This window comes from Oryzias latipes, chromosome 3 (assembly GCF_002234675.1).
Source record: "Oryzias latipes chromosome 3, ASM223467v1".
Classification (NCBI taxonomy): Eukaryota; Metazoa; Chordata; class Actinopteri; order Beloniformes; family Adrianichthyidae; genus Oryzias; species Oryzias latipes.
Window position 1 is genome coordinate 564,938 of NC_019861.2, and position 57,705 is coordinate 622,642.

At 46.5% G+C, this 57,705-nt stretch overlaps 3 protein-coding genes across 8 annotated transcripts; 1 reads left to right on the forward strand and 2 right to left on the reverse strand.

Annotated features, from left to right (window-relative positions):
* Positions 1 to 6,279: 6,279 nt before the first annotated feature.
* On the forward strand, positions 6,280 to 35,396 carry dis3l (DIS3 like exosome 3'-5' exoribonuclease). 4 transcript variants are annotated; one of them, XM_023951240.1, is made up of 19 exons: positions 6,287 to 6,697; positions 8,736 to 8,886; positions 17,079 to 17,207; positions 19,677 to 19,812; positions 19,909 to 20,076; positions 21,439 to 21,517; positions 21,585 to 21,764; positions 21,828 to 21,899; positions 26,709 to 26,878; positions 27,086 to 27,247; positions 27,673 to 27,923; positions 28,395 to 28,487; positions 28,555 to 28,843; positions 31,406 to 31,641; positions 31,908 to 32,062; positions 32,363 to 32,541; positions 32,602 to 32,747; positions 33,722 to 33,896; positions 34,977 to 35,396. In XM_023951240.1, the coding sequence occupies exons 1-19, from the start codon at positions 6,568 to 6,570 to the stop codon at positions 35,304 to 35,306; spliced, it is 3,231 nt and encodes a 1,076-aa protein (XP_023807008.1). In that variant the 5' UTR covers positions 6,287 to 6,567; the 3' UTR covers positions 35,307 to 35,396. The 4 variants fall into 4 exon arrangements, with proteins under 4 accessions (XP_023807004.1, XP_023807005.1, XP_023807008.1 ...); XM_023951236.1 differs by having other exon boundaries at positions 6,280 to 6,697; positions 31,908 to 32,541; XM_023951244.1 differs by lacking the exon at positions 21,828 to 21,899 and having other exon boundaries at positions 6,568 to 6,697.
* Positions 35,397 to 36,807: 1,411 nt separating this feature from the next.
* Positions 36,808 to 47,012, reverse strand: tipin (TIMELESS interacting protein). 2 transcript variants are annotated; one of them, XM_020701387.2, is made up of 8 exons: positions 46,907 to 47,012; positions 40,715 to 40,856; positions 40,552 to 40,642; positions 39,308 to 39,383; positions 39,118 to 39,240; positions 38,987 to 39,050; positions 38,719 to 38,910; positions 36,808 to 37,161 (listed from the first exon to the last, which is right to left on the reverse strand). In XM_020701387.2, exons 2-8 carry the CDS (start codon positions 40,842 to 40,844, stop codon positions 36,902 to 36,904), a joined length of 936 nt encoding a protein of 311 aa, XP_020557046.2. In that variant the 5' UTR covers positions 40,845 to 40,856; positions 46,907 to 47,012; the 3' UTR covers positions 36,808 to 36,901. The 2 variants fall into 2 exon arrangements, with proteins under 2 accessions (XP_020557046.2, XP_023807017.1); XM_023951249.1 differs by lacking the exon at positions 46,907 to 47,012 and adding an exon at positions 46,672 to 46,802.
* A 1,715-nt stretch (positions 47,013 to 48,727) lies between these two features.
* LOC101159420 (lactase-like protein) lies at positions 48,728 to 56,034 on the reverse strand. Of its 2 annotated transcripts, none has more exons than XM_011494524.3 (10): positions 55,457 to 56,034; positions 55,254 to 55,382; positions 55,079 to 55,174; positions 53,135 to 53,189; positions 52,885 to 53,046; positions 51,650 to 51,924; positions 50,810 to 50,936; positions 50,534 to 50,730; positions 50,389 to 50,452; positions 48,728 to 49,052 (listed from the first exon to the last, which is right to left on the reverse strand). In XM_011494524.3, exons 1-10 carry the CDS (start codon positions 55,577 to 55,579, stop codon positions 48,937 to 48,939), a joined length of 1,344 nt encoding a protein of 447 aa, XP_011492826.1. In that variant the 5' UTR covers positions 55,580 to 56,034; the 3' UTR covers positions 48,728 to 48,936. The 2 variants fall into 2 exon arrangements, with proteins under 2 accessions (XP_011492826.1, XP_004086104.1); XM_004086056.4 differs by having other exon boundaries at positions 50,534 to 50,733.
* Positions 56,035 to 57,705: the final 1,671 nt, after the last annotated feature.

The window sequence follows — 57,705 nt, forward strand, 5'->3', positions numbered from 1 at the left end:
GGGAAGCACAGGTGGGAGTGATCAGGGATGATGAGGCAGACTCAGGTGTGGGGAACAGACAAGGCAGGAAGAGGAAGGTCTGGAACGAGAGGTAGGTTAGACTTTCAAAATAAAACAGGAAACCCCACACGAAACAACAGGAAGCTTGACGAGACATGACACCATCTGCCACATGGCTACTGAATGTTTTCTCTTAACTACGCTAGTGTTGTTAATTAACTTATTGGTGAATTTCATCCATTCTTATCTGCTGCCCTGATGCAATGTACACGGTCCTGTTTTCTTTTTTGTTTAGTTTTATGTGGTACTTAAAGACACATAACAGAATATTATGTTCTTCACTTTTCATTGACGTCCATTCAATGAAGCCAATGGAAATTTATTGTATCTACACACTGTATCACAGTGTTGAGGTACGACCAATGCCACCCCCACCCCCCCCCATTTGTGACCCATCTACACCCATCCTGCAGCCTCAGTCAGCTCTGAACTGCATATGTGGAAATATTTTCCTATGTCAGTGTAAAAGCTGTGCAAACGACAATAAATGAATTCTGATTCTGAATTGAGGAGAATGAATTCATTCATAATCTGAGTCCCTAACTGCGTTTTCATCACACATTTGTGCAACACGTTATCAGAATTCTAGAAATGTTGAAAAAACACGTTTTCACAATCACAGAGTTCCATTCATTTCTAATCATGTGAATAAACACAAACCTACTGACGCCATCAGTCCTTCAGAAACACGGCGACGGATGTGACGGATACTTTGATTTATAGCAGATCCAGTCACATCTGTGCCACGGCGCTAGCGCTCATCATCATCTATCAAAGGAGACGTCGGCGTCTTCTTCACGCCGTGGAGCGGCGAGCTCCTTAAATGTGGGAGGGGCTACAGATGAAGCCATTCTGGGAAATGGTGGTTGGTGATTTTCCAGAGGAGCTGTGGATCCAACAATTCCACATGACACACTCAACTATTGATGATGTGTGACGCTGTGGGACCTCTGATGGCGCCCGCCGTGCAGCGCCCAAGGTTCCCACCAAGGTTCGCATCGCCATCCAGTTGTTGGTCATGTGACTCATTTAATTTCCATTGTTCCATGTTTCCATTGCAGTTTAGAGAAATATGTCCATTTGGATACGCCTCACAAACCACCTCCTCCAAGCGCACAAACCTTTTTGATGAATGTGAGTTCTTTTCAAATTGTCGTGTCATTAGTCAGTGGAAAAGCAGCTAGTGACGAGTTCAGCTGAAGAAACTTGCATCCTACTGTGTATCCTAATCACAAATTCAACTATACAAGTAAAAGTTACTTGTATCTAATAGAGTGTATAAATAATATGTTTTCTTATTTTTGTATGCAGGCTTTGAATTATTAAGGGTGGAGCCTCCAGTGAAGGGGTGTGGATTGCAAACAAACTCACTCCTGATTGGTGACAGTTGTTGCCATAGAAACACTGACCCGGACCGATGACTGTTTATTAGGGGTGCTAGAAAAAATTGATTTGATGATATATCACGATAGTTTTTTTGGTGATACTTGCATCGATTCAAAATGCTGTCAAAACGATATTTCTTTAATTATTTCTGATCGTCCTTTTGGCTCCAACATGGCGGCGTCCATATTGCGTAAAAAATGGTGACTTAATTGACCTAATGTGGTTGGAGCAGGAAGTAAACCATTTTCTGTGGATGACATCACACTCACTCAGTCCAGTTCTATCATACAGTCAATGATTTAAATGAAGCAACTTTATTAAAAAAAATATCCTAACTTTTTTTAACAGTTTTACTTTTCATGTTAAACATAAGATAACTTCGTACATAAAATCTCACCTTACTGCACTTTTATCGGGAGCCCCGCCCTCACCAAGACCATCACTAACATCAAATTTTAAATAAAGTTAACATAGATTTAATGTAAATGGTGGAGATTGGCTTTGTTAAGGTCACAGCAACACGGAGTTACACACTTCATTTCAGAAGCTTTAAATTCTCACTATTTATGACATTCATATTTTATTTTATTTGTGTTTTTAATTACAAAATACTTTTTAGTGAGGGGAATATTCCTGCAGAGAGTTCATAAAATATTTAAATCACAGAACATCGTGCCTCTTTAGTCTTACATCTTCCTTAGTTTCTCTTTTGTCTAGGTAAGATTTATTGGGCAGAAGTTCCTCATGAGAGAACTTCTAAAATCTAAAATTTTTTGTCTGTTTTAGTTTGGTTATATTAAAACTTTGTGTTTCTGCTGTCAGCTTTCAGTGCCGCTTTATCTTCTGCAGTGATTCTTTATTTAAAACTTTATGATGGAACAAATACTTTAAAAAGACAATTTTATGCTGAGTAAAATGTAAAAACTGTATTCCAGTTCATTGATGTTTCACACGATCTTGTTACTATGATGTGTTTTTCAGTTTTATTGATATAAAGTATTTTTTGCTTTGCTTCAATGTTCGCATTGAAAAAAAGCAGCTATTGTGCGGTGTTTTATTGTGAAATCGTGTTTTGCAGAGGCTTATGTGTTTCTGACTTCATGAACAGGAATCACGCAAAGAAGCAACACAACATATGAACACCGTGTAAATGTGATGGAGTCACACCAGCTTAGTGGGCCAAAGCGTCCCAGAAAAAGCAGACCCACCATCACAAAACAGATGTTTTACAATAAAACACACTAAAATTATTCCTTTCTACATCTATTTAAAATTTTATAATAATTACTTATAATTAGCAGAAACATTTACTAATTTCAATTTCAATGTATTTGTTTGTAGGATAAGCCCCTTGAGATGTGTAATCTCGTTTTCAAGGGGGTCCTCGACACACAACACAACAAGCAAATACCCACAGATACAGTTGAGCAAACTTTACATGTGTCAGAACGATAAAGAACTTAAAATATACAAGGCAACGAGCAGGCACACACACACACACACGGGCACACACACACACACACGGGCACACACACACGCACAGACATTTATTGCACCTCTTAGCAGTTCATTTAAAGGGAAGGGAATAAAAAGCAGGAAAGAAATAGATGAGGAAGATTGTTCCAGTCAGAGGGGGCTTTTTAATAACATGAATATTTTCTGATTTCTTTTTTGACTCTTGGAACATCAAAAAAGATTTGATCTGCATGACGTAAATGAGCGACCAAACCCTAACCCTTACTTTGGTTACTCCCCTAGGGCGCTTCAGGTAATCAACTCACCTGTTCAGCGTCCTATTTAAGTCCAGGTGTGCAGTTGTCATTCTCTTCCTTTACTGCATGCGCTGCGTTCGTCGCCCCACCCTCCTCCCCGGCTTCCAGCTGTGAGCTCCGTTAGGGGTAGTTGTTACCCAAAAGTTTTATGGAAATCTTATCTCATGGAATTGTACGGAGCCTTATGCCAAACTAAAGGAATGTGAAAATAAATCTTTTTACTTCATGAGTTGTCTGGCTGAAAATACAAGAAGACTGAAAAGGAGTTAGATATTGTTTGAGATATTCTGGGTAGCTGCGGTTAATACATTTGAAGATGTACAATAGCCAGTGAAGTTGACGTTGGGAGGAAAGGGGAAGCCAGGACAGTTGCTGAAACATAAGACGGTGGTGAGTTCTAAACGGACAACGGAGAATAAACCTACACAAGCTGTTATAAATAACGTTCAGTGGTCGGAGGTTAGTGAGAGTGGTGTTTTGATAAATTATGTCACCATAATCTAAAGTCGGGATAATCAGTTGTGAGATAATGTTCTTCCTGACTGAGAAACTAAAACAATGGATTGATATATAAAGTAATTTTAAACGATAAGAAATTTTATGGACAACGGACTGTATATGCACACTAAAAGAGAGTGAGGAGTCAAGCCACCAACCAAGGTATTTGAATTTTTCTGCTGCTGAAATGGGTGGCATGTCCATGTAAGTTAAATTTATTTCATTTGCAGCTACAGGACGTAATATTTTTTGAAACAACACAAAATAGGATTTTGATTTGTTAAGTAGAAGCTTATTGGATTGTAACCACAATTGAACTGAATTAAAATCCTGTTGAATTGAGTGCTGAATGTCAATAATATCAGATTTAGATGAGTAAATGACAGTATCATCGGCATAGAGTTGAATCTTGCTTAGATGCATTTAGTTGGAAGGTCATTAATGAAAATAGAAAATAAGAGGGGACCAAGTGAGGAACCTTGTGGAACGCCTTTGTCTACGCTTTGAAAGTTGGAATAGCTGCACACACTGCTGACGATGATGAAGGTATGAGCTGAACCAAAGGACTGAGGATCTATCAAGGCCAATGGAATGAAGTTTGTCCAATAACAGATAGTGATCTACGGTGTCAAAAGCTTTGCTAAGAATTTTTGTTTCCTTATTTACTGTACTTTTATTCACCACAGCCTTTTTTGTGATACACACCAGAAAAAAGATGCTGTTGTTGAAAAGCAAAATATTTAGATTTTATATTTTACATCCAGCCCTGCAACAGACTGCCGACCTGTCCAGGATGTCGCCTGCCTTCGTCCAGTAGTGGCCGGGATAGGCTCCAGCAGCCCAGTGATGAAGATGAATGAATGGAGGAAGCTATTACACTGTCACTGTGGTTTGTGCATTGATTTTTTTCTTCTGAATTCAATTTGTTTAATTAAAAAAAAGCTTGTGGTGGCAAAGAGAAGCCCCCACAACGACAAACTGGCCTCATAGCCCACGAGGGAAGCCGAAGTGCTGACAGGAAGTGTGGTCTTCTGTCTGGCGGTGGCATCAGCTGCCGGGGGTCCAGTGCACGCACGGTCTCCCCAAAAATGAGAACAAATACTTTTGACGAAAGGGAGCAAGCGTTCATCCAGATACCCCACTGGCCCGGAGTGTGATCAAACGAGCAGCAGTGTGACCATAGGAGTGAGAATGCGTGCGTACCGCTGAAGGGCTGGTCCAGTCCTGCGTTCAATAGCCTGCAGATCTTTTTACATTGAAAATGACTCCAGAGACACAGATAGTTTTATTTCTTTTAAAGAACGTATCGCATTTTTTGACCAATGTGTGAAATGTCTAAGAATCTGAATTTAAATGTATTAAAGTGCTCATTTTAACACTAAATGGCTCCAGTGTTGAATTGCTCATGATTTTTTTTAACCATTTGATATTACTGAAATGTACACAGGATCTTTGAACTTCACATACAAAATGGGGATGAGGATTATGTTATTATTTTATCTGATGTAACTATTTATTTCCCCTCGGTTTGATGTACTTGTCTTTATTATTATTATTCATATGTATATTATTAGTACAGTCAGCATACCATAAAAAACAATATAAACTCAAACAAACCATGACTTTGATAAATATTAAGTGTTTTCAATGCTTTCATATGGTTAATATAATATATACTGTATATAGTATATATATATATATTTATATATATATATATATATATATATAAATATATATATATATATATATATATAAATAGTGTGCAAACCTGGGTTTCTGGTTACTGTTTTTACACTTGTGAATGTGATGTTTTTCTATTATGGCCAATAATTTATAATTATAATTTAATTATACTTGTCATTAAGTCTTTATTTTATTTTTTTATTGAACTTCAAACAAACATATACACATAACTACAACAGAAATAAATAAAAAAAGAATAATATACAAAATAAAATAAAACTAAAGAAACAAAATAAAAATTGTAGTTTACAATACTAGTGATTGTCATAAAACATGTGATCTTCAATGAAAATAGACAATTTTATTCCATTTTTGTTTTTTATTAATTTCAGAGATTGAAAATATAAACTGATCTCTTTATGAAATGTATTGAATAATGGTTTGATTTTTGAAAATCTGCTCTTATGAATGAAAAATGTCCCAGATATTAATAAGGTATTGAATGTCAAATCAAATAGATTATCACCAGAAACAATCCAAATAATATCTGCTTTTGTAATTGAATAGAAATAGGAAAAGGAAAATTTGAGGAACCAAGAAAAAAAATCCTCCCAAAAACTGTAAACGTATGAATACAAAGAACAGATGATCAAGTGATTCTATATTTATGTCACAGAGAGAACAGTTATTCTCTGGTAAACCAAAACATGTATGTAATAATTCCTTGCATGGATAGACTGCATTCAGTATTTTAAAATGGATTTCTTTGTATTTTGGAAAAATGGGATATTTAATAAACTGAGATCTTAACTTGATTATTTCTTCTTTTGTGTAAAGCTGTGACATAGAATGATTTTTGTAAGATGTTGGAAACAAACAAAGATCCTATAAATGAGTTTGGAAGTTTTAAATGAACCGGTCGACCATCAAACAACAGAGACGGAAGCTGAACTTGAACATTTGGACCAAAGTCGGAAGCTTTGATCACAATGTGGTGTGGCGGTTTATAAAGTCATTCTTGCCGTTTTGCGAGTCTGTTTTTCTTGAGACTTGAACGCAGTTGTGACCTGACGTCATCACGACGACAGGCGGGACTACGTCATGTGACGTGTACTTCCGGTCCGTCAATGAAGCTCTGGCTAACAGGAGCGGCTCTCTGCAGTTCAGGATGATAAAGACGGAGAGGATTCTACATCTGAGGAGGTTCCGCGGGAGGAAGGTTCGAGTGGTTCGGGAGCATTACCTCAGAGAGCGGGTCCCCTGTTTCAGCTCCCTATGCCAGGCGGACTGTGCTAACGGTAGTCCTCCGAACCGAACACGAGCGCCAAACCCAAACACGAACACACACCGAACTCAACACGAGCACCGAACCCAAACACGAACACACACCGAACCCAAACACGAACACCGAACCCGAACCCAACACGAGCACCGAACCCAAACAAGAGCGCCGAACCCAAACACGAACAGACGCACCGAACTCAACACGAGCACCGAACCCAAACACGAACACACACCGAACCCAAACACGAACACCGAACCCGAACCCAACACGAGCACCGAACCCAAACAAGAGCGCCGAACCCAAACACGAACACACACCGAACTCAACACGAGCACCGAACCCAACACGAGCGCCAAACACGAACACACACCGAACTCAACACGAGCACCGAACCCAAACACGAACACCGAACCCAACACGAGCACCGAACCCAACACGAACACCGAACCCAACACGAGCACCGAACCCAAACAAGAGCGCCAAACCCGAACACGAACAGACACACCGAACCCGAGCCTGCTAGTCCGTCTCTGTCAGTGATCGATCCCGCTGAGTAAAAGTTGGCGGGCTCGGAGAAGCTGCCATGACACTGACGATACTTTCAAATAACTGCGGTGAAGTTAGTGTCAGGTTGGATATTCGACAGACGTTCAGCGCGGAGCTCCAGTGGGGTCTCTAAGGGACCGTCAACAAATGAACAAGGCCATGAGATGGAGAAGATTTTAGATCAAACCCAAAACTAAATGCTTTGCAAAGATAAATAAATTACTATAAGACATCTTCTCATGTTGTGTCTAAATAATCTATTTCTTTTGCAACGTTTTAATGGGAAATGTTTTTTCAATCAAAGATGCTCAATATTTGATAAATTCCAGAGGTTTGCATATGTAAGCTGGTCATTTCTTTCAATAGCTCCCAAACCGCCTGACCCAAAGATATAAAACCTATTCCAAATTGTTGTACTGACATTCCAACATCAGACACACCTCTTTCTTTTGTAATCAAAGATGTTATATATTTTTTATGAATTTTTATATAAAAATTCCAGAGGTTTGCATATGAAAGCTGGTCATCTTTTTCAATAGCTCCCAAACCAACTGACCCAAAGATAATTCATATAAAACATATAACATCTTTGATTACAAAACAAAAAGGTGTGTGTCTGATGTTGGAATGTCAGTACAACAATTCGACATTGGTTTTATATCTTTGGGTCAGGCGGTTTGGGAGCTATTGAAGAAACGATTAGATTTTAGATGTGAACAGCTGTAATTTTAAAACAAAAAGTAATGTAAGATTTGTGTCATCTTTAATTCCTAAACAAATTGGCGTTTGATGTCAGAAGAACAATTTGGCAGAGGTTTCATGTTTTTGGGTGATGTGGTTTGGAAGCTATTGAAAAAACTCAACAGAATTTGCGAAATGCAGGAATTTTTGTAAAAATATTTAATAGAATTTCTTTATAAAATGTGTGTATGTTGTATGTTGGAGCCATATTTTTTTTATATATTTGCAATCATAACATCACACAGTTAGGAAGCAATAAAAAAAATCTTTCCTTCAAACAGTTTTCTTATAAAATATTGAGCATCTATGATTGCAAAATTTTTCCCATTAAAAAGTTGCAAAAGAAATAGATTAAGACACAAAATGAGAAAAGGTTTATAGTAATTTATTTATTTTTATTTTTGCAAAGTTAAATTCCTCTCCATCTCATGCAGTCGTTAATTTGTTGACGGTCCCTAAGAGTCCACACTGGACAACCCGCTGAATGTCTGTCGAATATCCAACAACTAACTTCACCGCAGTGGTACTTTAATACATTTGAAACAAATGTATAAAATGTTAATTTATTTAAAGGTTGATGTTATTCGCACGTAAAGTTCAGCACTGGACATATTTCGAAAGTTACGTGTGAACGGACACGTTCTTATTTCAAATAGGAGTAATTTCAACAAATAGTACGCTTTTAATTTTTTGCATGAAAAGTTTTTGACAGAAGATCATCTTTCTATGAAAATAAAACAGAAACGTTCTTCTCAACGAAACAGGTGTCAAAGTTCTGCCTGGAGACTTGACCCACTATGTGATGCCGGACGCAGACGTGGTGGTCGACTACCTGGAGATCCTGGAGCTCAAGGAGCTGCAGGGCATCATCTTCACCCAGACCGCCTGCCAGGCGCTGCACAGCAAGGGCCGCAGGTACAAGCAGGCTACGGGACGCTAGCTACGCCCTTCAGAACGCTAGATACATCCTTTAGGACACTAGCTACACCCTTCAGAACGCTAGATACACCCTTCAGGACGCTAGATACACCCTTCAGGATGCTAGCTACACCCTTCAGGACGCTAGATACACCCTTCAGGATGCTAGATACATCCTTTAGGACGCCAGCTACACCCTCCATAATGCTAGCTACACCCTTCAGGACGCTAGATACACCCTTCAGGATGCTAGCTACACCCTTCAGGACGCTAGATACACCCTCCAGGATGCTAGCTACACCCTTCAGGATGCTAGCTACACCCTTCAGGACGCTAGATACACCCTTCAGGACGCTATATACACCCTTCAGGACGCTAGCTACACCCTTCAGGATGCTAGCTACACCCTTCAGGACGCTAGCTACACCCTCCAGGATGCTAGCTACACCCTTCAGGATGCTAGCTACACCCTTCAGGACGCTAGATACACCCTTCAGGACGCTAGCTACACCCTTCAGGACGCTAGATACACCCTTTAGGACGCCAGCTACACCCTTCAGGACGCTAGCTACACCCTTCAGGACGCTAGATACACCCTTTAGGACGCCAGCTACACCCTTCAGGACACTATATACACCCTTCAGGACGCTAGCTACACCCTTCAGGATGCTAGCTACACCCTTCAGGACGCTAGGAATACCCTTTAAGACGCTAGCTACACCCTTCAGGACGCTACATACACCCTCCAGGATGCTAGCTACACCCTTCAGGACGCTAGATACACCCTTTAGGACGCTAGATACACCCTTCACGATGTTAGCTACACCCTTCAGGACGCTAGATACACCCTATAGGACGCTAGATACACCCTTCAGGACGCTATATACACCCTTCAGGACGCTATATACACCCTTCAGGACGCTAGCTACACCCTTCAGGATGCTAGCTACACCCTTCAGGACGCTAGTAATACCCTTTAGGACGCTAGCTACACCCTTCAGGACGCTAGCTACACCCTCCAGGATGCTAGCTACACCCTCCAGGATGCTAGCTACACCCTTCAGGACGCTAGATACACCCTTTAGGATGCCAGCTACACCCTTCAGGATGTTAGCTACACCCTTCAGGACGCTAGATACACCCTATAGGATGCTAGATACACCCTTCAGGACGCTAGCTACACCCTTCAGGATGCTAGCTACACCCTTCAGAACGCTAGCTACACCCTTCAGGACGCTAGATACACCCTTCAGGACGCTAGCTACATCCTTCAGAACGCTAGATACATCTTTTAGGACGCCAGCTACACCCTCCCTAATGCTAGCTACACCCTTCAGGATGCTAGCTACTCCCTTCAGGACACTTTATACACCTTTCAGGACGCTAGCTACACCCTTCAGGATGCTAGCTACACCCTTCAGGACGCTAGCTACACCCTTCAGGACGCTAGCTACACCCTTCAGGACGCTAGATACACCATTTAGGACGCCAGCTACACCCTCCATGATGCTAGCTACACCCTTCAGGATGCTAGATACACCTTTCAGGACGCTAGCTACACCCTTCAGGACGCTAGATACACCCTTTAGGACGCCAGCTACACCCTTCAGGACGCTAGCTACACCCTTCAGGACGCTAGATACACCCTTTAGGACGCTAGATACACCCTTTAGGACGCCAGCTACACCCTTCAGGACACTATATACACCCTTCAGGACGCTAGCTACACCCTTCAGGATGCTAGCTACACCCTTCAGGACGCTAGATACACCCTTTAGGACGCTAGATACACCCTCCAGGATGCTAGCTACACCCTTCAGGACGCTAGATACACCCTTTAGGACGCTAGATACACCCTTCAGGATGTTAGCTACACCCTTCAGGACGCTAGATACACCCTATAGGACGCTAGATACACCCTTCAGGATGCTAGCTACACCCTTCAGGACGCTAGCTATACCCTTCAGGATGCTAGCTACACCCTTCAGAACGCTAGCTACACACTTCAGGATGCCAGCTACACCCTTCAGGACACTTTATACACCCTTCAGGACGCTAGCTACACCATTCAGGACGCTAGATACACCCTTCAGGATGCTAGCTACACCCTTCAGAACGCTAGATACATCCTTTAGGACGCCAGCTACACCCTCCCTAATGCTAGCTACACCCTTCAGGATGCTAGCTACACCCTTCAGGACACTTTATACACCTTTCAGGACGCTAGCTACACCCTTCAGGATGCTAGCTACACCCTTCAGGACGCTAGCTACACCCTTCAGGACGCTAGCTACACCCTTCAAGACGCTAGATACACCATTTAGGACGCCAGCTACACCCTCCATGATGCTAGCTACACCCTTCAGGATGCTAGATACACCCTTCAGGACGCTAGCTACACCCTTCAGGACGCTAGATACACCCTTTAGGACGCCAGCTACACCCTTCAGGACGCTAGCTACACCCTTCAGGACGCTAGCTACACCCTTCAGGACGCTAGATACACCCTTTAGGACGCCAGCTACACCCTTCAGGACACTATATACACCCTTCAGGACGCTAGCTACACCCTTCAGGATGCTAGCTACACCCTTCAGGACGCTAGTAATACCCTTTAGGACGCTAGCTACACCCTTCAGGACGCTAGCTACACCCTTCAGGACGCTAGCTACACCCTTCAGGACGCTAGCTACACCCTTCAGGATGCTAGATACACCCTTTAGGACGCCAGCTACACCCTTCAGGACACTATATACACCCTTCAGGACGCTAGCTACACCCTTCAGGATGCTAGCTACACCCTTCAGGACACTAGTAACACCCTTTAGGACGCTAGATACACCCTTCAGGATGCCAGCTACACCCCCTTCAGGACACTATATACACCCTTCAGGACGCTAGCTACACCCTTCAGGATGCTAGCTACACCCTTCAGGATGCTAGCTACACCCTTCAGGACGCTAGTAATACCCTTTAGGACGCTAGCTACACCCTTCAGGACGCTAGCTACACCCTTCAGGACGCTAGCTACACCCTTCAGGATGCTAGATACACCCTTTAGGACGCCAGCTACACCCTTCAGGACACTATATACACCCCCTTCAGGACACTATATACACCCTTCAGGACGCTAGATACACCCTTTAGGACGCTAGATACACCCTTCAGGATGTTAGCTACACCCTTCAGGACGCTAGATACACCCTATAGGATGCTAGATACACCCTTCAGGACGCTAGCTACACCCTTCAGGATGCTAGCTACACCCTTCAGAACGCTAGCTACACCCTTCAGGACGCTAGATACACCCTTCAGGACGCTAGCTACATCCTTCAGAACGCTAGATACATCTTTTAGGACGCCAGCTACACCCTCCCTAATGCTAGCTACACCCTTCAGGATGCTAGCTACTCCCTTCAGGACACTTTATACACCTTTCAGGACGCTAGCTACACCCTTCAGGATGCTAGCTACACCCTTCAGGATGCTAGCTACACCCTTCAGGACGCTAGCTACACCCTTCAGGACGCTAGCTACACCCTTCAGGACGCTAGATACACCATTTAGGACGCCAGCTACACCCTCCATGATGCTAGCTACACCCTTCAGGATGCTAGATACACCTTTCAGGACGCTAGCTACACCCTTCAGGACGCTAGATACACCCTTTAGGACGCCAGCTACACCCTTCAGGACGCTAGCTACACCCTTCAGGACGCTAGATACACCCTTTAGGACGCTAGATACACCCTTTAGGACGCCAGCTACACCCTTCAGGACACTATATACAACCTTCAGGACGCTAGCTACACCCTTCAGGTCGCTAGCTACACCCTTCAGGACGCTAGATACACCCTTTAGGACGCTAGATACACCCTCCAGGATGCTAGCTACACCCTTCAGGACGCTAGATACACCCTTTAGGACGCTAGATACACCCTTCAGGATGTTAGCTACACCCTTCAGGACGCTAGATACACCCTATAGGACGCTAGATACACCCTTCAGGATGCTAGCTACACCCTTCAGGACGCTAGCTATACCCTTCAGGATGCTAGCTACACCCTTCAGAACGCTAGCTACACCCTTCAGGATGCCAGCTACACCCTTCAGGACACTATATACACCCTTCAGGACGCTAGCTACACCATTCAGGACGCTAGATACACCCTTCAGGATGCTAGCTACACCCTTCAGAACGCTAGATACATCCTTTAGGACGCCAGCTACACCCTCCCTAATGCTAGCTACACCCTTCAGGATGCTAGCTACACCCTTCAGGACACTTTATACACCTTTCAGGACGCTAGCTACACCCTTCAGGATGCTAGCTACACCCTTCAGGACGCTAGCTACACCCTTCAGGACGCTAGCTACACCCTTCAAGACGCTAGATACACCATTTAGGACGCCAGCTACACCCTCCATGATGCTAGCTACACCCTTCAGGATGCTAGCTACACCCTTCAGGACGCTAGATACACCCTTTAGGACGCTAGATACACCCTCCAGGATGCTAGCTACACCCTTCAGGACGCTAGCTACACCCTTCAGGACGCTAGATACACCCTTTAGGACGCCAGCTACACCCTTCAGGACACTATATACACCCTTCAGGACGCTAGCTACACCCTTCAGGATGCTAGCTACACCCTTCAGGACGCTAGTAATACCCTTTAGGACGCTAGCTACACCCTTCAGGACGCTAGCTACACCCTTCAGGACGCTAGATACACCCTTTAGGACGCCAACTACACCCTTCAGGACACTATATACACCCTTCAGGACGCTAGCTACACCCTTCAGGATGCTAGCTACACCCTTCAGGACACTAGTAACACCCTTTAGGACGCTAGATACACCCTTCAGGATGCCAGCTACACCCCCTTCAGGACACTATATACACCCTTCAGGACGCTAGCTACACCCTTCAGGATGCTAGCTACACCCTTCAGGACGCTAGTAATACCCTTTAGGACGCTAGCTACACCCTTCAGGACGCTAGCTACACCCTTCAGGACGCTAGCTACACCCTTCAGGATGCTAGATACACCCTTTAGGACGCCAGCTACACCCTTCAGGACACTAAATACACCCTTCAGGACGCTAGCTACACCCTTCAGGATGCTAGCTACACCCTTCAGGACACTAGTAACACCCTTTAGGACGCTAGATACACCCTTCAGGATGCCAGCTACACCCCCTTCAGGACACTATATACACCCTTCAGGACGCTAGCTACACCCTTCAGGATGCTAGCTACACCCTTCAGGATGCTAGCTACCCCCTTCAGGACGCTAGCTACACCCTTCAGGACGCTAGATACACCCTTCAGGACGCTAGATACACCCTTTAGGACGCTAGATACACCCTTTAGGACGCTAGATACACCCTTTAGGACGCTAGATACACCCTTTAGGACGCTAGTTACACCCTTCAGGACGCTAGCTATACCCTTCAGGACGCTAGCTACACCCTTCAGGACGCTAGATACACCCTTTAGGACGCTAGCTACACCCTTCAGCTACACCCTTGAGGATGCTAGCTACACCCTTCAGGATGCTAGCTACACCCTTGAGGATGCTAGCTACACCCTTGAGGATGCTAGCTACACCCTTCAGGATGCTAGCTACACCCTCCAGGACGCTAGCTACACCCTTCAGGAAGCTAGCTACACCCTTCAGGACATTAGCTACACCCTCCAGGACGCTAGCTACACCCTTCAGGATGCTAGTTACACCCTTCAGGACGCTAGCTATACCCTTCAAGACACTATATACACCCTTCAGGACGCTAGCTACACCCTTCAGGACGCTAGATACACCCTTTAGGACGCTAGCTACACCCTTCAGGACGCTAGCTACACCCTTCAGGACGCTAGCTACACCCTTCAGGATGCTAGTTACACCCTTCAGGACGCTAGCTACACCCTTCAGGAAGCTAGCTACCCCCTGCAGGACATTAGGTACACCCTCCAGGACGCTAGCTACACCCTTCAGGACGCTAGCTACACCCTTCAGGACGCTAGCTACACCCTTCAGGACGCTAGATACACCATTTATCTGTCGAGGGCGACAGTGGCTCAGGTGGTTGAGCGGGTCGTCCAATGATCGAAGGGTTGGCGGTTCGATCCCCGCTCCCACCAGCCAAAATGTCGTTGTGTCCTTGGGCAAGACACTTCACCCTCCTTGCCTCCAGTGTGGCTCCACTGGTGTGTGAATGCACATGAATGATCCCGGTGGTGGTCAGAGGGGCCGTAGGCGCGAAATGGCAGCCACGCCTCTGTCAGTCTTCCCCAGGGCAGCTGTGGCTACAACCCTAGCTTACCATCACCAAGTATGAAATAGGAGTGAATGAATAATGGACATAATGTAAGCGCTTTGGGTGTCTTGAAAAGCGCAGATAAATCCAATCCATTATTTAGGACGCCAGCTACACCCTCCATGATGCTAGCTACACCCTTCAGGGCGCTAGCTACACCCTTCAGGACGCTAGATACACCCTTCAGGACGCTAGCTACAACCTTCAGGACGCTAGCTACACCCTTCAGGACGCTAGATACACCATTTATCTGTCGAGGGCGACAGTGGCTCAGGTGGTTGAGCGGGTCGTCCAATGATCAAAGGGTTGGCGGTTCGATCCCCGCTCCCACCAGCCAAAATGTCGTTGTGTCCTTGGGCAAGACACTTCACCCTCCTTGCCTCCAGTGTGGCTCCACTGGTGTGTGAATGCACATGAATGATCCCGGTGGTGGTCAGAGGGGCCGTAGGCGCGAAATGGCAGCCACGCCTCTGTCAGTCTTCCCCAGGGCAGCTGTGGCTACAACCCTAGCTTACCATCACCAAGTATGAAATAGGAGTGAATGAATAATGGACATAATGTAAGCGCTTTGGGTGTCTTGAAAAGCGCAGATAAATCCAATCCATTATTTAGGACGCCAGCTACACCCTCCATGATGCTAGCTACACCCTTCAGGGCGCTAGCTACACCCTTCAGGACGCTAGATACACCTTCCATAATGCTAGCTACACCCTTCATTCCTAAAAGTATTTTTAATAGGAGTAAATCCGTGTGTGAGAGACCTTTATTTATTGGTCTTTTATTCCAATGCGTTGTTTCAGACTTTTCAATCTCTTGTACTCTTTTCAGTTTTGCTGTACAATTCTCATCAGAATCGGCTCTACTGGCCAAGTAAAGTGCATATACAAGGACGTTGGCTTTGGTGTCTTATGCTCTCGTGCAAACCAAGCAAGGTATAGAATAGATGTGAAAGGATAAAGACAAAAATGATAGATAATAAAAAACAAAACAAATGCAACAGGATTTAACGGTCTTAATAGAATGGGTGAGGCTGTGAGGGAAGGCGGAGCTTCAGTCAAACTGCCAAAGTTTGTCTGTTACTTCACCCCAAAAGAATCAGCAGTCTGATGGTTCAGAGTGACGTGTTCAGTGCTCTGAGGAAAGACCGTCGTCATAGTGATGATGAACGGGGAAATCCGTGTTGAGGTCAGCGTGAGTTAAAATAGAGATGCAGCTCCGGAGTGCCGATCTTAGGACTATTCAGGGGCTCCTTCAACCTCCCACGCTGCTTCATCACACCCTCCACACAAATTGGCGCGTTATTTTGATTCATTATTAAAGCACTGGTAGTTTAATTACTGGAGCCGTTTCAGAAGGACCGGTTTGGCACAGGCACCAGATAAAATGGTACCCACCCCGACCTAAGCCAATCATTCAGATGGAGAGATGACTGCAGGAAAAGAGGGAAAATACCTGTCAGGTTGTTTGATCTGTGAAAGCTTCCATCCAGGTTTCCTCTTTCTGAATCATCAACCGTTCCTCCCGCTCTTCTCCCAGTTTGGCCAGTTTTCATGACTGGATTCAGTCCCCACTGATGCATTTGTTTCAGTGGTTTTAGTTTTTACAACAGCAGTTCCTCACGGGAAATCTGTCAAATGTTTGCTCCAAAGACATCATATCAACGTTCTAGCATCATTTTGAATGAAAACGTGGCTGTGAGGTGAAGATGTGACGATGGGCTCACAGCTTGATGAAGAGGGGTTGTTGGGAGCAGCTCAGTCAAACCAAACCCACCTGTTTCCAAAGGAACTGCAGCATTTTGTCCGTGTCACTTTAAGCCAGAGCTGCATTTTACAATCAGAGCTCATTGTTTTTGTGTTTGCATTCAGGTTCTATAATCGCCTGCGGAGTCTGGTCAAAGATCCTCGGTTCCACTGTGTGCAGTTTGCCAATGAATTTCAGCAGTATTCCTTCTGTCCCAGAGAGAAGGGGGAGAGCCAGGAGAAGTGGCAGACCAGGTGAGCTACAGGTGTACAGAAACGTCTCCATCTGGAGCCACAGAGGAGGCAAAGGGCTCGATCCCATTTGATTCCTGAATCCATGATTCACAGATCAAACCACAAGTCTTCTATTAAGTAGAAAAACCTCTGAATGCTTGCCGACAGTGTTCCCTCGCTATATTGCATTTCGTTTTCCCCAGTCTCGCTGATTTGTGGACTTTGAATGTGTTTTTATCAGCATGTTGTGTTCTGCATCCTGGTTTGTTGTCAATCAATCTCCTCCATTCTGTGTCTCCTGTACAGAACGCATTCAGTTTTGCTGCATTTACATAAATCTTAGATCGCTATTACATCTTTGTTTCCATTCTAGGAAACGGAATACACTTTTCTGTGAAAGTTTGTGTAACCGAGAGAGGAAAGTGTGAAAATGTTCCTCTGTCTGAGAAAAGCTGGTAAAGTGTGAAGTGAGGAGTTTGACAGCCTTAAAGGGCCTATGTCATGCAAAACCAACTTTTTGAGCGTTTGAGTGTGTTATAATGTTCATTCCTCACAAAAAAACAAACCCATTCTAAAACACGCCCTCTTTCTCCATGGAGCTAGCAGTAATCCGCAAAATAATTCAATTTTCTATGAAAAATCTCCATCTTTGTAAAAGTTCGGATGTCTGTTTTGGTGGGAGAAACGCAGACACTCAGTAGAGGCCGACTCTAGGATGACATCATGAAATGGGCGGGGCCCACAAGGAGCAAAAGGCGGGGCCTCAGAGATCAAGTCCTCCTCCTCACTGACCTCAGTGCTCCCAAACCACAGACCAGTCGGTACAAAACAAGAAGTTTTCTTTTAGTTTTTATACTAAAAACTTCTACATTCTTCTACCATAATTACATTTATTACTCTACGACACACGTGTCAAACTCAAGGCCCGGGGGCCAAATACGGCCCTCCATGTCATTTCAGACTTGAAATATGGTCATCTATACATTAGGACTTAAACACTGTCCATATAACCTAACCTAACCTGACAGAATCAAATGTAAAAGGATTTATGCTGGAATAACCAGCAAACATATGTTTTCTATGCAGCTGGAATTGTCACTTTAAAAAGTAATAATAAATAAATAATGAGTTATTTAACATTAAGGAGTAGTTACATTTATTTTTCATTACATGTAGTTACATGAGGACAGCCGCTATGCTGATGTGGCCCTCATTGAAAATGAGTGTGACCCCCCTGACCTAAGATGTTCATAAAGATTTCTATAATTCTCCTGTGATCTCCTGTCTGCTCTATGCTCGTCAGCAGGACTAACACAGCAGTCACATGCCAGTCAAAAGGCCACGCCCCCACTATTACTACAGACATTATTAAAAGAAATACATTTCTTTCTAGTAGAAGGAGGTGTAGAGGCATGTGGAACGGGTGGAGGAAGCTGTTAGGGGAGTTTGTGACCCTGTAAGACACTGGGGAGAGCAGCCATGGACTCTGCTGCAGAGACGGGGGGCAGCACAGATGAAGACGCCGAGGTTCTCTGCAGGAGGGGTCAGGAATGAATCCATCAGAGGAACAGATCATGGCAGATGTTCTGGAGATCCATGCAGGGAAGCAGATGGAGAGGTTCGGACAGGTTCAGGGAGGAACAGTGATGATGCTGGTCCAAAGATGCTGAGGTTGGAGCCACCAGGATAGAGGTCTAGAGGAAGAGGATGTTGATGGAAGGAGGAGGACATGCGGGTGGATGGTGTGAAGGAGGGGAATGCAAAGTCAGACAGATGAGACTCTGTGGAGTAAAAGCCAGAAAAGAAAGAAATAAAAGATCATTTTAATATGAAGTCTAGTTCCAGATGGGACAAGCTGTAGGAGCTGCAGAGTCTCTGTGTTTCCGTGGTAAAGCTGAGCCGTCTCACATGAAAGTACGGCTGCACGATATGAGGAAAACTCGCCACATTAGTGATCAGTGGTGCGATGAGGATTTAACTTGCGATAAATGAACAAAGAGCAAAACCAAAAACGTTTCCATTTCACTGCAAAAGTTTCAACTAAATAATAGTCAAAATACCTTAAATTATTCTCCACATGACCCTCGTCTAATCAGAAGGGCAACATCTAACATAACAGGGCTCCATCTGATTGGTCAAATGCATCACTGCACTTATTCAATTCATTAAATAGTTCAAGTTACCACAAGATTGTTTTAGCACATTCAAGGTTTACCATTTATTGCGATTTTCTCTGTCTTTTGCGATATGCATATTGCACAGCTTGAAATCGCTGTAACGCTAAATTTGTGATAAATTGTGCAGGCCTACATGAAAGTGAACGGGTTGATGGTGCCACCTGCTGGCCACCTGCTGGCACTGACTGACTTAGGTTCTTCTTCCCAGCAGAATCGGGGAGGAAGTCGCAACCAGAGTGTACTTTGCTGTCTTTGAGGAGTCCTCCATTCTGATGGATGAACTGCAGTGACAGTGCTGTGTGTGTTTGTGTAGGTGTGTGTATTCTGCTGCAGTGTGGTACTACAACCACCTGGCCGGTATGATGAACGTGGTGATGATCACAGAGGATGAGGAGGCTGTTGCTCAGTACAGCAGCCTTCACTCAGGAGTTTATGTCGTCACGGTCCAGGTGAGAGGCGCCCGTCCTCTTCAGCTAATGAGCTGCTTTCAACCGTCTGGTCCACATGGACGACATGCTCCTGAATCCATCCACCCGTTTCTTCAGGATTATTTGCAGAACTTCTGGCCGGATCTGCAGGCGGCTCAGGAGCTCTACGCCTCCATTTCTCAGGCGTTGGAGGAGAGGGAGGCTGAGGACTCGCAGAGGGAGTTTCCTGAACATCTGCCTGCTGAGGTCATGGAGGCTGGCATCAAGTCTGGACGCTACATCCAGGTACTGAATCTGCAGAGGCAATAGACCAGATGAAAGACGGGAATATATTTGTATAAAGTCCTTCAGGATTTGAGGCTAACCTTTTATATTATTAAATGAGAAACTCGAATGCAAATCAGTCCGCCCATCAGAAATACATGAACAAAGCTGCTAAGACAGTTTACCATGTATTATACCACGGTCTGGGTGAATTCTGGTTTCTGATTGGCTGCTGGGTTTGCATTAAAACATGATAAATCACAGCGATAATGTAGACCTAAAATAGTGGTTCTGGTCACATAGCATACATGTTCTGTATCACTGCTCTGGTTCCTTTAAAACAAACTTTATCTTCATCATCTGGACAGAAACAAGCGGGAAGAGGAGAACTGATGCTTTATTTAACTGTCGTGACCACCAGCATACATATGGCTTTCCTTAGCAAATAGTCCACTTTTTATGAAAAAGCGATCCAAACCAAAAAAATAACAAGGATAAAGGACTAAAAAGCTGGTTAAATATTTATTTCCTTTGTAAGTGACCGTGGTTTAAGCGGGTTCACGACTTCCAAGTGTGCATTATGTAAGGGTTAATGGCCTTCGAAGTGTGCGGTTACTACTTTTTAACGCACGCCGTGGAAGCCTGAACCGTCCGACGCGAAGCGGAGGACGGTTGCTTCCGCGAAGTGCATCGCGCCGCATCACGTAACATATAGTACATATATATAACATATAGTCCGCGTCGCGCAGTACCACCGCTGCAGTCAAGTTTCGGCGATATATATATGCTGATCGTCCCGATGGGTTGAATAAAGCATCAATTCAGAGGGAAAGTTAATCGCTTACCGCTTGTTTTTGCCCCGATGATGAAGCAAAAGGTTGTTTTACAGAAGCCGGCGCAGTGATACAAATCATTTAAGCTAGCCGACCGGAACTTCTTTTTTCACTGTGCGGTTATCAGGTTTTAACGCATACCCAGCAGCCAATCAGAATCGAGTGTTCACCCGGACCATGGTATAACAGAAATTAACGCACGACGTGGAAGCCTGAAACGTCCTCAGCTTCACGTCGGACAGTTGCTTCTGCGAAGGCCGAAATGATAAACCAACAGAACGGAGTCAAATGTCAACGGCTCTACTTGACCAAAAGGAACAGAAATGACCGTCTGGTCTGTCTTCCTGAACCACACAAATAAAACTATGCAAGTTCAACAGCCAAAGAAGGAAGAGAATTGCAGTCCAGGATCTTCCTGAGCGGCGGCTGTAGACCAGCTTCATTTAAAAAGCGCCTTTTGTTTTTGCTCTTCATCATTCATGATTCATGAACAGATGCTCCTCACATCCCCATCAGAAAGCCTCTTCCTGTTTCCTCTGTGGTCCGTTAGGGAACTCTGAGCGTGAACAAACACCGAGCCCAGAGCGAAGCTTTGGTTCAGACGGAGGGCTCGTCCAGCCAGGCCATGGGTAAGAACGGCTCAGGGGGGCGTCTGTTCCTGCTGAACGACCCTCCACAGCCTCTCTGTCCCGTCAGATCTGAGCTCGGGGGTGCTGGTGCACGGGGGCAAGAACCGCAACAGAGCCGTGCACGGAGACGTGGTCGTGGTGGAGCTGCTGCCGAGGAGCGAGTGGAGGGGGAGAGCAACGCTTCTGACAGAGGGACAGGGGGACGACAGGAGTCCAGACGACGGCCAGGAAAAGCCCATGCCAACAGGTGGGAGACCCCTTTGCCCCGGAGCTTCTGCCCCTTACAGCCTTTTGACCGCCCTTTCTGCAGTGAAACCGATTCCAGTGGAGAAAAGCGCCGATATGCAACGCTGCACAGCAGAGAAATGTGGACACGATCAAGGTGAATCAGAGAAAGACAGAAGGCACAAACAAAGCTGAATTGGAAGGGTTAAAGATCCTCTCTTGTTTTCACGATGTCCAGAATAGGTGGAACAAAAAACCAACCCCTAACATCTTCATCCTACTTCTGTGAAGTTTCTGAAAACTATGACACGGTTTGTGAACAAACCCTATCAGCTTTTAGTTGGAGCTTCTCTGTTTGAGAAATCATGGAACACTGTATGGTGTTACCAACCTCATTGGTTTATTATTCCACTAATACATTTGACAGTATGTGAACTGCATCAGAATCATGTGAATACCGTAAATTCCGGGCTATAGAGCGGACCTGATTACAAGCCACACCCATTACATCATTAAAAGATAAACCATTTTATATACAAATAAGCCGCCCCTGTATATTAGCCGTGGCTGAGCAGTCCCTCCCCTGTCTCTGAACAGTTTTAGAGAGGGAGAGGCCGACAGAGGCTGCATTTTCTCCTTTCCAGCATTTTAACCTGCTCAGCATTATAGCCTATTCATTTACTCATGCACACAAACAGCCAAACCGCATGGAGGTCACTCCTGCTCACAGCCCCCTCAGTCATGGTGAGGAACTTTACACCCACGATTCCCCACTTCCCATGAGTCTTAGGGGCTAACCCTCAGGTCGATATACAGAGAGGTTGATATACAGAGTGAAAGAGAACTGTAATAAAAGAAGGTTTCCCCCAGAGAAGATGATCCTTTATTAACCCACTCTGGAGGCTCTGAGGGTCCAAACAGGGAAGTGAACAAACAAAGGAAGATCCACCTTCAGCGGAGAGGAAAGAAAGAAAAAAGTAATGCAGGAAAGGTTCAACACATGATATCTACAAAGAAAGACGGTGCAGAAAGAGTTTTCAAAGTTTTAATGACATACCTGGCTTTTCTTTCCAAACAGTGCCTTTGACGCGGCAGCAATATGGTAGTAACCGCACTAACAGGGCTGGGTAAAAAACATGAACGTAAAAGTCACTGAGAGCTGTCTTCATCTTCCTCCTGTGCCCTGAAACATGGAAGTTTTCCTCCTCTTCATCTTCCTCCTGTGCCCTGAAACGTGGAAGTCTTCCTCCTCTTCATCTTCCTCCTGTGCACTGAAACATGGAAGTCTTCCTCCTCTTCATCTTCCTCCTGTGCACTGAAACATGGAAGTCTTCCTCCTCTTCATCTTCCTCCTGTGCACTGAAACATGGAAGTCTTCCTCCTCTTCATCTTCCTCCTGTGCCCTGAAACGTGGAAGTCTTCCTCCTCTTCATCTTCCTCCTGTGCCCTGAAACATGGAAGTTTTCCTCCTCTTCATCTTCCTCCTGTGCCCTGAAACGTGGAAGTCTTCCTCCTCTTCATCTTCCTCCTGTGCCCTGAAACATGGAAGTCTTCCTCCTCTTCATCTTCCTCCTGTGCCCTGAAACATGGAAGTTTTCCTCCTCTTCATCTTCCTCCTGTGCCCTGAAACGTGGAAGTCTTCCTCCTCTTCATCTTCCTCCTGTGCCCTAAAACATGGAAGTCTTCCTCCTCTTCATCTTCCTCCTGTGCCCTGAAACATGGAAGTCTTGCTCCTCTTCATCTTCCTCCTGTGCCCTGAAACATGGAAGTCTTCCTCCTCTTCATCTTCCTCCTGTGCCCTGAAACATGGAAGTTTTCCTCCTCTTCATCTTCCTCCTGTGCCCTGAAACATGGAAGTCTTCCTCCTCTTCATCTTCCTCCTGTGCCCTGAAACATGGAAGTCTTCCTCCTCTTCATCTTCCTCCTGTGCCCTGAAACGTGGAAGTCTTCCTCCTCTTCATCTTCCTCCTGTGCCCTGAAACATGGAAGTCTTCCTCCTCTTCATCTTCCTCCTGTGCCCTGAAACGTGGAAGTCTTCCTCCTCTTCATCTTCCTCCTGTGCCCTGAAACATGGAAGTCTTCCTCCTCTTCATCTTCCTCCTGTGCCCTGAAACGTGGAAGTCTTCCTCCTCTTCATCTTCCTCCTGTGCCCTGAAACATGGAAGTCTTCCTCCTCTTCATCTTCCTCCTGTGCCCTGAAACATGGAAGTCTTCCTCCTCTTCATCTTCCTCCTGTGCCCTGAAACATGGAAGTCTTCCTCCTCTTCATCTTCCTCCTGTGCCCTGAAACGTGGAAGTCTTCCTCCTCTTCATCTTCCTCCTGTGCCCTGAAACATGGAAGTCTTCCTCCTCTTCATCTTCCTCCTGTGCACTGAAACATGGAAGTCTTCCTCCTCTTCATCTTCCTCCTGTGCCCTGAAACGTGGAAGTCTTCCTCCTCTTCATCTTCCTCCTGTGCCCTGAAACATGGAAGTCTTCCTCCTCTTCATCTTCCTCCTGTGCACTGAAACGTGGAAGTCTTCCTCCTCTTCATCTTCCTCCTGTGCCCTGAAACATGGAAGTCTTCCTCCTCTTCATCTTCCTCCTGTGCACTGAAACATGGAAGTCTTCCTCCTTTTCATCTTCCTCCTGTGCACTGAAACATGGAAGTCTTCCTCCTCTTCATCTTCCTCCTGTGCACTGAAACATGGAAGTCTTCCTCCTTTTCATCTTCCTCCTGTGCCCTGAAACATGGAAGTCTTCCTCCTCTTCATCTTCCTCCTGTGCCCTGAAACATGGAAGTCTTCCTCCTCTTCATCTTCTTCCTGTGCCCTGAAACATGGAAGTCTTCCTCCTCTTCATCTTCCTCCTGTGCCCTGAAACATGGAAGTCTTCCTCCTCTTCATCTTCCTCCTGTGCACTGAAACATGGAAGTCTTCCTCCTCTTCATCTTCCTCCTGTGCCCTGAAACATGGAAGTCTTCCTCTTCTTCATCTTCCTCCTGTGCACTGAAACATGGAAGTCTTCCTCCTCTTCATCTTCCTCCTGTGCCCTGAAACGTGGAAGTCTTCCTCCTCTTCATCTTCCTCCTGTGCCCTGAAACATGGAAGTCTTCCTCCTCTTCATCTTCCTCCTGTGCACTGAAACATGGAAGTCTTCCTCCTCTTCATCTTCCTCCTGTGCCCTGAAACGTGGAAGTCTTCCTCCTCTTCATCTTCCTCCTGTGCACTGAAACATGGAAGTCTTCCTCCTCTTCATCTTCCTCCTGTGCCCTGAAACATGGAAGTCTTCCTCCTCTTCATCTTCCTCCTGTGCACTGAAACATGGAAGTCTTCCTCCTCTTCATCTTCCTCCTGTGCCCTGAAACATGGAAGTCTTCCTCCTCTTCATCTTCCTCCTGTGCACTGAAACATGGAAGTCTTCCTCCTCTTCATCTTCCTCCTGTGCCCTGAAACATGGAAGTCTTCCTCCTCTTCATCTTCCTCCTGTGCACTGAAACATGGAAGTCTTCCTCCTCTTCATCTTCCTCCTGTGCCCTGAAACATGGAAGTCTTCCTCCTCTTCATCTTCCTCCTGTGCACTGAAACATGGAAGTCTTCCTCCTCTTCATCTTCCTCCTGTGCACTGAAACATGGAAGTCTTCCTCCTCTTCATCTTCCTCCTGTGCACTGAAACATGGAAGTCTTCCTCCTTTTCATCTTCCTCCTGTGCACTGAAACATGGAAGTCTTCCTCCTCTTCATCTTCCTCCTGTGCACTGAAACATGGAAGTCTTCCTCCTCTTCATCTTCCTCCTGTGCCCTGAAACATGGAAGTCTTCCTCCTCTTCATCTTCCTCCTGTGCCCTGAAACATGGAAGTCTTCCTCCTCTTCATAAAACATGGAAGTCTTCCTCCTCTTCATCTTCCTCCTGTGCCCTGAAACATGGAAGTCTTGCTCCTCTTCATCTTCCTCCTGTGCCCTGAAACATGGAAGTCTTGCTCCTCTTCATCTTCCTCCTGTGCCCTGAAACGTGGAAGTCTTCCTCCTCAGTGTGGATTGGAATAGCGTCAGACATTCTTCACCTCTCTCTCTCAGTCTGTCCTTCACCTTCATCAGTGTCACTCTGAGGTAGATTCCCTCCTGTTCTTGCTCCGTCCTCTCCGTCAGCAGCAGACCGGCTTTTCCAAACCCGTTGGTGATGGTGGATTTTTTCACACTGCTTTAACGATTGCTCTGGACTTGAAAGCTGCTTCATCTGCATTTCTTCTTGCATTTTCCATGATGAGGGTCTGTTCCTGCTATTCATTCACAAAGCAGGAATTTACATTAAACCTGCCTCTTCCTCGACACATATACAATATTCCCCCTGTCTCACTCTGACCCTTTCTGCTCCAGCGCCCCTAGTGGCTGTTAGAAAAAATGCATAAAATAGCCGCATCATTGAATAAGCCGCAGGGTTGATAGCGTGTGACAAAAGTAGCGGTTTATAATCCAGAAATTACGGTATGTTCAAAACATATGTAGATTATTAATGTACTTCTATACAAAAATGTCTAAATGTGTAAACCGTGTAAATTGAATGGAGTGGACTGACAAATGGAAATGGTTCCCTTTGAATGTGTCCCTCTCACATCAATCAATACGCTTCTCCATATTTGGATACAATCTTGATATTTATTATTTATTTGACATTTAAAACAATAATGAAAATGTTTTTTTAACAGAGAAACTTTTTTTTTAAATCAAGAAAATCTTAATGGACATAACAGCTTCAACATTCAGACCTGACTTTGGCTCCTTAGACTGTTTTGTTCTTTGTGGTCAATAATAGGAATGAATTCAGGTTTTGTTTGCATTGCTGTGAAAAAAAGGTTTTCACAGACTGTGTTCCTGAAGGCGACACCTTTGAACTGCTTCCAAACACACTCCTGACTCTGAAACGGGTTCCACACGCGAGCCCCCCAGCAGCGCTCGCCCTGACGTGACCCGTTTGTGTGATCCGACAGGCCGGGTGGTGGGGGTCCTGCAGAGGAACTGGAGGGATTACGTGGTGACGTTCCCCAGCAGGGACGCCTCTCAGTCACAGAGCAGAAGCTGCCAGCGCGTCCTCACCGTGCCCTGGGACCGCCGGATCCCCAAAATCCGCATCAGCACCCAGCAGGCGGAGGCTCTGCAGGTCGGGCTTGACAGCAGGCGTGTTTCCTGTGGAGATGTTTGGCGGTGATCCCGTCACAGAATATGGAAGAGAGGCTGATTAGACTTTATCTTGGAATGGAATATTTCGATAAATGAACCATTTTTAAAAGATCAAAACACGTCAAAGTCTGTTTAATCAGCAGAGGCGCTCGTGATGCTCATGGTGACCCCACCCCACCCCACACAGGACCACAGGGTGGTGGTTCGCCTGGATTCCTGGGAGAGCACGTCGCTCTATCCCAACGGCCACAGCGTGAAGGTCCTGGGCCGGGCTGGGGAGCTGGAGACCGAGGTCCAGACCATCCTGGTGGAGAACTGCATCCATGTGCCGCCCTTTTCTGAAGCTCAGGTCAGAACCAGACCAGCTCTGACACCAATCAGACGTTGAGTCAAACGGATGAAACATGGCAGGTTGAGCGCTTTTAGCACATGACCTACATTACTGAACTAAAGGTCATCTCCATCCAGATCCAATGACTGGGTTCCAGCTCATCTGATTTTAGTCATTTATTGATTGAATAAACATCATTTCATTCAGTTATTTAACACTTAAACAGAGGACTTCAGTGAAGTCACCTCAACAATCCAGTAACGAAACGATGAACTAGAATTACTGCTGTCAGACATGGTGCCTGCTGCTCTAGTGTCTTCAGAACTAGGAACATCAAAAAGTGACTTTTGCTTCAGTCTGAATCTGGCTGGCTGCTGTACGGACTCTTTTTGTGTTTTTGTGCGCTGCGTGTTCAAATGTCAAATTTGAGATGACGCCTCCAGATGAAAGAGATGCCCCTCAGCTCTCCAGAGAAGCCGTGGAGGGTGGACCCCGCCGAGGTGGCGAGGAGGCGGGACCTCAGGGACTCTCACCTGGTGTTCAGCATCGACCCTCTGGGCTGTGAGGACGTGGACGACACGCTGTCGGTGCGCAGCCTCGCCGGCGGGACGCTGTTGGAGCTGGGCGTGCACATCGCTGACGTCACCCACTTCGTCCCCGAGGGCTCGCTCACCGACCTGGAGGCACGCACCCGGTGAGCGAGGCGGTCCCCCCGCGGGCGGCGCTGACGTTCACCGTGGCGTCCTTCTGATCTGATGTGTGGATTCTAGTGTGGGGGGTGGGGGGCAGAGATTGGATCATGTAGAAGTCATCTCATGGCTGATTTCATGGGAAAAGGTCAGAAACCAGCAGGTCTGAAGTTCTAAAAGGCAGAACGCACTAAAAAAGGAAAAATTAAGATATTTTGAAATGTTTCCAAAATGTTGAATCAAAACTTTTATAAACCAAAACTTCCTGAAAAGAATAATGAATTATTCTAGTGTTTCCCTCCTGTAGTTTTTGTCTCCTGACCAGTAGATGTCCTTACATTTACTAGACCTTTATTTTGAAAATCCTTTCAGTAAGACAGGACAGCTGCCCTTTAAAAGGATCCACTTCCTGTATTGTGTGGAGAATGCTTGTTTTGAAAAAGGAGAGCAGGAAACAGCTTTTACTTCCTCCTCAGAGCCACCACCTACTACCTGGCAGACCGCCGCTACGACATGCTGCCGGCCGTTCTGAGCGCCGACCTGTGCTCGCTGCTGGGGGGAGTGGACAGGTCAGTGTGCGGCGCCGGTGACGTCGACCGTGTAAGCGTGCCTTCCTGTGACACTGCGGGCTTCCAGGTACGCCATGAGCGTCTTGTGGGAGTTGGATGCTGGGAGCCTGGCCGTCAGAAGGGTGTGGTTCGGGCGCACCGTCATCCGCTCCTCCTACCAGCTCCACTATGAGCTGGCCCAGGCGCTGCTGAACGGAGAGGAGGTCCGGGTGCCGGAGCTGGAGCGCTTCTGCCCCGAGGAGAAGGACCTGAAGCTGGCCCAGCTCATCCAGGCGCTGGAGATGCTGACGCGGGTCAGCAGGCACCTGCGGCTGCAGCGGGACAGAGGCGGAGCTCTGGAGCTGGAGGGGGTGGAGGTACTGCACTGTCACATCTGTGCTCCCTGAAACGTTTAAGGGATATTGGAGTAAACAGGTTACATCCTTGAGTAATCTGAGTAATCCGGTTTGATGGCCAGAGCTTCAGGAGCCAATCAGATGCAGGTGATGTGGCTGCACTACAGATGGTGAAGATGGTGTCTTAAGGAGAGCTGGACCGTCAGCTCAAGAACCCAGAACACAGAGAACAGGAGCAGATTCTTCTAGGGGGCGGGCTGCACGGTGGGCCAGTGGTTAGCCCCCACTGTGCAGCCCACAACACCAATGGGGGGGCCTTTCTGTGTGGAGTTGGCATGGCACCCCCCTGCATGGTGGGTTTTCTCCAGCTTCCTCCCACCGTCCAAAAACATGCTTCCTAGGGTTCCTCTAAATCAGGGGTCGGGAACCTATGGCTCCCATATATGGCTCTTTTGATGGTCACATGTGGCTCGCAGACAAATCTTTAATTATACTTTTTTTTTTCATTAGACCAGTCCTTCTCGGGCGCTTGGCGATGCCAGGGGGGCGCAGTAGTAGCGGTGCTTGGAGAGAAAACTATCAGTTTACTGTTATCTATTATTTCACAGAGTTTGTAGCAGCCGCAAACCTGTGAATTGCCGTGTCTAAAACTGGACTCCCGTCTCTGAGAAAGAGTGCACAGTTACGGGGACGGGATGTTAGAGGAAGAAAGTGGGGGGGGGGCAGCAGGTGAATCGTGCAGGGATTGTAAAAACTTAAAACCTACTACCCGTCACTCACTGCAGTGTGTGTGTGTGTGTTTGGCTCCATGTCTGTCTCACATCTACAGAACATTCAGACCTACGATCACGTTTAAAGTCTCAACGCCTGCATGAAGCAGAAACTCACCACGTATCAACCAGACTAGACCATCAGCAAAACTACCACGAGAAATACTCATCATTTATTAGCAACAGCATAACGATGTTATTAAAAAGAATCCACAGACTTATTGTACTTTAAAAATGTTGAAATTACATCAAATGCACACATTCATTTGTATATTTGGCTTTAAACCGAATAAGGAAATGGGAGGGCTGGAGTGGGAGCAGGGGAATAAGAAGTTGGGTGAAGTGCTCTCGTCTCGGCGGGAAAGATTCAGGAGTTGCTGAATTAATTGTACGGCGTTCGTTGCGGTCTGCAGTAACCAGAATAAAGAACCTTAAAAGAGGTTAAGTCTCCGTGCCTTAGTGTGGGAAAGAGACACTACATTATTGTATGGCTCTTTGGAGATTACATTTAAAAATATGTGGCGTTTATGGCTCTCTCGGCCAAAAAGGTTCCTGAGCCCTGCACTAAATGGTCCCTAGGTGTGATTGTGGCCCTGAGACAGACTGGTGACTGGTCCAGGATGTCCCCCGCCTTTACCCATGAATGGGCACAAAACGGGTTTAGAAATGTAAATGTATGTAAAAACACAAGGTGGTCATCTTCCAGAGTCAGTCAGGATGATGGACATGGTAGAGTCCTTCAACCAGAAGACACAGTGGAGCTGTCCATGGTGCTGAATTAGACATAATAACAATAATGGATTAGATTTATCTGCTTGTTATGGCAGCTACTCATATAGCCTCAGCTGTCCTGGGGCAGACTGATGGGGGTGTGGCTGCCAGGTTACCCCCTACGCCGCCTATGACCATCACCGGGACATTCATGCACATTCACACACCAGTGGAGCCACACTGGAGGCATGGGGGGTGAAGTGTCTTGCCCTAGGACACAACGACAGTTGACTGGGGGGAGCGGGGATCGAACCGCTGACCCTTTGATCATTGGACGACCTGCTGAACCGCCTGGGCCACTGCCGCCCTACACCAAACCAACTGTGTTGACTAAACAGATTGAACCTCGACTATCCAGACTATATTGTAGCTGTAATGCTCCACACAGTGCTGAGCATTAATGAGGGAAACCCCCCCCCCCCATGTCTTTCCACAAGGTTTTATTGAACACTTTAAGTCCATAACATTGAATGAAGGTTGATGGTCCAACTTAGATGACATCATGGGGTGGTGTCCTGGGAAACTGTCCCTCCAGTTTGGCGTTCTGCTGCTTTAGATAGCTGCAGTCAACCTGCATGGTGGTTTTCTCAACCGGCTCCTCTGGATGTGGAGGAGAGGCGGTTCTACCCAGAGTTCTCCTCCCCCCATCTCTAAGGGAGCCCCCAGCCCCCCTAGGGAGGAAGCTCATGTCAGCCGCTTGTATTCAGGGTTCTTTGGGTCATGACCACAGGTGGATGAATGCCTGTTCATTACTGGGGTGTCCTCATTCATGCTGAGCACTGTAAACACTGTAGACCTGGACTCAGATTTCCACAGAGAAACTTCACAGCTGTGGAAATGGTATAAAGAGCTTTTGTCACATTAATGAAAGCCTGAGGTTCCGTCCTTTCATTGGGTCTTCAAAAAAGGTGGAATTGTAAGAATACTGTTGCAGGTTCTAGTTTAAAATGTCCTGCGGGTTTTTATGAGAACAGGACTTGTTGGAGGGTTTGTACGTCCAGAACCTGTGCTCCTCTCAGCGGCTTCCTGGTTCTGCTTTCAGGTCCGAGCCCAGCTGGACAAAGACAAGAACATCACGGCGCTGGTTCCCCGCCAGCCCTTGGAGGTCCACGAGACGGTGGCAGAGTGCATGATTTACGCCAACCACTGGGTGGCGCGGAAAATTCAGGAGTCCTTCCCAAACCGAGCCCTGCTGAGGCGTCACCCGCCGCCCCGGCTGGAGCTGTTCAGCCAGCTGGTGGACACGGCCAAGGCGATGGGGTTCAGCGTGGACACCAGGTGGGTAGAAGATCAACGCCGTTTCACCACAAATGCAGCGTCAAAATGCAAATGGGAAGATCCAAAGTCTTGTTTTACATTTGCTTTCATGTGAGGGTTGAACAGCTTAGGGTTTAGGTTTGATCACAGAGGAGTTGGTGGGACTTCTGGACTTCACATGTTTTTCATTTCCATAAACTGCTGATGTGACGCCACTTCCTCCCACAGATGACGGATGAATGGATGAAGAAAGGACTCTCTGATAATCTCTGATTCTGCTCCTGCAGGACCAACAAGGCTTTAGCCGACTCTCTGGACCGGGCTGTGGACCCGCAGGACCCCATGGTGAACAGGCTGCTCAGAATGATGGCCACTCGGGCCATGTCCCAGGCCCTTTACTTCTCCACCGGTTCCCAGCCGCAGGACCAGTACTATCATTACGGTATGGTGACCACAGCCTCCTTCAGGCTCCTTCATGCATTCCCAGACCAAGGATCCATCTTTGATCTGATTCCACAAACACCAGCTGGACGCCTGCTGATGACGTCACCCACAACTGGACGTCGTTTCCATTGTAGTTCAGTGGACCATGTCCAGTTCAAACACACAAACGTTTTCTGTGAATGCGAGTTTCTTTGTTATCACAAATCTCATTTGCAGTTTCATGGTCCAGCTGCTGCTGCAGCTGCAGTTTGTTTTAGTGCTGCAGTGAGTTCTGAAAAGTTCTGCTTCTGCCTCTCAGGTCTGGCTTTGGACCGTTACACGCACTTCACCTCGCCCATCCGTCGCTACGCAGACATGGTGGTTCATCGCCTTTTAACTGCAGCCCTGGAGCTGGAGCAGGGGGCGGGGCCTGCTGGAATCCTGGCCACCAACAGGGAGCTGGAGGAACTGGCTCAGCACATCAACAACAAGAACTGGGTTGGTTCTGTTTGGGCTTAGCTGAAGGGAGTGCGTGTTCTGACCCTGTGATGCTTCCAGACGGCCCAGAGAGCCCAGAGCGCGTCCACCGGCCTCTTCCAGTGCCTCTTCTTCAGGGACAGAGACCCGCAGACCGACCTGCGCTGTGTGGCGGACGCCATCATCTACGCCATCCGAGACAATGGCGTGTTGGTGTTTGTCCCCGAGTAAGAAACTGATCTGCCCCCCACTGAGGGGGGATTTTTCTGACTAGGTTGATGCTGAGAAAGTGGTGTCGTCAGCATAGATGCTGTGCTTCCTCACAAACATGTTTGCTTATGGAAAGAATGATCAAATATGTGGAAATGAAAGAAAATTTACAGTCAGGTGCAGTAAAACATGCTTCAAGCTTTAGTCCCAGCTGTCCAGAGGAGGGCACACCTGTAGGGGGCGCACAGGTGACCCAAACGAAACAGGAAACGCCTGACTGTCAATTCCCTTCCATTTTATGGGGGTCAGAGGCAGGATCCACCGGCAGGTGTAGGAGACAGCAGAGAGGAGGCCTACAGTCAGGAACAGGAAGAAATGTTAGAAATGAGGAAATTAGACAATCAGAGTTTAGTTTCTGTGTGGACGTCCTACAGCAGGGGTGTCCAAATCCAGGCCTGGGGGGCCGTTGTCCTGCTGGTTTTCCAGAATCCCTGCCTGATCTGCTGCTGATTACCTGGATCAGGTGTGTTTAGCCAATAAGGAGCTACAGTGGCAGGTTGGCTGGAAAACAAGTAGGACACCGGCCCCCCAGGCCTGGATTTGGGGACCTTTGTCCTACAAGCACTTGCACATCACGAGCATTTACATGTATAAATGCTGTGTACGGACCATTGATATGTCCTGTAATCGGACTTAAGGTTACCACACGGGTCAACCCCCCCATGCAGGAGCATGTGACCGAAGGCTCAGTGATGATGTCATGACAGCGTCACCCACACGGGTCAACCCCCCCATGCAGGAGCATGTGACCGAAGGCCCAGTGATGATGTCATGACAGCGTCATGACTCTGTGGCTGTTTAATTGTTTATTGGGTGAAGTTTGAAAACACTTTATTAAAGGTTGTAATCTAAAGCTGCTTTCATACTGGAGGCAGATTAAGTTACCTCTGAATACCACAGGCGGATAACCCCCCCCCCCGTCTGTCCTCAGGTACGGCATCAAGGGTCCCGTGTACCTGAGGAACAAAGAGGGCCAGGTGGTGTCGGCAGAAGCGGGCGGCAGCTGTAAGTGGCAGGGCGGCAAAGTGCGGCGGTACCCCAGCTACATCACCACCACCACGGCGGGCGGATGCAGCGCCACCTTCAGGCTAATGAGCCACATCACTGTGAGTGAGGGTCACCCACCGTGCCTGTGACGGCAGAGAAGAAACCGCACTCAGAACCTCCACCCAGTGTTTGGGTCTAAAAAGACCCAAACACTGGCTGCTGACCCGAAGCAGCAAGTCTGCTCCATGAAGAGGAGCCTGGGGGTCAAGCCCTAGTTTAACACCCCCCCCACACACACACACACACACAGTACTTTTGTCATTGCTAGGAACAGCCACAGACCGTATATGAGGACTGGACTGAGTGGCCTCTCCTCCAAACAGGAAGTGGTTCCAAGTTTCTACAGAGAAACAAGCAGCTGTTATTCTGTTGGTCAGCAGAACCGTTCTGGATCGGATCTTTTCTCACATCTGGATAATCCTCGTTTTTCATATTTTCATGTAGTCTAAATTATTGAAGTTATAAACTGACCAATCGGACGCCTCCATAAAAGTAGGTGGAGCTTGCCGGCCCCCACATCCAACAATCAAAGCATTGGACAGATTTCATGTAGCCCCCCTTTCGAGTGGTAGGGGCGTGGCCTTCCAACAAGCTCAGTCCTGACTGGTGAGAGTGGTTGCCATAGAAACAATGACTCAGACTGGCTCGGACCAATCACTGCTCACTGATGAAGTCTGGCTCCATCATGGTGGAAAACTGGCGACTGGATTGACGTCGTGTGTTTGGAGCCGGCAGTGAAACCAGCCGTCAGCCAATGGGAAGAGCCGCTGAGGGAAGCAGACGCTCCTTTGGAGACTTGGACCTGAGCTTGAAGGTCAACATGTCCTCCTACCGACCTGCAGTCATAGCTGCTCACGGACAAACACACCTGACCCAGGTCCCAGCAGCAGGTAGGGCTGAAGCGGGAGGCCGGGGGCCCTCAAGGGGCCCTCCAGGCTCCCGCTCCAGCTGGTGGAACATGGTTGTTCTGGGTCAGCTGGTGGCTCTCTACAACTTTTAGAAGAGCCCCATTTTTAGTCGACTAAAACAGAGGTAGACTCCAAAGGTCAAAAGGTCACTAGAGTTTTAAATGAGTTGACTGCTGCTCAGCAGCTGATGAAGCCCCTGTAACCATGGAAACGCATCTCCTTTCCCTGCAGGTCCGTATTTCGGTCCGGTCCTCCAGCTGCCACTCCGACACTCTGGTCCTGGAGGTCATCAGCAATCAGCCCCACCGCGGCTCCGGGCCCCCGGCCTCGCAGGGCCACCGGCAGCTGGTCCAGGAGGTGGTCCGGCTGGCTGAGAGCGCCCAGCAGACGGCGGCGCCCACGCACAAACTGTCCCGGCAGGAGCGGGACTTCCTGCAGAGCAGAACTCCAAACCTGTACTCCATCCTGGAGGAGATTCGTGAGCTGGCCCTGATGGACCTGGACGCTCTGTCCCAAGCCTCTGAGCAGACGGTTCTGACGGTCCCTGACCCGTTACCATGACGTCACAGACAACCGGTTTTTAACGGATTTTTATGATGAGACATGTAAAAGCATTAAAACTGGATTTAGAATAAACGTGTTTTTATCTGACGTCAGACTTTTTCAGAACCTCTTTTGGGACCGACAGAAGTTCTCCCCGCCGGCCTGGATCCATGTCATCCTCACACATAAGAGCCTGGAGAAGCTTTTACTGGTTGACGTGTGCTGATGGTTTCTGCAGCAGCAACCAGACACAACCACGTTGGGGGGGGCTCCGGGTCCTTCCATCTTCTAGCAGCCTTGGTCTTGGAACCAGCTACAGGAGGAGAATGGGCTTCAGCCAGAACGGGCCCATCACAGAACCCACCCGGGATTCAAACTAGGACCTTCTGTCAATTCAGTTTGATTTCTATGGCCCAATATTAACATTAGTCGCCTCCAAGGGCTTCGTACCGGTAACTTTTTAACCCTTGTGCTATCCCATGGGGTCCAGATGACCCCCCCCTCCCTTCCATTGAGGTGTTCTCCCTACTATGACAAAGGTGGATAAAGGTGGAAAGATTTTATGTAATCCATGGACACCAGTGAAGATCACAAATCATTGAAGAAAAAAGGTTCAGAGCACTGTCTAGTGGGTCTAGATGACCCAACTGTCTAGTGGGTCTAGATGACCCAACTGTCTAGTGGGTCTAGATGACCCAACTCCCAACGTTAACGTGCCTAGGATAGAACAAGGGCTAGTGGGTCTAGATGACCCCACTCCCAATGGTAAAGTGTCAAGGATAGCACAAGGGCTAGTGGGTCTAGATGACCCAACGTTAACCTGTCTAGGATAGCACAAGGGCTAGTGGGTCTAGATGACCCAACGTTAACCTGTCTAGGATAGCACAAGGGCTAGTGGGTCTAGATGACCCAACGTTAACCTGTCTAGGATAGCACAAGGGCTAGTGGGTCTACATGACCCAACTTTAACGTGCCTAGGATAGCACAAGGGCTAGTGGGTCTAGATGACCCAACGTTAACCTGCCTAGGATAGCACAAGGGCTAGTGGGTCTAGATGACCCAACGTTAACCTGTCTAGGATAGCACAAGGGCTAGTGGGTCTAGATGACCCAACGTTAACGTGCCTAGGATAGCACAAGGGCTAGTGGGTCTAGATGACCCAACGTTAACCTGTCTAGGATAGCACAAGGGCTAGTGGGTCTAGATGACCCAACGTTAACGTGCCTAGGAAAGCACATAAAGAACATAGAACTCCACAGGTAATGACTAAACTACACATCCCTGCACTCAGACCCTCAGGTGACAGGGCTGACCGCTCTACACTGTTGGTCCCCACTGCTGCATCAGAACAAACTCCAAAGAGAAGGTACTGTGCGATGGTCCCGGGTCATCGGGTTCAGGCCTCCAACCCGCTGAAGTAGACAGAGGTTTAGAGAACTGATCGGGTCAGAAACCAGAACTGCTGGAAGCTCAGTGGCTGTTTTCAGCACAAATATTTCACATGAACGACGAGCCTCCATGTTGGTTCTGAACCTTTATTTGACCCATTCTGAACTGAAACAACAACAACAGAAACCATGACATCACTGCTGCATATACAGAACCCTAAGAGTCTATGACCTTTGACCTACAGGACAGCCGTCCTCTGCTGCTGGAGGGGAAGGTCTCAGGTTGATCTCCTCATCCTGATCCGGGTCACACGTCTTCAGGACACTTGGAGGTTCATGAGGGGGGGGCTCGGAGTCTGCAGCCGACCGCTGAGTGAAAGAGCTGGAGGCCTGCAGATCCTGATCCAGATCCAGATCCTGATCCAGATCCTCCTCAGCTCGGTCAGTGGGATCATTCAGGAGGGCAGTCTGAGAGTCTGAAGCATCTGCAGACAAAACGTGTGATTGACTAGTAGAAATGCATCATGGGAACCTGACACCAACCAGAGGAGCTCTAATGTGGAAGGACCAGGAGGGGAAGCGTCTGTCCGGCCAAAGTACGGGATCAAACCAGGAGCCGCTTCAAGTCAATGAAACCCAACAACATTGGATCTGAAGGTGAAGTTTTAACCTGAAAGGTGCAGCGTTTCCTCGTTGAAGCTGGAGTTTGGTCTAGAAAAGTCCTTTCTACACCGTTTAAATCCTCACAGCTTCACCGAATGAACACATCTGTACAGGAAACACGGCAGACGGGATCACGGCTGTGTTCAGACTGGAGAAGTGTTTGGTTCTGACCCGGATCGAGTCCTGAACCTTGTCTTGGGTCTATATTCAGACGGCTGTCAGGCAGCCTTTCTGTTCCGGACTAAAGCTTGTCAACAAAACCATGTGACTGCAGACCTCTTCACTCATTGGTCAGGAGTTAGGAGGGCGGGGCAAAGCAACCAGAGACAGAAATGATGGAAGTCCTGCACTTTCAGTTCCTTCAGACTTTAGATTCACTGACAGATGTGAACGTCTGCATCAACGTCAGGCTGCAGGACGGTGACGGACAGAAGAACACGAATGTGTTTCTGACAGTCAGGAAAACGGTGAGAAGTGATGTGGATCACCTTCCAATAGTCTGAATGAGTTTCTGCATCTCATCGTTGTGCAGTTATGGCGTTGATTTGAAGAATTCTGTTCAGGAACTACAAGGTAGCTTTTAGGATGACGTCACAGCGGCGTCTGTCGGCCGTAACCACAGAAAAGCCTGTCAGAAGCGTTTTAAGGTGTTTTCTGTTTGATTACACCACAACCGTTTCTGACATTTGTCCGGTTCAGTTGTTCCGGTCCAACAACGGATTGTGTTCTGAGACAAACTGAAGCTCAGCCCTAAACGGCAGGAGCATGAAGAGGAAACCGCGACACAGCGAGGGAACAAAACAGGTTATAAACATGACAGAAATATGGACAGAAAGTCTAAAACTGGGACTAAATAAAAACTTGATTGAGTTAGTAACAGCTCCTGTTTCTGGATTCTAAACATTTACAGATCAAATTCAGGGGTTTTGGTTTTGGAACATAATTTCCCATGGGGCGGGGCTTTGACAATAATTTCCCATGGGGGCGGGGCTATGACGGTTATTTCTCATGGGGGCGGGGCTTTGACGATCATTTCTCATGGGGCGGGGCTTTGACAATCATTTCCCATGGGGGCGGGGCTTTGACGATCATCTGTCCCGGCAGCCAATGGGCTCAAAGCCCCGCCCCCATGTTTAATTAGATTCAACCCTGAGAACTAAAAGCCTACGTTTCTTTCACCTTTACGGTGTGTTCTTTGGAGTTTCAAAGTGTTTTCTTTGTGTATTTTTTTCAGAATGTTACCAGGTTTTTCATTTAACTGATCCATAAAAAGTAGTCTGGTCAGTGAAGCACGGTGGAGGTCCCTTCATGGTCTGTAGCTTCCACTCATCCAAACAGCAGTCCTAATGTTTCAACTGAACACTAGGCGCGACCCCTACCACTAAGCTGCTGCCGCCGTGCCAGCCTCCTCTCCAAGGCTCGCTGTCGGTTCAGCTCCATGCGTCTGCGCTGCTCCTCTGTCAGGGAGGGGGCGGCGGGGGCCGGGGTGGAGTGGTGAAGCTCCTCCTCCTGGTTGCTGAAGGGGTCAGGGTCTCCAGAGTGGTGGGTTTCATGAGGGAAGTCCTCTTCACCTGCAGGAAGAGCAGCTCAGGTTTCTGCTGGCGTCCCCCCCCCAGCTCTTCATCACTCCTCCTCGTCATCACTCACCGTCTTTCTCCGTGAAGTCCTCGTGCGTCAGCGGCATGTCCAGCCGGATCCTCTTCAGACAAGTCTGCTCAGCAGCAGAAGCGGTCAGACGCTGAGCAGCAGCAGAGACGACCCCCCCACCCCCTCCTCACCTGCACCTCCTTCTTGCCTCCCAGCCGTTCCACCTTGTCCATGAAGTCCTCAAACTGGAACCTGGGGTAGAGCCGGTGAGCCCAGTTCTCCAGCTTCTGCATCAGCAGCCGCAGGTCTTCGGCCTGTGGGGACAAAAGCCCTGAGCTCCTGGAGTCATCATGGGGGGGTCTGGGGGTGGGCAGCTCCTACCTCGTGTCCTTTTCCTCTGAAGTGGACGTCCTGGAACAGCGAGCGCAGAGCTGGGAGTCCTCTCTCTGAAATCAGCCTGAAGACCAGCAGCAGCAGTGAGGACCTTCAAAGCAGAGCCTGCTGCAGCCACAGGCTGGGGGGGGGGGGGGGGGGGGGGGGGGTTGCCTCTGGCTAAACCCGACACCCCCCATGCCCCCTTCTAGTCATGCAGATGCCAAACATCTGTGAGGAGCAGCACAGCTGGAAAAGTCAAGCTGACGCTGAAGCTGATTGGACTGAAGCTCATGAGACGGATGCAGACATCCAGACCCCCCCGCACCCCCACCACCACATTCTCTGCTTCATTTCCAATCTGATGCTTTTATTTTGGAAAACCACTGGATTCTGTCCAGTGACATGTCAAGTCGCTCAGTGATGCGTCTTGAATCCATCCGCTACTTCCTCAAAGCGTCTGCCATGAAACCCCAAGCTAGCAAAGCTAACAGAGAGGAAACGGAGGGAGACTTTCAAAATAAAAGAAAGCTGCATCAAACAGGGAAAAAGCAAGAGTCTTTCCTCCAGACCATAATAATAATGTAGAATATTCCTGAACCAGCTGTCTAGTGTTACGAGGAAGCTGCTAATAAAGTTATTCAAACAGTGGATTCAGGTTTTTTGATTACATCCTGGTGTTGCGCAACAGGCAGTGGTCCGTGTTCCCCGCTTCACCTGCCAGTCAGAGCCCACACCACCCCTCCCCTCCCCTTCTCACACACGCGTGTGACACAGACAGCAGCAGCTGCAGGGACGGACGGGGATTCACAGTTTCAGGCTGTTACCAACTCTGATAGAGCAGAAAAATGGGAACCAATAGAGGAGCAGATTGTTTTCCAAGCACTGAGCCGCTGTCACCACCGTCCCCACGTTAAATTTGTGCACCGGACAATTGCCCGTATTGCCTGCATGAGACCGCAATCCCCGCCCCGGCATCGCTTTGCGCCCCCCAGCCCCACTATTTCCTATTTCAGAAGAACTGGGTTAAGGGAAAGTGACCGCTTCCTACATGAAAAGTGAGAAACCAAAGTTTAAAGCAGCTGCAGATCTTTCCAGAGGATGAAGATCATTGTTTTAGAAGTTAAAGGAAATCTAAAGGCTTTTCAGCAGAGCTCTGGTCTGTGGCCTGAAGCTGTGACCGCTTCGAGTAGAACTCAGTAAATCTGCAGATTCAGCTCCGTGTGTTGCATGCTGGGAAAAGCCAGAGGTACCTGTTGGAGTCCAGCTTGGGCTGTGGTCTCTTTGCACTCTTCCTCTTGGCGGCGGGGACGTCGGCCAGCCCGGACACCTCCCCCTCCTCGCCTGCATCAGAAGAACCGCATGAGCGCAGCCGCTTTCACCTTTGGAGACGTGCTTTACGGGGAGAACGCCGACCGTCTGCTGACAGGCCACGCCCCTCCTGTTGACCTGGGGAGGGAGGCGGAGGGAGGGGAGGGAAAGCCTCGTCCTCCAGCTGCTCATACAGGGGGATGTCGCCCTGGCTGTCCTCCTTTGGACCTCGCATGATGTCAGAGTCCTGCCAGCGAGAAGCAAAAACAGGAACATGAACGGCGTCTGCTGGCATTGCTGCAGAGGCGGCTGCAGAGGCGGCTGCAGAGGCGGCTGCAGAGGCGTCCCGTCCAACTGTAGGAATGGATGTCACTTCCTGTCAACAAAGGGTGAACAGTGGTGCTGCTGCAGTCTGAGTGACACAAAGAGCAGAGATAGAATCAGGTGTGGATTCAGGAGCACCGTCAGCAATGGCCCCCCATGGAAGAGAAATGTCACCAAATCTGAGAAAGGAAATCATTTCTCTGCACAAAGAGGTGGGGGCTACAAGAAGATCAGCAAAGCTTTACATCTCAGTCAAAACCCTAAAGCAAAAGTGATCCAGAAGTTCAAGAAAGATGGAAGTGGAACCATGACGTCCACAGAAGCTAACATCTGGACAGGAGCGTCTTCTGATGAGAAGGTTGAAGGAAACCACCATGCAGGTTCACTGCAGTTAGCTAAAGCTGTAGAACGCCAAACTGGAGGGACTTTTTCCCGTGACGCCACCCGGCGCACGCTGCAGAGGAACGGCGTGCGTGGTTATCGTCCATGAAGGAGACCTCTCCTGAAGACCGTGCATGAAAAAGCACGCCTACCATCTGCTAGGGTCCATGCTGATGAAGATGAAGACTACTGGGACTCAATACTCTGGAGTGATGAGACGAAGATCCCCGTTTGTGGAACCAATGACCAGGATGTCGGTCAGGCCGTCAATACACCCTGGAGACGATCGCGTTGATAGAAAAAGTAGAAACGCCGCTAAGAAGTTCATCACAGTTCTGGTGGACAGTCGCTGGCAGATCCAAGCGACGTTGGTCTGAACCCGCGATTTTGGATGCGACTGATGACCGACCGCCTCGCCCTTTGAAGCGGACCAGAGCCAGCTTCTTCCTGGGAACAGTTTGTTCTGTCCTTCACTTGTTCTTCTGTTTCTCTTCAAGCCGCTCATAACTTTTATGTCACCAACAATGGGTCACACCAGGATCCAATGCTGGAGGAGCATCATGAGGTTTCTACTACACCCTCTCAGGTGGAGGAACAGGTAGTGAGGAGGGCCTTTAAATCAGGCAACAAAGAGGAGCTGAGGGCTGTACAGAAGGAGCTGAGACGCGACATCAGAGAGGGAAAGACGAGCTACAAGAGGATGATGGAGGAGAAGCTGCAGCAGAACAACGTCAGCGGGGTGTGGCGAGGCCTGAGGACCATCACTGGATACAATGAGCCCAGCACTCAGGCTGAGGGGGACCAGACGTGGGTCAACGACCTGGATCTGTTTTTCATTAGATTCAATAGACCACCCCCACCCTGTCTCCCCCACTGCTGCATTCAATGACCCCTATTCTGCTTCATCCCGACGCCCCTGACGACTCAGCCCGCAGCCCCTCCCCTCACTAAGCCCCACACTGCCACTCACAAAAGCCCAGGTGAGAAAGCAGCTCAGCAGAACAAAGGCGTCAGGCCCAGATGGCATCGGCCAGGCTCCTCAGGACGTGTGCAGATGAACTGTGCAGCGTTATGCTGCACATGCTCAGTCTGAGCCTGAAGCTGGGGAAGACATCCTGCGTGGTCCCGGTTCCAAGGACATCCCTATGGAAGCGATTCTGTAGCATTAATAAAAAGCAAAGTCAAAACCAGAAATGCTTTTTCATTTTCAAAATGAAGCTGCATTTTTTGACTCAAAAATAAAATGAAAAAGTAATCCACCAAAATGCTTTTTCTTTTCCTTCCTCAACACAGCTTATTCTGTCACTTGATTAAAATGAAAATGGTATTTGACATTTCATTTTCAAGACGTTCTCTGGTAAATGTGTAGCAAAATTCATTTAGAAATGTCTAATTTGATGTCTAAAATGGATTAATAGAAATGCTTTTTAATTTTCAAAATGAAGCTGCATCAAATGACTCAAAATTCAAATATAAAAGCAATATTTCAAAATGCTTTTTCATTTTATACTTCAAACCGCCTATTCTGTGTCATAATTAAAACGAAAATGCAAAGAGGGGATTGCATTTGCATTTTCACATCCACCCTGGGAAACTTGTAGCAATATTCATTTCTCAAAAGCATTAGCAGAGGGGAGGCGGGGCGATGACGTCACTGCTTTCTCTGTGTGTCCGACCGCTGACACACACACACACGCACCAGGAGCAGACTGTGTTAGCGGCAGAGAAAACGGCTTTGTGTTGGTTGTGAACTTCTGATGAGTTTCCACAGCTTCTCAGGACTAAGTAGCAGCATGTCCACCTTCTGCGGTCCTCCTCCTGACTCACCGCGGACAAGCTTTGTTCTTCGGACCGCCAGCTGCCTTCGCACAGCGGAGCGCGAAGCTCCGACGATCGCTGAAGGCGGAAATGCTGCTGCGATCTGAGAAACCATCATATGAATTTGTGTTTCCAGTGGTGTCCAGAACAAAATAAAGACTGATGTAATTCCCACATATTTACACATTTATCTGCAGCTTCGCGCTGAATTTTCTGTTTGATGACAGCTGGAGCTCCATCAACAGACAGCAGATTTCTCTGTGCTAAACGTTGCTGGGTGGACCAAAAACACTCACTCAGGGCGAAGCTGCAGCCAGGAGACTATCTTGATAATGTGCTTTTATTACTGTCATGATTATTATTAAGGGCCTGCTCTGCTCGATCATATGTTTTTAAATCCGTGCGGTCAGACGACGCTGAAGAAGTTGGGTTGCGATTCACAGCTTCTGATTGGCGAGGGAGATAAAGGAACATTCTGCTGCATTTCTCGCATTAAGATCCAGGAATCCAGGTTTGAGCAGTCCAGGTCCAGCGGTTTGTGAACAGGACCCGGTTTTAGGTGATCTCAATGCGAACACAGACACACCAGGTCTCTCAGCGACAGCGGCCGTACACACGGAGAAAGCAGTGACGTCATCGCCCCGCCCCCCCTCTGCTAATGCTTTTGAGAAATGAATATTGTGACAAGGTGCGCGGGGTGGATGTGAAAATGCAAATGCAATCCCCTCTTTGCATTTTCGTTTTAATTATGACACAGAATAAGGGATTTTAAGTATAAAATGAAAAAGCATTTTGAAATATTGCTTTTTCATTTGAATTTTGAGTCATTTGATGCAGCTTCATTTTGAAAATTAAAAAGCATTTCTATTAATCCATTTTAGACATCAAATTAGACATTTCTAAATGAATTTTGCTACACATTTACCAGAGAACGTCTTGAAAATGAAATGTCAAATACCATTTTCATTTTAATCAAGTGACAGAATAAGCTGTGTTGAGGAAGGAAAAGAAAAAGCATTTTGGTGGATTACTTTTTCATTTTATTTTTGAGTCAAAAAATGCAGCTTCATTTTGAAAATGAAAAAGCATTTCTGGTTTTGACTTTGCTTTTTATTAATGCTACAGAATCGCTTCCATACATCTCGGCCGACTGACTTCAAGGACTACAGACCGGTGGCGCTGACCTCTCATCTGATGAAGACGATGGAGAGGCTGGTGCTCACACATCTTCGTGTCATGGTCAGCCAGTTGGCCTACCAGCCCGGTACCGGAGTTGAGGATGCTGTCATCTTCCTCCTGGACAGAGCTCTGTCACACCTGGACCAGACTGGGAGCTCTGTGAGAGTCATGTTCTTCGACTTCTCCAGCGCTTTCAACACCATTCAACCGCTGCTGCTGAGGGACAAGTTGGTGCACATGGGCGTGGACCAGTATCTGTCTGCATGGATGCTGGACTTCCTCTCAAACCGACTGCAGTACGTGAGGTCCCCCCACTGTGAGTCTGACATGATCGTCTGTAACACAGGAGCACCGCAGGGAACAGTTCTGCCTCCGTTCCTGTTCACCGTCTACACCGCAGACTTCATGTCCAGCTCAGCATCTGGTCACCTGCAGAAGTTCTCGGATGACTCTGCCGTTGTCGGACTAATCATGGATGACGATGACAGAGAGTAGAGAACTGATTCAGAGCTTTGAGGACTGGTGCCAGCGGAACTACCTCCAGATTAATGCAGGGAAAACCAAGGAGCTGGTGGTGGACTTTCGCAGGCTCACTCTACATTAGCACCGGTGAACATCCAAGGAAGGGACATAGAGAGAGTGGATTCATACAAGTACTTGGGTGTTCACCTCAACAATAAACTGGACTGGTCACACAATACAGAAGCACTGTACAAAAAAGGACAGAGCAGGCTTTATCTGCTGAGGAGACTGAGGTCTCTTGGAGTGCAGGGATCCCTCCTAAAGACTTTTTACGACCCTGTGGTGGCATCAGCCATCTTTTATGGAGCGGTCAGCTGATGCAGCGGCATCTCAGCAGCGGACAGGAAGCGGCTGGAGAAGCTGGTGAAGAAGGCCAGCTCTGTTCTGGGGCTGCCTTTGGCCTCATTACAGGAGGTGGGAGAGATGGAGAACGACGCCCACCCCATGTATGAGTCAGTGTCCTCTCTGTGCAGCTCCTTCAGCGTCAGACTGAAACATCCTGAGTGTCTGACGGAGCGACACCGCAGGTCGTTTCTACCTGCTGCTGTTAGACTTTACAACCTTAGCTGCTCCCAGTGAACCACGTTAACCAACATCATCCGCTCTGTCATATTGATTTTACCCTGTACAATAACTGATTATATGGTCATCCTGTGCCTTTTTTGGAAATGTATGTGTGTATTTTGTGTATATATGTGTGTATAATGACTCCATAGTTTTGTTTCTTTTATATATTGCTCTCTGTTCCTGTACTGCTGCTGCAACACGGAAATGTCCCCATCGTGGGACTAATAAAGGAATATCTTATCTTAAATGTTGGAGGTGTGGTAATAATGGAGCCAAACACTTCCATATATTTTAGGACTGTGTGGTTGTCAAGAAATCCTGGTCTGACATTCATGAACATGTGCTGAATGTATTTTCTATTGTCTTCCCCTTTGAAAGTCTATTTTTGGGTGAGATAGAACCATATGACCGACAACAAAAGTAAGAAACTGCTCTATGTTCTCCTGGAAAACCATGACCAGAAAACGGCTTAAACCTGAGCGACAGACTGGCTGGACGTTGTACAAAGGATTTATACAATGGAGAGAATTTCTCACTCATTGCCAACACAACTGGAGGTTTTTCCACTGCTTGGTCTAAATGGACAGATTATGTAAAGCCTGTAAGATCAGACTTAATGTGGAGTGTCACTGAAACGGTGTCATACATTTATGATTTGAAAATCCCTGAGAAAGCAAGAATGTTGGAGTCCATCACTGCAATGTAGCATTCATCATGTGCTTTTCAATAAAAATACACGTGAAAAAGAAAAAAGCATCCAGAAATGACCGACACTGGAAGAAGAAGCAAAACCCAGAATACACTTAAATACACTTTTTGGTAAAAATATTCCGACGCAATGCATTGTGGTCTATATTCACTGATCTAGTGAACAGCAGTGCACACTGGTTTTTCACAGAGACTTCTGGGAAATATCTAGGGCTCTAGATTTTGGAATTGTAGATTCAGACAGAACTAGAAAATGACAAACGCACTATGTAGTGCACTATGTAGGGGTTAGGGTGGGAATTCAGACACACCCCAGCTCCCCAAAGATGAGTGTTTCTGAATGACAACCTCTACTGTGACGATAAATCCTTCAGTGGACGCGTTTAACTCCGCCCACGTGGACTCACGCCTCCGTCTGCATGAGTCCGAATACGCTGGTGTTTATTCTGTCGTCTGCCTACAGGGGGCAGCACCGTACAGCGCTTGGTAGTAACCACAGAAGAAGAACCATAACAACAGAAGAAGAAGGGGGGCGGCAAAGTCCAAACCAAATAAAAACAAACCTGAAAACGGCGACAAGCGGCGAAACGACGTTACCATAGACCGGCCGAGGAAACGAGACGGAAACTGTGGAAACTGCGACCTGCATCTCAGGAAATGACGTTGGTGTGATTTTTAAAAACGACGCGTTTAGAAAAACAGACGCGCGTTGATGCAAATGAAACACCGACAAGCGCACAAACATCGAAAACTACAAAGTATTCACAAAAATAGCAATTACAGGGCAAAAAAACAAACCTGAGTGCCGGAGCGCGCGCCAACACACGACGAACGCCACAGGAGAAACCCCTTCCGGTGCCCAAATGCGGCACGCCTTCAAAATAAAGTTGCACTGAAGCGCTTTAAATAAAATTTCAAATTAAAGTCCAGACAGAAGGAATTTAGATACACAGATAGGCAGACAACGTTTTTAAGAGCAAGCACTTCACACCAAAAATGAATGTAGCTTTTATTTTTCAGTATTTTAAGCAGCAGATATGATGGAGTTTGAACCTTGAACAGGCCTCACACATCTCAGGTTTTATATATACAGAAAAGGACAAACAGGTTTTTTAAGCTTATTTACAGTCCACTTTAAAGGAACTTTTTTTTAGAACTTGTGCTTAGATTTCTTTGAGGTTTACTTCAAACCAGGGGCCTGTTTCAGAAAGGAGGTTCAACCAACTCTGAGGTTAAACTTGAACTCTGAGTTGGTCAATCGAGAGATTAACAACTCTGAGTTTTCTGTTTCAGAGAAGCTGATCCGAGTTAGGTCAATCAACTCTGAGTGGACTGATTCGGAGGTGAGCGTGCGCACCGCGACTATAAGAAGCCATTATCAATGGAGCGCAGATATCACGAGTCACCATGGCAACCGTGAAAAAAGAGGTCTGCGTATTTTTCTCCAGCTGAACTTGACGTGCTGCTGCAGAGTTACAGTGAATATGAGCACATATTCCGGAAGAAAAGCAACACCGCTGCATCTGCAAAACAGAGACAGTTAGCGTGGAAAACATAGCTGCTCAAGTTAATGCCTAAGTTTGCATTTAAATCATTGTTATAAAATATTGACTGTAATAAATAACTTTTTAAATAGCGTAAGGAGTGAAATAAAAAATGGTGATATTTAGGTTTACTTTTGAAGTGTTATTCCTGGTGTAAATGCATGAAATGCTGCACAGTGTACAGAACCAATCTGGGGGAAAATGCATTTAACGTCGGTAATGTTTAAAGGACTTTTCTGTTAACCTTCCCCTCTTGCAAACGTTGGTCAGTTTAATATTAATACATGCAATTGTGTTTTTAAAAGTGAACTTTTGTCTACCCTTGTATTGATCAAGTGGTATAAGTTTATATGGGATTAAGAAAGTAAGCAGTGCTAGCAAATTGTGTTTCCTAAAAGTAATTGTTACATTAATCTAATTCAATGTCCCTGATTTCATTTTCATGTAGATGCAATCCTGCAGGAATTAAAAGAACATGGCAGCAGCTAAAAATGAAGTATAAAAACATAATTCAATCAGGTCAAATGTGAGCATGTCATGGATGTAGGCTTTGTTGACAATATTTGACATGTGAAACATCTACATAGCAATACATATCTAATGTTGTTTTCATTGTATATATGTAATTGACTGCAACGAAAAACGGTAACGCTCAAACAAAAACGTATGGAGCAATGACAAAAAATCCAGTCTAGGTCTCAAAATCCTCGCACGACGTAAATGTAATTCTCTAGGAATTAATGCAGCCTCCTCGTCTATTGGGTCCTCCAAAAAAGGACAAGCCATTCTTGTCACTTAGACCGTCTCTGTGTGACGGAAATTTGGGCAATGAAGGTTAAAGCAAAAAATACCGCTTCGTCTTTAAAAAGGGGAGGGGACCGGCAGAAACTTTGAGTTTGGAGAATAAAACCTGCTCCCGACCAGGTTAGGTTCACAGCGTAAGTAACCATGGACACTGACTCCGAGTATAAGTTACCTCTCTTTCAGAAACGGGTTTGACTTACTCTGCTTTCTCTGGTTTAACAAACCTCCCATTCTGAAACGGAAAACCCAGGGTTTCCCTGATTTCAGGGTTAACATACTCAGAGTTTACACTTAACCTCCTTTCTGAAACAGGCCCCAGATGGACCTCTTGGAAAAACAAACCTTTAGTTATCCACTGAGCTTCATTGATGCTTTGAAACAGGTTCTGACTGGATTTATTGATGATTGGAAACCAGCCTTGACTCCAGTTGAAGCCTTAGAAGGCTGTCGGGCTGATGCAGATTTGATGGTATGAGTTTCTCAGAGGCGTCTCCTCAGCAGGAACATGAAGAAAATGGCGCTGAGCAGGACGCAGAGCGTGCACACGGTGGGAACCACGATCTCGCTCACCATCTCCTTGTGGCCCCGCAGTGGATCTGTGGGATCACAGCAGATCACAGGAGCACAACTTTGAGGAAGCAGAAATCCACAGCCAGATACTGCAGCTGCTGTCGCACAAACCACCAACAAACACCCACAAAATCAGTCACATCTTCACAAATGCTGTCATTTTTCACCAAATATAGCCCCAAGCATTGCAGAGTCCAGATTTCCTGCATTTTTGTCACCATTTTAGTTCATATTTACAAAAATAAAAGATCTTAAAGCAGGCTTGCCCTGTTTTCTTATTATCATCGTCTTATAATGACGATTATTATAATACTGTCATTGTTTTCGTCTGTTCATCAAACAGTCTTTATTTTTCCTCCTCTTAAAAACATAAACCATCATAAACCACTTAGATATGAGTCCGCTGGTTGGATCAGAAATGATCTGGTCCTTGTTTACCTGTCTTCTTGATGCTTCAACAGTTTCCAACTAAAGCAGTAAACTAAAGTTTCTTAGCCAAATGTTTGTCTTTAGAATGATCAGATCTGCTTTTGTTTTGAACATTTAAAAAAAAGCTAAGTATTAATGCAGGTATGTTTCAGCATTTGGTTTTCCAACAGAAAAGAAAAGAAACATTTCATAAAGTTGTGTTTGCTTTCAGTTGCTGAACCAGACCAAGGCCTGACAGTGGACCAAGCCACACCTCCATTAAACTACCAATCTCACGGCAAAAATACTATTTGTCTTGGATATGAATTCACATCCCAGAGGACAGAGGACTGGACCACAGTAAGAGTCATTTCTATGGAGAAGATGGGCCGTTTGACACTGGAGTGAGTGGAGCTTCACCTGTTTTTGTCAGCAGCTACCTAGCGGTTGTCTTGTGAACTGATGAGGATCAAGGAACCATTAACCCTTGTGCTATCTTAGATGGCCCCCCCTTCCATTGACGTGTTCTCCCTACCATGACAAAGGTGGTTAAAGGTGGAAAGATTTCATGTAATCCATGGACACCAGTGAAGATCACAAATCATTGAAGAAAAAAGGTTCAGAGCACTGTCTAGTGGGTCTAGATGACCCCACTCCCAATGTTAAAGTGCCTGGGATAGAACAAGGGTTATGCCAGCCCCTCTCTAAAGAAAGACAGCTGCCAGCATTACAATGCTGTCATGAGAACTAATCCTTTACTTCTGCAGTAATGAAGTAAAGATCCTCTTCTTGTGCTGTAAGAAACGGTTCTACATTCTGGTAAAAAACCACTATCCGCTGTTCTCCTTCTGTGCTTAGACCTCATGATGCACTACCCAAACCTGCATGTTCTTGATCTCCCCACGGGGAAGAAGCTGGTTTAAAAAGCAAAATGTTCTGCAGCATCAGATTGACCTGCAGCCAGGAGCTGGTTACTGGAGAAGCAGGCTTCCTCAGCTTTCCTCTTCCAACTCTCCATCTGCAAAGACCCAGCCGTCCCACAGGTGAGCAGCCAGCCGAGGTCATCGTGTTCACGAGGAGCATGTTGGTTTCCGCTCACCTCTCTCTGATTGGGAAAACCATTGGAGCTGATGATCCGTTTGTAGAACTGGACAGAGGCCTTCGGGTACCGTGGTTTATTCTTACTGCTGAAGTCCACAAAGAACAGGCCGAACCGTTGGCTGTATCCTTCATCCCACTCAAAGCTGTCCAGGAGAGACCAGGCTGTGTAGGCCTTCACGTTCACACCGTCTCTAACTGCTGAAGGTCCAAGCACAGACACAGTCTGACTCCGTCTGTGCCAGAGAAACAGCCTCAAACACAAACGTCGGATCACCTTTGAGCATCTCATTGATGTAGTCTTTGTAGTACTGCATCCTCCAGGCGTCACACAGGTCTGTGCAGTACTTTTTCTCCGGGACGCCGTTTTCTGTCACGTAGATCATCGGGTTTCCGTACTCAGACTGAACACAGAATACAAAAAAGAGATTAAAAACAAACCCAATCAAGAAATAGAATGATTTCCAATGCACCAAAGATACATCTTTCAGCTAAGGCCTTTTATGGGGTCATGTATTGAATGGGCCTCTTTCAACAGACTTCAGAGAGGGAAACATTGAAATAACAAGACATTACAATGGCCCCACATGCACACCAAGGGGCAATTTAGAATCACCAATCGATGCAGTGAAGCATGTTTTTGTACTGTAGGAGGAAATCAGAGGCAACCCAGACATGCACAAGGAGAACATGCAGAATTCAAACCGGAACCTTCTGACTGTGAGGCCAGAGTGCTAACCACAACACCACATGTTCTCGTTCACCTTTGGGCTTATCCTGTCAGGGGCCACCAGAGCGAATCAGCTTTCACTGATTTGCACAGTTGGTCTGCCAGAGTTTTTACACCGGTGTCCTTCCTGACAACCTGTCGAAACAGCTGGAGGGATTGAGCGGGTTTGGAGTGGTTGGAAGTAACGCCCCTTCTGACCCTTCATGCATTTGTGTTGATGTTGCTTCTGTTTTGCAACTGCGGCTCATCAATGACTCAATAGAAACTAGCGTTCCAGGTTGCTGTTGAGTTTGCTTTGTCATAGTACCACTCTGGGTTCCAGGGAACCTGTCCTCGTTCAGTAGGTTTGTGTAAAGAGCAGCAGGAAGCCATCACTGCACTTTGTACCTTCACATAGTTCAGAAAGCGTCTGAAGCCCCAGGGAACTGAATACAGCCACTCTGAGCCTGGATCAGGCCATTTTGGATCAACCAGCTCAGCAAGGTCCCGATCCACAAAGTAACTATCCCCAAGGCCTGATGGGTAATTCTTCTGGGTGATGTAGCGGGTGGTAAAGTGGCCTAGGCCCAGGAAGTCGCAGGCGCCTCTGATGTAGGTTTTCTCCTGGGCGGAGAAGACAGGAAGCCGCGATGCTCCCAGGCCCTGCTGTCCACTCTTTCTACCTGAGGAAGAGTTCAGAGTTGCATTCCGTGTCAGTCAGGAATTCTAAACCTTTTTTAAACTTGGCTTTGATGTGTTGTATCCATTGGCTGTATCAAAGAACTGGCCTGAGTGAGTGTGACGTCATCTATAGAAATGCTTTACTTCCATCTTTAACTGAATAAGGTCAATTCAGTCGGCATTTTTGTGTGATACAAATGGCGCCATGTTGGCGCCAAGCGAGTAGGTCTGAGTCAACACTTCTATGGCAACCACTCTGGCCAATCGAGAGTGAGCTTGTTGAAAGGCCACACCCCTACCAATAGAAAGCGGGGTACACAAAGTTTGTAGATCAAAGGTTTTGAACATTGGATGTTCGGGCCAGCAGGCTCCATCTACTTTTATGGAGGCATCTGGTTGGTCAGTTTACAACTAGAAAAACCCGAACTACAGAAAAAATATACTGAAACATAAAGGATTGTCAAGAAGATGTGAAAAAGGTCTCAGATCCAGAATGGTTCTTCTGACCAATAGAATGACAGAGAATCAGCTGTTTATTTATCTAGAGAAGTCTGTGAGATTTTGACTTCTTGGAGCCAGCAGGTACTTCCTGTTTGGAACGCCAGGGGGGAGGAGTCACTCAGTCCAGTTGGATTATGCAGTCAGTGGTTGCATTGCTGCCCTGACATCAGTTTTACTTTCTGTTCATCATTCTTCTGCGTCCATGACCCCCTGCACCTCTCCACATCCTGCTCATCACTTCTCCTCCTTCATTAATCTTTTCTGCTAATTTTGTAGCTTTTTGTTTCCTGTTTATTGTTTTCCATTTAATTGTTAACAAAAATAGTTTCTCATTTAACTGCCTCCAGCCACCTTTCTAGTCCACAGATTCATGTTTTGTTGCCTTCAAAATGTGTTGAAATAAAGACAGGAAGTCAGACCACAGAGACGTATCTGTATCTGTTGGCGTACGCTCCACTCACCGATGTACTCCTTCATGACCTGGGGGTAGTCTCCATGGAAGAGGGGGCCTGCGTACCAGCCCAGGTAGAACTGAAAGTATCTCTCCGCTGCCCGGATGTCCTCCTGGTTGGAGGTGTCCACTGGTTCCCCCCAGTCAGCAGTCAGTGAAATGCCGACCAGACCTGGACAAAGGCGTGGACTTCAGCTCTGGGGGGGTCTGAACTCTGGGAATGGGAGCTTCAACTACGGTGTCTTTGCTTTCTCAGTCACCTTTTTGTTTGCTTTTCCACTTCATGTCGTAAGTGTGCCAAACTTTAGCATGTGCCTACAACAACAACAAAAGTCCCATGATTCCTCATTTTTTATTGATTTCTCTTCTTTGTACATTTTGAATTCTTTCCTCCACCTTTTCCAAAAAGAAAGTCTCCTTTTGACTGAATCACATCCATTATGCATGTTACTAAAATGAGCAGTCTGGATCATCCACAAAGTGCTCTACTTAGAGCATACTAGTCCACTTTTTATACAGTCAAGATGAATACGACTACAGTATCTTGTAAAATATCAAACTAAACTGACATCATATGAAGGAAATAGCCCTGAATTGATTAATCTTCTAATCTGTTTTTGTCCCTTTCAGGGTCATGGGGCTGCTGGAGCCTATCCCAACCACTCGTGGACAAAGGCTGGAGACATCCTGGACAGGTCGCCAGTCCGTCATAGGGCCACAATCACACCCCCATGCACACTCTCATTCACACCTAGGGACAATCTAGACGGAGTAACCACTGAACCTATGAAGCATGTTTTTGGACGGTGGGAGGAAGCCGGAGAAAACCCACGCATGAACGGGGAACACTTTTGCTGACTTTAAGAGACACTATTATGTTGATTAGAGTTAGAACTTCTTTGGCTCGTTGTTTATACAAATATGTATTATATTAAAAATATCAAAGCAAACTTTCTTTTTTGTAGACGATAAAAAATCTCTTTTAGCAGTCATCACATTACCAATTACAACAGAAACACTAGTAGAAAAATGACAAAAATCCATGGATAAACACATTTTCCTTAAAGAGTAACTAGACAGAAAATGCAATTTTTTTGGTTGTTTACTCGAACAAATGGGGCTTCAAAAGTGCTGACTGTTGGTCCTTGCCATAGCTTTGACAATTGAAAACAAACTTGTTTGAAATGATGGTTTAACCCTTGTGCTATCTTTGATGACCCCCCCTTCCATTGAGGTGTTCTCCCTACCATGACAAAGGTGGATAAAGGTGGAAAGATTTCATGTAATCCATGGACACCAGTGAAGATCACAAATCATTGAAGAAAAAAGGTTCAGAGCACTGTCTAGTGGGTCTAGATGACCCAACTCCCAATGGTAAAGTGCCTAGGACAGCACAAGGGTTACACCTGTCTGCGGGCTGCCCCCTAGTGGTTGAAACAAGGCAGTAAATTTGCATTTCGTGACTCTGCCCTGGAGTCAAACTCACAATTCCAGCATGAGAAAAACTATAAAGTACATTACTTTAACCACTAAACAATGGCAGACAACTACAACAAATTCATGACCTTTATATTAAAACATAATGGCGTTTTTGATATCTGTATATGAATCAACAAAACCACTCTTTGGACGTGGGGTTTTATCGTACACGATAAGATGCTGCTTTTTACGTCCATTTTGGGACAACACAAGGCGGCGTAAATGAGGTTCTAATTTTAAAATGTTGGTGTGAACGTTGCTTCAGGTGCCTTCTCCCTTTCAGGACTCTGCAGTGGTCCCTGACTCTCAGACAGAACATCCCAAAGATGTTGAAGGACTGTCTCCAGCCTGGGAATCTCTGCAATTCCTTACCAGATTGGAGTTCTGATCATTCCCGGTCCACCTGGCTTCTCTTGATGTTAGGTCATTGTGTAGTTCTTCTTGGAAGGCTGAGCTTCATAGCTTACCCATGATCGTCCCCGATCATTGATGGCGTTGTCTAGTCTGAAGATTATCTTCCAGCTAAACCCTTCCTACCTGTTTCTGATGGTCTGGATAGGTGGGTTCAGCCAGTCAGAACGTGGACCCCCCTGATTCATTGAACCAAAGTCGTTGTTGGGGAGGAAGCTTGTTTTCACTGTCTGTAGTTGTGATCTTAATCGGGTCTACCTGACCACACAGTCTCACCAACAGGAAACACTCATTTCTAAGAGAGTCAGAGTGACCTTGATCAGATGGTGTGCAGCTCTGTATGCTCCTGTTCCCTTCAGCTTCAGTCCAGGAGCATGTTCTCCGGTCTCATATCCCTCCACAGCAACAGACTACAGAACAGACAGAGACACACGGTTCACCAGACGGCTCAGAACTCAATCCGCACCGTCTTTCTTCAGGACGACATACCCACGGATTGTTGAACGTCATCCAGTGTTTGACTCTGTCTCCAAAGCGCTCAAAGCACAAACTGGCAAAGTCATTAAAGTAGTCCACCATGCTGACGTTCTGCCAGCCGCCATACTTCTCCTGCAGCACCTGAGCGGAGACGACAGCCATGTTGTGAAGGCTCACGCTCAGCCGGCCAGCGGCAAACCAAAGGTACCCATCACCTGTGGTAGATCCCAGTGATACAAAGTGACCATGGGGGTGATCTTGTTGTCCAGAAGCTTGTCGATCAGGTCGTTGTAAAACCGGATTCCTTTTTCATTGACATGTTCACCTGCAGGAGTCATCAGTTCAAGACAAAAGGAGAAACTTCTTTGGTTTGGTTGGTTTGGTTATTTACCCTGACCTGAAGAAAAAACCTGATGTACTGTATGTGCAAACGGCTATAAGCCTTGAACCTTGTCTGGACGTCTGCTTTGAGGGGAAAATCCCGTTAACTTCACCAAACACATTTCTCCTAACATTTGTAGAGTTTTCATTTTGTTGACTGGTGATTTTTATTGGACGTTCACAAATCAAAGAGTTTTTTTTCGTGCAGCTCCACCTGAAACATCTTCAATTCATCTTTAAAGCTGGTTTTCATGGTTTTCTCTAATAAAACACATAGACTAAACCATTAAACACAGACTAAACCACTAAACACGGACTAAACCACTAAACACGGACTAAACCTCTAAATGTGGACTAAACCACTAAACACAGACTAAACCACTAAACACGGACTAAACCACTAAACACGGACTAAACCTCTAAATGTGGACTAAACCACTAAACACAGACTAAACCACTAAACACGGACTAGACCTCTAAATGTGGACTAAACCACTAAACACAGACTAAACCACTAAACACGGACTAAACCACTAAACACGGACTAAACCTCTAAATGTGGACTAAACCACTAAACACGGACTAAACCACTAAACACGGACTAGACCTCTAAATGTGGACTAAACCACTAAACACGGACTAAACCACTAAACGGGGACTAAACCACTAAACATGGACTAAACCACTAAACACGGACTAAACCACTAAACACGGACTAAACCACTAAATGTGGACTAAACCTCTAAATGTGGACTAAACCACTAAACACGGACTAAACCACTAAACAGGGACTAAACCACTAAACAGGGACTAAACCACTAAACGCGGACTAAGCCACTAAACATGGACTAAACCACTAAACATGCACTAAACCACTAAACAAGGACTAAACCACTAAACACGGACTAAACCACTAAACACGGACTAAACCACTAAACACGGACTAAACCACTAAACACGGACTAAACCTCTAAATGTGGACTAAACCACTAAACACGGACTAAACCACTAAACGGGGACTAAACCACTAAACACGGACTAAACCACTAAACATGGACTAAACCACTAAACACGGACTAAACCACTAAAAACGGACTAAACCACTTAACGCGGACTAAATCACTAAACGTGGACTAAACCACTAAACACGGACTAAATCACTAAACACGGACTAAACCACTAAACACGGACTAAACAATTAAACACGGACTAAACCCATAAACGCGGACTAAACCACTAAACATGGACTAAACCACTAAACATGCACTAAACCAATAAACACGGACTAAACCACTAAACATGCACTAAACCAATAAACACGGATTAAACCACTAAACATGCACTAAACCAATAAACACGGACTAAACCACTAAACATGCACTAAACCACTAAACGCGGACTAAACCACTAAAAAAAAAAAAAAAAACCACTAAAAATGGACTAAACCACTAAACATGCACTAAACCACTAAACACGGACTAAACCACTAAACATGCACTAAACCACTAAACGCGGACTAAACCACTAAACATGCACTAAACCACTAAACATGCACTAAACCACTAAACATGCACTAAACCACTAAACGCGGACTAAACCACTAAACATGCACTAAACCACTAAACGCGGACTAAACCACTAAACACGGACTAAACCACTAAACATGCACTAAACCACTAAACGCGGACTAAACCACTAAACACGGACTAAACCACTAAACATGCACTAAACCACTAAACGCGGACTAAACCACTAAACACGGACTAAACCACTAAACATGCACTAAACCACTAAACGAGGACTAAACCACTAAACATGGACTAAACCACTAAACATGCACTAAACCCATAAACACGGACTAAACCACTAAACGCGGACTAAACCACTAAACACGGACTAAACCACTAAATATGCACTAAACCACTAAACACAGACTAAACCACTAAACGTGCACTAAACCACTAAAAATGGACTAAACCACTAAACATGCACTAAACCACTAAACATGCACTAAACCACTAAACGCGGACTAAACCACTAAACACGGACTAAACCACTAAACGCGGACTAAACCACTAAACAC

Bases quoted from the DNA above. Each gene is read 5' to 3' on its own strand.
- tipin (XM_020701387.2), bottom strand. From the start codon at position 40,844: ATGCGAGGTCCAAAGGAGGACAGCCAGGGCGACATCCCCCTGTATGAG. The intron at 40,643-40,714 runs GTCGGCGTTCTC...CTTCTGATGCAG, and splicing joins GCGTGGCCTGTCAGCAGACG to GCGAGGAGGGGGAGGTGTCC. The intron at 39,241-39,307 runs GTAGGAGCTGCC...TTGTCCCCACAG, and splicing joins TCAGAGGAAAAGGACACGAG to GCCGAAGACCTGCGGCTGCT.
- dis3l (XM_023951236.1), top strand. From the start codon at position 6,568: ATGATAAAGACGGAGAGGATTCTACATCTGAGGAGGTTCCGCGGGAGG. The intron at 21,765-21,827 runs GTGGGAGACCCC...CCCTTTCTGCAG, and splicing joins GGAAAAGCCCATGCCAACAG to TGAAACCGATTCCAGTGGAG. The intron at 26,879-27,085 runs GTCGGGCTTGAC...CACCCCACACAG, and splicing joins AGCAGGCGGAGGCTCTGCAG to GACCACAGGGTGGTGGTTCG.
- LOC101159420 (XM_004086056.4), bottom strand. From the start codon at position 55,579: ATGACTCCTGCAGGTGAACATGTCAATGAAAAAGGAATCCGGTTTTAC. The intron at 53,190-55,078 runs GTCACTCTGACT...TTGTTGTTGTAG, and splicing joins CTGCACACCATCTGATCAAG to GCACATGCTAAAGTTTGGCA. The intron at 51,925-52,884 runs GTGAGTGGAGCG...ACTCTTCCTCAG, and splicing joins GGTCATGAAGGAGTACATCG to GTAGAAAGAGTGGACAGCAG.